At 51.3% G+C, this 70,044-nt stretch overlaps 1 protein-coding gene and 2 long non-coding RNA genes across 6 annotated transcripts; 1 reads left to right on the top strand and 2 right to left on the bottom strand.

Moving 5' to 3' along the window:
* Positions 1-6,599: 6,599 nt before the first annotated feature.
* On the bottom strand, positions 6,600-8,470 carry LOC132652134 (uncharacterized). Its single transcript, XR_009589618.1, has 3 exons — positions 8,431-8,470; positions 7,632-7,888; positions 6,600-6,843 (listed from the first exon to the last, which is right to left on the bottom strand). It is a non-coding gene; the product is annotated as an uncharacterized LOC132652134 (long non-coding RNA).
* A 4,940-nt stretch (positions 8,471-13,410) lies between these two features.
* Positions 13,411-39,547, top strand: Pcdh1 (protocadherin 1). 3 transcript variants are annotated; one of them, XM_060377366.1, is made up of 6 exons: positions 14,762-14,945; positions 21,920-22,782; positions 25,829-28,024; positions 33,184-33,403; positions 34,345-34,383; positions 35,541-35,676. In XM_060377366.1, exons 1-5 carry the CDS (start codon positions 14,900-14,902, stop codon positions 34,368-34,370), a joined length of 3,351 nt encoding a protein of 1,116 aa, XP_060233349.1. In that variant the 5' UTR covers positions 14,762-14,899; the 3' UTR covers positions 34,371-34,383; positions 35,541-35,676. The 3 variants fall into 3 exon arrangements, with proteins under 3 accessions (XP_060233350.1, XP_060233349.1, XP_060233348.1); XM_060377367.1 differs by lacking the exons at positions 14,762-14,945; positions 34,345-34,383 and adding an exon at positions 13,411-13,605 and having other exon boundaries at positions 35,541-39,547; XM_060377365.1 differs by lacking the exon at positions 34,345-34,383 and having other exon boundaries at positions 14,771-14,945; positions 35,541-39,547.
* Positions 39,548-41,520: 1,973 nt separating this feature from the next.
* On the bottom strand, positions 41,521-44,921 carry LOC110557096 (uncharacterized). 2 transcript variants are annotated; one of them, XR_009589831.1, is made up of 3 exons: positions 44,026-44,921; positions 42,623-42,709; positions 41,521-41,666 (listed from the first exon to the last, which is right to left on the bottom strand). It is a non-coding gene; the product is annotated as an uncharacterized LOC110557096 (long non-coding RNA). The 2 variants fall into 2 exon arrangements; XR_002476933.2 differs by having other exon boundaries at positions 44,175-44,908.
* Positions 44,922-70,044: the final 25,123 nt, after the last annotated feature.

A 70,044-nucleotide genomic window follows, 5' to 3' on the forward strand; every position in this document is an offset into this window, starting at 1 on the left:
CAGAGAGGGAGGTGGTCAATCTTCGTTCAAGAATGCTGTCAACATGCCAGGTGTGATGGTCCATGCCTGCAATCCCAGCACCTGGGAGGGAGAGGCCGGAGGCGCAAGAATTCAAAGATAAGGCTGAGAAGATGGCTCAATGAAGTAAAACACTTGCTCTGGAGACACGAGGGCAGGATTCTGGATCCCCAGAACGTAGGTGAAGATGGGTAGGCACGGCAGTCTTCTTGTAATGCCAGCACCTGGGAGGCCGAGACAGAGGATCGCTGGACAAGCTAGGTAAGTGTGCTAGGTGGGATTGGTGAGCTCTGGGTTCACCTAGAGCCTCTGCCTTCATAAATGCAGTGGAGAGGGATCAAGGAAGGCACCTGTCATCAACTTTGGGGATCTACATATGTGTACATGCACCTGCATGCACAGGTACCTACAAACATGTTCACACATACACACATGCTCAGACACAACATTCACACACATATAAAAACTGCACAAGCTGTATTCAATCCTGTCTCAAAAAAAAAGGTCAGGGGAAGATGGGAGATAACTCATCAGTAACACATTTGCTTTGCAAGCATGGGGCCTGAATTGGATTCCAAAATGTACCCTAAACAATCTGGGCCTGGTAACATGTGCCTATAATCCTGGTGCTGGGAAGGCAGAGAGAGTAGGTTCCCCAGGGGTTCACTGGCCAGACAGTTTAGCCTAATCATCAAGCCCCAGGCCAGTGAGAGATACAGTCTCAAAACACCCAAGATAGGGAATGACATCTGGAGTCAACCTCTAGCCTCTACATGTACATATGAATGCATGGACTTGCACACACCAACTATGAGCAAGATAAAACTGAACACATCTTCAGAAAGCCAAGTGTATTCGAGGAGACAAGGAGGCCAGTGACCTCCCTAGCACTTTTCCTATTTTGGGAGTTGGCTTTCCGGCGCAGCACCAGAGCTAGCTGAAAGACCATGCCGCAGGTGAAAGCGTAATTGCTCCTTACTTTCCCTGGCTTCTCCAGTGTTAAATTAGCTTTATGTCAATACCACATCAGCAGCTCAGATGAATTATTGAAGCTCATTCACTGCAATGGGCCCAGGTTCCACTTGCTTTATAGGATGGAGGTGGATGTGAGCATATTATTTTTGTCTGTCTAGTTGCGGTCAGTACATTTTCAGTCTGTCACTAATATGAAGGGACTTGGGCCCGATGGGCAGATCATTCCAACCTCTATTTTTCATGAGAGCATCGGAGACTGGCATAGCAGGAGGGCTGAGCCCTGGATGAGATGGAGGAGCAGAGGAACACCAGTACCGACCACCAGCTCATGGGGGCTCTTATCACCACCACCCTTCACACTGTCATCCCTAACACCTGTTCATCTACACAGAAACACATACCACCCGCCCATCGATGTGTGTGTGTGCTTTTTAGAGTGCTAATAAACTGTATTCACCAAAAGCCCAGGGCAAAAATGTAAAGGATGGTCAACATTTTAAAAGAATGATTTTCCAAAAGATGACAAATTTTAAAGCCTTCTTTCCTCCCCCACCTTCAACACCAATGCTTGCCTAGAAGTGCTGGCTAGATAGTGCTCTGTCCTTGGCAGGGGTGGATGACCTGAAATATATATTGTCAAGGGCATGGAACCTGACTGCTGGAGGCTTCTGTGTAGGGGCAGCTGTCCCCCTTCTCCATTCAGGAGCTGGTGCACTCCTGAATTTCAATGTATGCTCCTGCTGCTTAGTCCAGATGCCACAACTTATTAACTGTAGCTTTGCATATACCCATGCACACCTGCACTGATGTTTATTGTCGCAAAGATGATTCCATGTGCCCACTCTCTCTCTCTCTCTCTCTCTCTCTCTCTCTCTCTCTCTCACACACACACACACACACACACACACACACCATTCTCAAAGATAGACCTCCTAATTACAGGGTTTGGTGTTGGAAATCCGATTCTATCAGCAGGTAACATACCTTCACACACCCCACCATTAAATATTTATTCCTTTGGGAGTCCCCAGTTGAAAATCAAGTACCTCTGGTCAAGGCACTACACCATAAAGTTATCATCTAACACTTTGGCAGGAACTCCCTTCTGCCCAGGGAACCTCCTTCTTCTTGTCTGTGTTGGTATACTGTTCTTTTAAAATGTATACACCTGGGGCTGGAGAGATGGCTCAGCAGTTAAGAGCACTGTCTGCTCTTCCAAAGGTCATGAGTTCAATTCCCAGCAACCACATGGTGGCTCACAACCATCTGTAATGTGAACTGATTCCCTCTTCTGGCAGATGTAAATGCAGACTGAACACTCATATACATGAAATAAATAAATCTTTAAAAAAAAATGTATACACCTTACCCTTGTTCATTCAAATGCTGATTTTCCCCCCAACCACTCTCTGGCTTCAATCCGGTTCAATCCGGATGTTGCGTTGTGATACTCATTCTAAGCATCTTGTCTCAACTCTTGTGTAAACAGGCCAAAATAAAGCAACTAGACACAATGTTGAGCTGGGAGGAGCCAGAGGACAGGAAAGAGGGGAGGAGCTAGAGGGCAGGAAATGAGTGGGAGGAGAAGGGGGGAGAGGAGAGCTAGGAGAGAGGAGCTGGAGGAGAGATCTTAGAACTACGTGGAGAGTATAATGTGGGAAATCTAAATGTTAGGAAACTATGAGGGCTTGGAGGTTTAGGATGGAGTAAATATTGCCCAGCATTGTGTTCTAGGTAAACTAAATAAGCCCAGTCTTTGTGTGGTGATTTGGTTATACAGCTGTTTAGGACTAACAGCAGAATTACCAGAAGTTAAACCAACAGTAAATATTAATCGCCCCCTTACAACATGTCTGGCTGATTCTTATTTATTCTTCAGGTCTGGTCCTGTTTGAACCTCACTAGTCAGGGAGAGCAAGTTGTTCCATTATCCACCCTCATTACCCCTATCATTTCCCCCTGGATGAAGCTATTATAAATGCAATTAAATAAATGCTTGTGTGGTTCTATTTGTTGTAGCTGTTATTCACGTGTCTTGAATATAGGCTAGGGCCTGTCTAACACAATACTTGCTACAGAATAGATATTCAATAAACTTAGACGAAGTTGGAGGGTTTGGGGAAAGGAGAAAGGAGAACGGGGGGGGGACATGTAAGTTCAGAGACACTGACTCTAAACCCTACTAATCTCAGATCTCAGATAGCAATCACACCCCTCCCTTCCTTACTTATGAGGATGTCACAGGGCATGATAAAAGCCCAGTGGGACCACAAGGGACAGAGCTAGGGGTGAGAAAGGAAGACGATTCAGAGAGGAAACAGGCTCCAAGAGGCATCATCACCTGGCCTAGATCCCCACTTATCCAGAAAGTGACTGGGCATGTACAGAGTGAGCCTCATATGAGGGACGTACTCTACAGGTGTTTCCTAGTTGTTAATGGGAAAGATATTTGTTCCAGAGAACATACATACTGTGAGTCATTGCAAACAATACTGGCAGACACTATCTATCAAAAGTTCAGGACACGTCAGGCACTGATGGTTTGTATCTATCATGTATCATTATCCAGCCAATACTCTTCACCATCTTGTGAGATAAGTACACAATTATTTCCACTTTATAGGTGGAAGAAAAAGCCCAGAGAGAAGAAATAATTGGCCTAAGGTCACACAACTAAGAAATGACAGAAGCCATGTGGTGGCACACACTTTTTGTTGGTTTTTTTTTTTTTGGTTTTTTTTTTTTGTTTGTTTGTTTTTTTGTTGTTGTTTTGGTTTTTGAGACAGGGTTTCTCTGTGTAGCCTTGGCTGTCCTGGACTCACTTTGTAGACCAGGCTGGTGTTGAACTCACAGAGATCAGCCTGCCCCTGCCTCTCAAGTGCTAGGATTAAAGATATGTAGCACTACCACCCAGTTTGGACAAGCAAGGACAACCAAGGCTACACAGAGAAACCCTGTCTCAAAAAAAAAAAAAAAAGAAACAAACAAACACATTAAAAAATTTTAAAAAACACTAAAAAAAGAAAGAAAATACATGGCAGAACCCTTGCAGCAGAACTGTGAGGCCAGGCTTTTTGTTTTACTTTTCAAGCCAGGGTTTCTCTGTGTATCCCTGGCTGTCCTGGAATTCACTCTATAGACCAGGCTGACCTCACACTCACAGATATCCTGCCTCAGCCTCCTGAGTCCTGGGATTAAAGGGTACACCATCAGGGCCTGGCTAGACCAGGCTTTTAACCCTAGGATATGCTGTCTGCCTTAAGTTCTTTAGGAGCCAGGGAGCTGGGCCACCCCTTGTCCTTACATTTTCATAGTCACTCAAAGGACACACACCAATGTTGTTTAATGGACTTGTGACATATTTGTTGGAATGTCAGCAGATGCCACTGTTTTCTTACAACCCCCAGGACCTGTCTCCTGACTGTTGGACTCAGAGAACAGGCAAGATGATGCCCAAACATCTGTTATATCAGGAGGAAGCAGATACCAACAGCGGGGAGGCATTAGCTCCTTGGTGTTTTCCAGCAAAACATTCCTAGACTCCTGGCCCTCCTGCTTGAAAGATGAGTCCTTACAAACACTTTAAGTCATTTCCTTCTAACCCTCTCAAGGGAATCCTGGGCCTCGTTTCAGAACGATGGTCTTAAGGTAGGTGACAGGTGGAATGCGCAGAGCAACATGGCCCCAAAACAGACAGTGAAAGAGAGAAGCTGCCACTGTTCGCTGGGACTGTCCTCAAGGCCCTGGATTGTAATGTACAGCTAGCTCCTTGCAGGGAGTGAGATCAGCATACCTTTGACTTTAAGGCCCCAGTCTTGTCTGTTTCTTTCTCTTCCCAGTGCGCAGGGTTTAGCTTTGCTTTCCTAGGGATTCTCAGAGCCTGATCTCCTTAAAGATCTCCCAGTTATAACTTGTGGCCAGTTTGATCCTAGATTTGTGTTGCTGAAATTTGGTTGGAGACAATACTTTCTTTCCCCTTTCATCCTGTCCCTATACTAACACTACCTGCTTAGTCACAGAACTTCCATAGTCCAATGGCAGGTGGCTTAGCTCCTTCTGCCTTCCCTGGGGTGTGTGTGTGTGTGTGTGTGCCTGTCTGTATGTGCTGGAGATGAAGCCTAGGGTCTGTTCTTTTCTTTTAAGACAGGGTTTCTCTGCATAATAGCCCTGGCTGTCCTGGACTCACTTTGTAGACCAGGTTGGACTCAAACTCACAGAGATCCACCTGCCTCTGCTTCCCGAGTGCTGAGATGAAAGTTGTGTGCCACCACACCAGCTAAACCTAGGGCCTTAAGCCAATATGATAACATTGAAATAGGTCCCCAGATTCTTTCTGCTTTTTATTTGAGACTGGCCTGGACCTCACACAGGCAAACGTAGACCTCACAGTCCTCCTGCTTAAGCCTTCCAAGTAGCTGGGATCACAGGCTTGTGCCACTGTGCTCTGTTCTTGCTTTCTTCTAATGAGAAACCTTGAGATCTGGTCTGTATTCCTTGGACCCCCTTAACATTGGTGTACTTAAGTCATCAGATGGCAGAAAGAAGGAAGGAGTCTTTCTGTTTTCAATATGTGTCATTTATTTATTGTGTGTGCACGTGTGCAGGTCAGAGGACAACTTGCAAGAGTCTGTTCTCTTGTCTCACTGTCTGAAAATCAAACTGAGATCATCCAAATGCTCTTACCACTGAGCCATCTCCCTGGCTCTTCACTGATAAGTAGAACCCTAGAGATGGGGCATTCTCTTGTAAGAGCCATTCCAGCTTGTGAATATCTGCTTCCTAATTCCTGGAAAGTAAATTTTTGGCAAAGTGTTTTTTTTAAATCAATAGTTCCACCATCGTGGCCTTTTGATTTCTTACTTTGCCAGTCTTGACAAACACTAGCTCGTCTAGTGCAGCTTCTGGGACTCTATCCACAAGAACTTTCAATTATTTTGGAATCACTAATTCCCTAAATTAACTCTTCCAGTTTAAAATACCTAGACTGGTTTCTGTTTCCTGGGCTGAGCTGAGCCCTCACATAGTTATAAAGTGAAACAAAATGAAACAAAATGAACAGAAGCCAGTGTTAAGCAAAAAACACTTTTAAAATTCATGGCTTAGGTCTATGGTCCAGATTGCAATAACAAAGACAGAATGACAGAAGAAAACTATATATAGTTATTTAGTGTTTTATCTGACATAAGAGCCTTCACATGGAAATGAAGACCCAAAGAAACAGGGAAACCTGTTTAATAAAAATTAAATTTAAATAATTTAAATATACACTGTTCCTAGGGCTCAGTGAAATTGTCCTTAACACAAACAAACTGTGGCCCACAAAACCAGAAGCTGCTGTTATAAACCAACTTCTTCTGCTAATGCAGGGTAAGCTTTCTCTTTCTGAGGAAAAAAAGACATCTGAATTCCTCAGATTATATGTACTAAATATGTGCAGTCTGGGCCAGCAAATGGCTTTGGTGGGTAAAGGTGCCTGCTGCCAAATATGATGATCTGAGTTCAAGTTTCAGAACCTACATGGTGGAAGGAAACAACTTGTTATCCCAAGTTGTCCTCTGACTAACCACACGAACACTGTGGTGCATGCACACACACACACACACACACACACACACACATACACTTGTGCACACACACACACACAGTCGTGCACACACACAGAGACAGAGAGACAAAGAGACAGAGAAAGAGAGAGGATAGAATATTCTTTTTTTTAGAAATTTTAAGTTGGACATGATGGCACAAGCTTTTAATACCAACACTTGGAAGGCAGAGGCAGTCAGAACCCTGAGTTCTGAGTTCAAGGTCACATTGGTCTACAGAGCAAGTTCCAGGACAGAGAGACCATGTCTAGGAAAAAAAAAAAACCTTACTCAATAAGTAAGTATCAGCATTTTAATTTCAGTTATATCTCAGTAAGAACGATTAATATAAGAACAGCTTATGTTTAGAAGATAGAGGCAGGGACAGAGAGAATAGACAGGCAGCCAAAGAAACATACACATTTCAGAGCTTTGTGACTTCTATAGGAGAGCTGCAGACAAATAAACTTACAGTTCAGATGTTACCATTTAGAAGTCTGCTATACACTCACTATTGAATGGATAGTACCATACACACACACATGCACAAATCATGACTTAACAATTTTCTCTCTTCCTTTGAAAATCCAACCCCTCCCCCCCTTCTTTTTTTACTCTGATGGCCTCAGTGACATGAGGAATGATGGAGAAGACAAAAGTAGCATGCATGTTAAGAGGATTCGAATCCCGGTGAAAGGTGAATTAAACCCAACGGAGGCAGGTGGCAGAGGCAGGTGGATGTCTAAGTTGGAGGCCAGTCTGGTTTGCATAGCAAGTTCCAGAACAGCCAGAGCTACACAGAGAAAGCCTGTCTCAGAGGGAGAGACAGAGACACAGAGAGACAGAGACACACAGAGAGAATCCAGGTGACAATAAGAGAAAGAGAGAAGGAAAGCTGGAATGGGAATCATGAGGTGGCTAGACAGGATACAATGGGACAGGTAGGTCCCGTCATGTCTGTTGCATAGTGCCTGGAAAGTAGAAGGCAGTCTATAAACATTTCCTGAACCAAAGAACAAGGAGTGGGGTACACTATCAACATTCATGGAGCTTTACCATAAAGCCAAACGTTCTGCCGAACATTTCAAATCTTCACCGAAACTCCACAAGCCCATTTTATAGATGAAGAAACTGAGGCTCAGATAAGTTAAGTTACTTAATCACATGGGCAGTGAGTGGCAGAGGTGAGCTGGATTCTTGCTCATTAGACTTCTCATCAAGTCCCCTTTGAGTCAAGCGTCAGTCTGTGCTTCTTGCTTCTTTTACTACCTTAAACATTCAAAAGTCTAGAGAGGACCTCAAAAGCCATGGTCCTGAAAAAAGAATTAAGAGGAGAGATGGGGTGCCTTCCCCCACTGAGGAGGGACCATATTAAAGCTTCATCTTCAACAACAGAAAGAAAAACAATTTGAAACTTAATCATCTCCCAGAATTATGATCCCTCCCCGCAGCGGGGAGCACATTAGCAGAACTGAGAAATGATAATTCAGCAGCCCCCAACCCAGCAGGAATGGAAAGAGGAGGGGAGGGAGGAAGGCAGGCACAGGCAGAGAGATGGGGGAGGGGAGGCAAGGCTGAGCTCCGAGGGTTCTTTTTCTCTTGCTCAGGTGTGAGAAACGGTTCAGGGGAGCAGTCTGCTACCACTTAATTCTTCAATTCTGCTCAGCTAGAGTAAGGGGCATGTTGCTTCCCAGGTCAATTCTGAGCACCGAGGGATGCCCACACCCAAAGCATCCAAGCCCACCTAGGTAGTCTGAAGTCTTAGCTTAGGCGAAGAAGACCTCCTGAGCTACCAGGGCTGGCTCTGGGTGCCCTCCTCTAAATGGCACCTAGGAGAATTAGCAGCCTATCAAACCTGAAGTGCTGGACAGCTCCCGACTGCACTGGTTTCCCCGAGCGCAGAGAGGTGGGGCCAGACTCCGCCCGCCCCTTCTCTGACACCACAGCAGTCCCCACCCTCAAGGGATGCGCGAAGGCTGCTGGGAACTAATGGGGACCTAACTTAGGGTCACGAAAGGGTCCCGACTGAGATCTGGTGGGGACCTTGAGACTGGAGCTACCCTTCCCCCTCCGGGGGGGGGGCGGTGCGGAGTGCAGGCAACCTCTCCAGACGCATTCCTTCCTTCTGAGTCGAGACCCTCCTCAGTCCCCATGCTTCATGCCCCTCCCGCGGGGGGCGACAATGGTGCCTTCAGCCCCTAGACATGAATGGGGCCTTTGAGAGCTGCACGCCATGGGGTCAGCAGAGGCCACCGGGTCCCTCGGGGCTGCCCAGCCTTCTGATTCCGGAGTCTCTGGACAAGGGAGGGAGAGGAGCTGGTGGGGGAGAGAAGGTGTCCTATGGTCCCAGTCGTGGGGACTAATGGGCCCTGGGAAGAAAGTCATTCCCAGTCAGGCAGTTTCTGGTAAACAAGGATCTTAAAGAGGTGAAGGGGGGAATTCCCTGATGTTGTGCCGGAAGAACGCAGTTCGGCCCCTTCGCAGGCGGCAGCAGGGCGAACTGTGTGCAAGCAGAATCCAGCAGGCGTTTTCGACCTCGTATCTCCCCTCCTAAAATCAGTGTCTGACTCTGGATGAAGCAGAGCCCCATCTCCTCTCGGTGCCCACGTTCCTTCATCTGGGGCCGCCCTTGAGGTTTGGTCCCTCTTTCCCCCGGTCTCCCCTCCCACTTCTGCACTGCACAACCTACCAGGTTTCTATGGAAACGGGCTAGGAAGGCTCTGCCAGGAGGCCAAGGCCACTACTGCTCTTGAAGGGAGGGGAGAGAAGAAATTGAAAGTGAAGATCGGGAGACAAGTTCTAAGCATTCCCGAGGGGGTGCAGATGTGTCGGGAGGGAGGCTTTCTCCAGGAGGAGGGGGCACAGGAACAGAGATGCAACTGAATGATTGAGGGGTTCCTTCTCATTCCCCCAACTCCCAGTGCTCCAGACATTTAGACAAGCTTCCTCAGAGGGAACATTAGTGCCTGATAAAGGAAGGGAGGCAGGTAATACAGAGACTTCTGGTCCTTCCTCTCTTGCAGGAGGCTCTCTTTCTTTTAGAACATGCCCGTTTGAGAGGACATCTCTAGGGAACTAAGAAATAAGAAAGAGCAGAGTGAGAGCATCCCGGGATATTCAGGTGCCTCCCGTAGGCAGGCAATGCTAGCAATGGCTGGACACCTCCGGCTGCCAGGTTCTTTCATGGCACCCTAATCTACTCAGGCACTTTCACTGAGGAGCTGGGAGTGGATGGCTAGTCTGGAGGACAGCATTTTTCTCTCATCAGTCCGTCCCATCAGGACGTTGAACGATGAAAAGAGGAAAGTGGAGATGACCAAATGGGGCTAATCCTAAAACAGGGCAAGGGGAGGAGTGGTTAAGGGGAGGGTGGGTGACTGCAGATGCATTCGACTAGGGAACATTCTAACCTCAAGAAAAATCTGTTTCTAGATCAGGAACTATTGAAAATATCAGAGTCCTAGGAAAGTATGCTCTAAGGTCCCTTGGGAAGCAAGCTCCTAGGTTATCAAAAGGTTCAGAAACCTTCCTTAGAGAACAGGGGGAGTGAAAGGGCTCCCCTGGGAACCTAGGCTTTCCAGGATCTTATCCATCAACTCTTCTTTGGCTGTAGCCCCCACTATAACCATCCTGGTGTTTGCTTATTTTGGTTATTTTTTGATCAGATATTTTGGCACTATGCACACTGCCTCCTGTTGCCATGACAGCCGTGACAGGGACTGAGGCACCGTGAGAAAAATACCAAAATTAATGAGTGAGCGAAAGTGCAGCCGAGAGAAAAACAAGGTTAAAAAAAGAGTTAAAACAGTAATGAAAACAGGCTTCTGAGCTCCAAAGCAGAACAGCTGCTGAGGCCTCCCCAGAGCAGCAGCTTCAGCCCAACCTTAGGGTCCTGGCATCTCCCACCCTCTAGACAGGACTCACCTGCCCTCCCCCACCCAGACTACCACAGACCCAGCAAGAGCCACTGGAGGACCATCCTGAGCAGTAGCATGCTCCCTCCCAGAACAGCATCTCAGGGAACAGCTTCTCATCTCCTAGACAACGGAGTCTTAGCTACAGCCCCCACACAACTGTGGTCCAGCTATATTACCAAGAAATGGCATCCTAGCTACAGCCGAGCTTTGGAGCTTTAGCTGCAGGCGTAACAGCTTCCCAGTGAGAGCCTTGCACACAAGAACAGCCCAGCCACAATCCTGGGCAATAGCATCTTAGCTATAGCCAATCCTCAGTATGCTGTCATCACAGCTATAGCTTCAGGACCAATAGCATGCTAGCTACAGCCTTATATACAACAGCAGCTCTGCTCTTATCTCAGGTAACAGCCTGCTTCTTAGGTACAGGCTCCTAGCAACAGCTTTTTTATCTCCTAAGACCTACACAGTAGATTCAGCTACAGCCGTAACTACATCAAATTAACACACTGCAGCTCAGCTATAGCCAGCCTCACACCTACAGCTACCAGACCAATGGCTCTTCAGTTACCGCCCTCTTTCAATGTGCACACACGTATACACACATCAAATCCCCACGGCTTCTTGGATCATCTGATTGTTTGGCTACAGCCTAGGCACACCAGCATCACAGCAAACGGAGGCAACAGCCTTTCTATTAGTCTCAGGTTCCACTGTATCCCAGTCCTTTTAGCGACAGCCCACCCCAGGTAAACACATGTCAACAAGCATTCCGGCCATACCTAGCATCACCCAGGCTTCACTCTCTGGACATGGTCCCAGATGGACTCTCAGTCACTGTCAGTTTGAGGAGCCTCCCCCAACACTTCACTTGCCAACTGGTCCTCCTCCCAGTTTGGTACAGGGCCAAGAGCCCGGCTTCTCCTCTTCAATGCTCCCCCCTCTACTCCCCAACCAGCCTCCTCGAAGTCTCAGCAATCTTGCTTGCGTTCCCTGGGTGGGTAGACAGGGGGAACAAGCCCCAATCGCATACCTACATTGTCCCAACTCAGGTCCCCCACAAAAACAGTCTTGCAGCTGGAGTAGGAAGGGACCCGAAGCAGGGAAGAATAATAAACCCACCCTACGATTGCAGCCTTGGCCCAATTCTATTCCAGCCACTTGGTGCAGGATTTTGGGTTGATGGTGGTGGAGCAGGGAGGATGGAGGGGAACATCTGGGAGATTAGCATTTCCTGCCCAGCTCTGCGGCTGCTGATCCTGCTCAGCCCTGAGCAAAGGAGGAGAACAGAGGAGCCTTTGAATGGCTCCCAGCAAGCAGCCTGGGGAGGGTTTGCTGCAGTGGGCAGCAGGCACATGCTGGGGGCAGGGAGGCCGGGGCAGCTCCTCTGTGGAAGATTTCTTCTCTCCGGCCCAACGATTTGCTTCTTGGTGCTGTGCTCAATGATGGGGTGAGGATGAGCTTTGCAACGGACAGAGAGAAGCCACTTAAAGGACAGACTCTCTTCCCACCAGCTTTCTGCATCTCCTGTTGAGCACCCCAGTTGGGCAGTTGGCTTCCTGGGCCTGAGAGTGAGCAGAGGGCCCAGATCAGAAAGGGAGAAGAGTGGAGGTCCGGGGTGCTCTGAGAGATCCCTGGCAGTTCTCCATTGCTCCTTCAGTTAGCTACAGATCTCACTTGAAGAATGTTCCACATAAAGAGGCCCAGAGGCTAGGAAGGGGAGAAAGCAAAAGAAAGAAACACTAGACAGAAGAAAGGTAGAGATGGAAAAATGAGGGAGGGACGGAAATGGGGAGGGGGGAAGGGCCCACGGCGATGGCAGAGACCTCCAGACAGTCTTCTCGTATAAGCACCTTATCCACACACAACAGCAGGCCTTGCTACAGGCCTTGCTCATTTGTCTGACCTGGAACATGGGGCTTTGGCTTATAAAGCGGCACTAGGCAGGAGGTCCTACTGAATTGGGGCACTTGGCAGCCTGGGTACCAAAACCTGAGCGAGAGGGAGTGCCCAAGCTGCTCAAGCACCTCAAGATGGCGCCAGAGAGCCAGAGCTGAGCTCGAGAAACCAAGTACTGGGAGTGTGAGACACTGCGTGTGACACGGTGTGTGACTCGCCGAGTGTGTGACAGGGAGCTTGTGGCACTGTGAGGGCGTGTGACACAAGTCGTGACACTGAGTGGCTTCACAGGGTAGAGACCCATTGGACTCTATGAAGTACGATAAGTCACCGCCTGAAGCAAGTGGCAGAGGGTAGGTGACCAGGCGACCCTCGAACAGCCTGACATCAGGAGAGTCATTTCATCCTCACACTTGAATATATATATATTTTTTTCCGTCTTCGCTCTAGAGCTCCCAGATCCCATCCCCTAACCCTTTCTACGGTCCCCTTTATAGTCTCGCTCCCACTGCAGCTCCGGCCGGAGGGGGAGGGGCGGACTTCCCCGGAGCGCAAAGAGAAGGGAGGGCCACTCCGGGTTACTCGGGGGTCTGACTGGGAACAGGGTGGGCCTGGAGAGGCAGCCTCCCGGGGAAGATGCTGGGAGGGGAAACAAGAGCTGGAGGAGACACTTCCCCGGCTTTGACTTCCCAGGAGGCAGAGCGGGGGACAGGTGCTTGAGGCAGGGGAGAGCAATTCCGATGGGGTCCTAGATGAAGGCTTGGGTGGGACGAGCGTGAGGTGAAGAGCCAAGGAGGAAGCCTTAGGCAATGGTGGGGACAGCGTAAAAGGAGGGGGCGCTGGTTTGGGGGCGCGGTGCTCAGGGTCCCCTCCCAGCGGGACCCGAGCGGTCCCAGCTCCACCTCCCGGCCGAAGGAGGGGGGAAGGGAGGAGGGCGGGCAGGCCGGGAGGGAGGGGGAGGGAGGGGGCGGGCCGGCTGTGCGCTCCGCTCGCTGCTGGCTCCGCCGCCGCCGCCGCCGCCGCCGCTGCCGCCTCACACACTAGCGGAGCGGGAGCGCGGCGCGGACGCGAAGCCGCCGGGCTGCTGCGCTCACAGCCGGCCGGAGCCGGAGCCTGGACCGCAGCGCCAGCCTCAGACGTGCGGAGCCGCAGCCCGCGCCGGGGCCGGCGGCGGCTCGCGGACAGCGGGGCGGGCGGCCGGTGCTGCCCCGAGGCGGGTAAGGATCTGGCGGCGGCGGCGGCGGCTCGGGGCCCGGAGCGGCCATGGCCGGAGGGAGCGGAGGGAGGGGCGCTCGCCGGAGCGGGGAGACCGGGGCCCAGCCGGTGCCCAGCGCGGCGCGCCGGGGCTGAGGGGGAGGCCGTTGGGACATCGAGTCGGGGGTTGCTGCTGGGGCGCCCCGGTCTCCGAGGTCCACCGCAAGAAGCGGAGAGGAGGGAGGGGGGGCGCTGAGTTGGACCCCGGCCCCGGCGTCCGCAGCCGGGCGCGCTCCGAGCCGCGGGGATGGGAGACTCCAGGGGCGCGCGGAATGGAGAAGGTTTGGGGGAAGCGCGAGGCCCTCAGTCCAGCCGTGGGCTGCTGGAGGACCAGGCAAGCCGGGAACATTATCCACGACACACACACTTGTTGGGCGATTTGCTCGGCTCACTCAGGCGCTTCCAGCTCGTCGCGGACACCTGGAAGAGCCACATCACAGACACATACACACATACATCCACCCGTACATATGAGAGCGCAGACATACCTCCCGCACACCAGCGCCCACTGGGGCACAGTCACCAGCTCGGGATCTGCTTCCGCGCCTGCACGATCGGCAGCGGGGACACAACCCGTGGCCACAGATAGGTACAACACAATCCGGCGTGAGGCTGAGCGGTGCCGGACACACAAACACAACCTCACGCCTTCATGTGCGATTATGATTCCAAATGAAGGCTCAGATCCTAGCTCCCTACACCCAGCGTTGAAGGAACACACCCTAACACAACGCTTGCCCACTCCTTGGCCAGGACATAGGTACACAGCACGGGTCTTGCTTACCCCTCTCTACGGCACCCCCACATGCACAAGCCAGTATCTCTTAGCACGCTGTGGCAGCACACACCCTAGCACACAGAGGCGCCTACAGCAGCGCCTCACAAACAGGATCCGCTGCTTCGAGCATCTTTAACACTGGTTGTCACACACACCTTACACCAACAGTGTCACATTACACTCCGCAGCGCGCGCGCGCACACACACACACACACACACACGCACACACACACATACACACACACACACACACACTCCACTCTCCCTGGCCAGATTCCCTCGGGAGAAGCCTCCAGGCTCTCCTAGAGAGCACCCAGAGCCCTGTCACCTCAATCGGGACTTTGTTATTGTGAATATCGGCGCGACCGGAGCCCCCGGGCCGGCCAGACCGGCTTCCCGGCGGCACCACCCCCTACTTCCACTCCGGGGCCTGACCGGCTCGGTATTCCGGGAACAAGCCGGACCTGACAGGCCGCGCCATGCCGCCACCCTGGGCCTGTGTGGACCTAGGTCCCTTTGCAAAAGGTACGACACTGTAGGTGTTTGGGACCTTTTTCAGGCCATTTGGCCGAGCCTCCTGGGTTCCTAGTACACCTAGGTCGCGCACACCTGGGTGCCCCTCTCCGGGGGCCCGGTTGCAGGCCAGTCCTGTGTACCAACAAGGCCCTGGGGCCAGAATGGAGACGGCAGCATGCGCAGAAGAAAAACTGGTAGGCGAATAGGACTCTCGCCCCTTTCTCCGGCCACTCTCTGGTAGTTCAGGCTTCTAGCCTCAGTTTCCCCGGCAGTGAGGGCGACTATTTCTTCGGCAGGAAAAACAGGTGACGCTGAGGCCATGGAGGACCGAGTGCGGGGCAAGTACCCGGTTTCTGCTGCCTCGAGAGGATCGGTTTTATGAGAATGTCCCCGCCCGGCCAGGCTCGCGGCTTTGTGATTCCGGCGCCGGCTTCCTCCCTGCCCCCTCCCGGCGCCCGCTGCGCTGCTCCCGCCGGCGCCGGCTCGTGGGGGGACCTAGGCGGAGTCCGGAGATGCGGGAGAGGAGGGATTCCCCGCGGCGGTCCCGAAGGCGAGGGACGTGAGTGGCCGCCTGGCCTAAGAGAGTTCTCACTGTACTGCGCCTCACCTAGCCTCACCTTGGGCTCCAGGAGGCCAGGCGTCACCCTGGTGGGGGCGGGGATGTGGCGACCAAAAGCTTAGGAGGGGCCGCCAGCTCCCCCCACCCCCGCCGCCCCATAGACACACACTCGGCGTCCTCTGGGAGGAGGCACTCGGGCGTGCTTGGGTGTGTGCTGAGAGCGCTCGCTGACCGAGATGGTGAGGACTAGGGTGTCTCTTGCTGGCCGAGCCTGGGACTTAGAGCTGGGAGGTCCAGGGCTCCCTCCAGCACTTGCTCTGGGTCAGCCCTCAGGAGTTGCCTGGACCGGTACATCCCAGAAGTTGTTTGTAGACCCTGAGAGGTCTAGATGTGCGTGCTACTTTCTTGAGTGGGGGATGGGGTGGGGTCCACGGTGGGCTTGAAGCCTTAATAAGAATTAGGTTAGGTCAGAGGAACCTTAGAAAGGGTGGGAAGCAGGGCATGGGGGACAAGGCTCATGCCTTGTGCAGCCTCATCTAGTTGACTCCTCTCCGTCTCCCATCCCCAGTTCTACATTAGAAGGGCCCAGGGTATTTTGCATCTTTGGCTACTTCTGCAGAGAGCTGGGCAAGAGACGCTGCCTAGAATGGGGCCTGCATGGTGGGGAGGAGCTAAGAGGGAATCCAGGTTCTGATGTGGGGTGAGGAGGTGCCCCTGCCAGGAACAAGGCTGGTTGGCGTTGCAGAGGGGGATTTTGTTAAATAACGTATACTATTCGCCAGGGCCCGTGTGGGAGCAGCAGTAGAGCAGGCACTGTCTTTTCTTTTACAGGCTAGTACATTCGTTCCTTCATTCATTGAGGCAGAGAGCACCTACTATGTGCCAGGTGGGGGGGGAATGCTCCATTACAGGGGGAGACTTAAATAGCTGACCTGTCTTGCGACGTACCAGAATCTCATTGAGTTCTCCCAAGTAACTTGAAGGGGCAGGATTTTAAAAATTGTATTACCTCTATTTATTTAGTTTATCTGTGTGCACACACATTTGGAGGTCAGGGAATGACTTTCAGTAGTCAGTTTTCCCCTTCAGCTCTGTAGGTCTCGGGAATCAGGTTCAGAGATAGGCTCCTTTATCCACTGAGCCATCTTTCTTGTCCAAGAGGCAGGATTTCCTCTCCCCTCCCCCGCACTCCCTATTTAATAATATGGAAATGGATTCAGAAAAGTGGATCACCTGGATAAGGTCACACAACTATGAAGTGTTGGGGTGAGGGTTTGAACTCAGCAATCTGGCTCAAGAATGCAGGTGCCTGGGAGCCTGCAGAGGCTAATGGCGGGTTCTGGAAGACGGGGAAGAGCAACAGTACTGCTCACTGTGGGAAGCCCTGAGCAGCTCCACCCCATGCCGCTCTTCCTGCTTACCCTCCCGCCCAGGCTCTCAGATGCTCCCTTTGTCCTTTGGTGTTTTGTGTTCGCAGCCCCAGTGCCTGTTGTGTAATGGTGCTGGGGCAGGTGTAGGGGTCAGGGGCTTCAGAGCTGACCTGCTCACCGGGACAGTGAGCTGTAAGCACAGCAGCCAGCAAGGAGTGGACCTTGATCCCAAAGTGGTGTGGAAATGAAGGTTCCAAGTGACCCCTCACCTGTCCCCATACCTTCTCAGATGCTGACACAAGATGGGGACTCTTTGACTCTTGTCCGCTTGTTCCTCACTCCTACAGTCCTGATTTTTTTTTTTTCTCAGTCCTGTTGGAAACAGGTCAATGTGCCTTTCTCCACTTAGGGTCTGTCCTGTCAGGGTCCTGGGCACCCATGTTCCTGGGTGGAGAGGCAGCCTTGCCTAGGAAGGCAGCCCAGGCAGATAAGGTACTAATCCCTTCAAAGGCTGCCGCCTGGGACTAATGACTCCCAGCACTAACCGCCTGGGACAAAGTTCAGCAATGTTGGGGGTAGGGAGGTGGAAAGGCCTCTTTACTGCTTCTCCCAGCCCTTCCTGGCAGGCCACATGACTCCCTCCCAGCTGCAAATGGCTGGGAGCTTAGGTTCCCTCCTGGCCAGGCCAGGTTGGCAATCTAGGGTTGGGCCGGAAGTAATAAATGGAATAAATACTATATTTCAGCCTCAAGCTTCTGTTGAGTCTTTTCCCAAGTCGGGTCTTTGAGTTGGGAAGAGATCCTGCCAGTTCATACAGTCTCTGTGACCTAGGGTGTTGAACAGTTTCGAGTCTTAGAGCATCAGTGATGTGGAGAGTGTGGGGCATGGTGGGCACACTTTTTTTTTTTTTTTTTTTTGAGACAGGGTTTCTCTGTGTAGCTTTGGCTGTCCTGGACTCGATTTATAGACCAGGCTGCCTCGAACTCGGAGATCTGCCTGCCTCGGCCTCCCAAGTGCTGGGATTACAGGCATGCACCACCACACCCAGACTGTGGGCACGCCTTTTATTTAATCTTAGCACGTGGGAGGCAAAGGCAGGTGGATTTCTGAGTTCAAGGCCAGACTGGTCTACAGAGCAAGTTCCAGGACAGCCAGGGCTACACAGAGAAACCTTATCTAAAAAAAAAAAAAAAAAAAAAAAACAAAAAAAACAAACACAACAGCAACAAAAAGGATGAGGAGAGAGCTTTAAAAATAGCCATTTCAAATGATTGGCAAATTTCATGAAATGCTTAGCAATGCACTAGTAAAGCTTTAGAGTTTTTTGAGATGGTGGTGGTGTTGAGTGGTAGCAGAGGTGGTGATGGTAAAGTGTGCAGGGCTTAAGCTCTTTTTCAGCTCTGTGAAACTACTGTCTCTCAAGGTTGTTTTCCCAGACCTTCCTATCACAATTGCTTAGGTGGGGGTTCTCCAGGTCCCACCTTCCAATCAAAATTCCTAAGGGTAGGGCCAGATAATCCTTAGGTTGGTAAAACTCTCCAAGTACTTCAAGGACCGAAACTCTGCTTAACACTTGTCCCCTTTCTGGGCAAGCCTGCCTCCAGACCCCAACCCCATGACCTCCTCGGATTGTGCCTTACTCTGTGATAAACCTTTCTTGACTGCAGCTAGCTGGAGGCAAAGCAAACCCTTAAAGGGAGGTAGACCACAGACCAACAAATTTGCTGCCAAATTTTGTGAACAGACATTTTCCCCGGAAAGTCCTGCTTGATAATATTGTGTAGTTCTCCAAGGGGATGTGGACACCCCCCCCAACACACACACACACACACACACACACACACACACACACAAAACATGACCTCTTGATCTGGGGGCAGAAGGCACAGATGAGGAAGCTTTTTGAGCAGTCCTCTGGAGATACGATTTAGGTTGGCGCTTGAAGCAGTATGGAGGAGGGTTGATCCAAACAGGGCATCATGAAATTCTCCCTCCTTCAAAGAGAATAAGCTGTGGCTGAGAGTGGCGTGCACAGTTCTCTGGTGAAGGTCTCACAGGTTCAGGAGGGGCCTGTATTTGGGGAAGGCTCTCCAAGGAGATGATGTGCTTGAGTTGTCCAAGGAATCAGTACATTTGGTGAACATTTGCTGAGCATCTACTACAGAGTAGACTCTGAATAAAGATTTGCATTTTATCCCAGTAGATTCCTAGGGAATTGGCAAGCAGGCAAGTGACTAAGCCATTGACCATACAAACAAGGCCATCATCAGGAGCTAAACCCAGGGAACCAAAATAACCCCCACTGCACAAGAACTGTTTATTTCGCATCTACTGTATGTTGGGTCCAAAGCTATGTGACACAGTAAACAATCAGAGGGTTATAACTGTAATCTCAGCTCTCAAGAGGCTTGAGTTTAAGGCCAGGCTTGTCTACATCTTGACCTCCAGGACAGCATGTTACAGGGTACGAAATCCTGCCTCAAGAAATGCTGTCAGCTTACGGTCATTATGGTCCTTATGATAAACATTCGCCAATTTTCCAAATAGGCCTGTGACGACGATTGTGCTTTGAAAGAAGGGATCGTTTGTTGAGTGCCTACTTTTAGCCTGTGTGAACTCAAACCCACCGGGAAATAGATCGCATCGTCTTCGTTTGATGGGTGAAGAAACTGAGGCTTTGAGCTTTTGCTCCAAAAGTCTGCAGCCAGGGCTTGCCTCACAGTATCCAAAGTCAGAACCCAAGCCCATCTTCACCCTTCTACCTTACATATGCCAAGTGGGTATACAGAGGTAACGCAGCAAACTGACAGTCACTGAGCTAGAAGCACCGTGGGAGCAGATGGGCCCAGTCTTTCCTGCTGCGTTCTAGAGCCTAGGACATGGCCTGCCTGGCACATTCTAAGTGCCTAATAAGCATTTGTTGAGTATGTGAATAGGCACGGTTTCACCCAGTTTTACAAGGTTCATCAGTGGGGCAGGGGGATGAGTGAGTATATGAACTCTTGTCTCTTTGGAATGTCTGGCATCTTCCCGGGGAGACGGAGAACACAGAATAGGTGCTCAATACTATAGTTGAACCACAGGGCTGGGCAGTGGCCGGGGCAGCCCAGTGATTCATTGCCGTAGGATTGGCGTAGACAATACGTGGCTGTGAATGGGAGGAGGACAGAGGTCACTGTGGGCTGGAGAGACCTAGGAAGGCATTGTAGGGTTGTGGGTGGAGGCAGAACCTGTCTTCAGCGGGATGGGCATGATCAATGTCATGCCTGGAAATTCCTGGGGTGAGGAGCATGACACCTTCCTCCCTCCCTACAGAAAATGCTGGACCAGAGACTTGGGGTTTGAATAGAGGAAGGGTTTGCCAGGGTTGCCTTTTTGGAGACAAGAGAGCAGTGACTGGGACAGCACTGGCAAGTCTGATAACATAGGCAGGTGGACAGCCTCAGAACTGGGTGATGAAAGAGGCAGCCATTGTGGTAATGGTGGTGCAACTTGTAGGCTTGAGTGTTCGCAGCACAGCCCTTCCTGGAAGGCTCTGGGGGTGGCAGAGGGAGGAGGGTGTAAAGACACTGGACCAGTCAGGGATGGGGAGGTGGTGAGTATGCAGCAAGCTCTGGATGCAGACTGTGATAAGGGTCAAACAGGAGCCAAAGCCAGGTGTGGTACTGCTCATCTGTAATCCCAGTATTCTGAAAGCTGAGTCAGGAGGAGTTCAAGGCTGGACTAGGATACCTTGTGAGACTTTTTTTTTTAAACCCAGCTCTGAGAATGTGGCTCAGTGTTTGACCGTTCATCTAACAATGCTTTGTGCTCAAATCTTAGGACCAGAGGAGAAAAGAAAAGAAAAGAAAAGAAAAAGAAAGAACCAGGAGGCAGATAGATGAGCATCTGGAGAGCAGAGGGGGTGGACCAGGGAAAGGCTGACGGTGTCATTGAAGCTCTGTCCCAGTTAGAGCTGCTGGGTTCTCTGTTGCTAAGGACAGGCCAGGGCAGCTCCCGATGCCAATTTGAAGGTCAGTCAGTCCTAACCCTAATCTTGGCCTCTATTCCTCACACCTGCCCATGGCAGGTGTGTGTGTGTGTGTGTGTGTGTGTGTGTGTTGAGACACATTTGTACGGAAGCCAGAGAGAGCTAACACCTATTCATTTCAGCATTTTCTTGTTTTAAAATTCCTTTTATTATATTTATTTACATAAGTATTGAAGGCTGCATATCACAGGAAATGTTTGGGGGTCAGAGGATAACTTCCAAGGGCCAGTTGTCTCCTTCTGATGTAGGCCCCTGAGACTGAACACAGGTCTTCAGGCTTGGCAGCAGGCACCTTTACCCACTGGGCCATCTCACTGGCCCTGCTACTAGCCACTTTCACAAGGTATTGGCATTCAGATATGGGAGTGGGGAACGGAACACTGGGCGCCATGGATGCTCTTTGTCAAAAATGGAGGATTTGGGGTGTAATCCCACATACACATAAGCTTATTTGCCATCTCAGAAGAAGGAGAAATGAAATACTCTTCCACTCTTCCTCCAGCTATCGTGAGTGGGAAGCCCGGGCAATGACTCTCAGGGTCTGGGGTATTTGAGGGGTTGGTATATGCTGCTCTTGTACTACACGTGTGGGGAGGAGTGTTCCAACGGGAGATGTCCCAGGCCTAACCCTTCCCCTTGCTTTTGCTCTGTATCTCAGTATCAAGGTAATTACCATGGGTGACTAAGGCAAGATGCTGGTGAGAAGGAGGTGTTGTGTAAAGCACAAAGCTGAAAGCAGACGGCGAAGGAGGGGGGTGGTGCCCAGGGAACGTCAGCTGGGTAAGGGCGTGCCATGGGCTGGCACTGCTGTAGACCTGCCTGTCATCTTACCAACTTCTCCAGCTGGGTCAGGCACAGCTGCTACACCCCACCGTGGGTGAGACTCTGGGTTCTGGAATCCCAGATCTGGGCCGGGAGAATGGTGTATCGCCGGGAGAGGGCGGGGTGGGGGGTTGGCTCTGGCAGCCTCCAGGGTCGACTTCCTCTTCAGAGCTAATGGCCTCTACTCTGTGTCTTCTTGTAGTTCTCCTGATTCTGGATCCTCCCAGGATGGGGCCTCTGAGGTCCAGCCCAGGGCCTGGGGGGCAGCGGCTGTTGCTGCCCTCCTTACTGCTGGCATTGCTGCTCCTACTGGTTCCATCTGCAGGCCATACCACCCAGATAATATACAAGGTGCAAGAGGAACAGCCGCCTAACACCCTCATCGGGAGCCTCGCTGCTGACTATGGTTTTCCAGACGTGGGTCATCTGTATAAACTTGAGGTAGGTGCTCCGTACCTCCGAGTGGATGGCAAGACTGGTGACATTTTCACCACAGAGACCTCCATTGACCGAGAGGGGCTCCGTGAATGCCAGAACCAGATCCCTGGGAATCCCTGTATCCTGGAGTTTGAGGTGTCTATCACGGACCTCGTGCAGAACGGCAGCCCCCGGCTGTTAGAGGGTCGGATCGAGGTGCAGGACATCAACGACAACACACCCAACTTTGCCTCACCAGTCATCACCCTGGCTATCCCCGAGAACACCAACATCGGCTCGCTCTTCCCCATCCCACTGGCCACGGACCGAGACGCTGGCCCCAATGGGGTAGCATCTTATGAGCTGCAGGCTGGGCCCGAGGCCCAGGAGCTCTTTGGGCTGCAGGTGGCCGAGGACCAGGAAGAGAAGCAGCCCCAGCTCATTGTCATGGGCAACCTGGACCGTGAGCGTTGGGACTCCTACGACCTCACCATCAAGGTTCAGGATGGCGGCAGCCCTCCCCGTGCCAGCAGCGCCCTGCTTCGTGTCACCGTGCTTGATACAAACGACAATGCCCCCAAGTTCGAGCGACCGACCTACGAAGCTGAGCTGTCCGAGAACAGTCCCATTGGTCACTCGGTCATCCAGGTGAGAGGCCCACTCCATCTTACCCATCAGGGTGATTCACCTTTAGAAATGGGATCTCCCAAAAGCAGGTTAAAGATTCCTTCACTTAGGGGGGAAAAAAACCCAACAGAAAGCTACGGGACCCTCACTTCTCCCCAGCCCCAGCCAAAGGAGACTTTTTCACCAGCTTCCTCTCCTCCACTTCAACAAGTGGTACTTTCTTCTACTGTCAATCAACTTAGATGACAGTGACATAACATCTCAATAGCATCATACCTCCCCATCAGACTTAGGGAAACTTCTTGGGAAGTGAAATTGCTCCGAGCTCAGGGAGTGCCCTCTGCCTAGCCCAGGCTGGGTCAAGGAACTCTCATTTTACCCAGTAGACCCCCTCCTGTCATGAGAGTGTCTTCTACCCAGGGGCAGGGCCCTTTAGACAGGTGAGCTTTCACTTCAGCTAAAGACTCAACCTCATTGCGCCCCTGCCCAGCAAAGCCATGAGACATTGTCAGCCAGAAGTCTCCTCAGTTCTGACAACATTCCTCAGACTGCTTTCACACTTGCTCCTCCCCCTGCCATGGGGTGCCATTGGTATGTGGTGTCAGTAACTCTACGAAAGTTCTCAGCATCCTTCTTCATGGGAACAGCCCCAGGGGCTGGGCAGCAGCTTGGTGGGGCTAGAGCCTTGGAGGGAGCAGAGAAGCGTCCTGGCAGACAGGTGGGCGTATCTCCCGCTGTCATCTCGGCCCCTGGCCTCCTGCCAGCCCCATCTTCTTTCTCCTTCCCCATGGGCTGAAGGTATCTCTGTCCATGATATGAGTGAGCCAAAGAGAGTTCAGCTGACCTGGACACCGTTACTCAACCTGAGACCCTTCGTTCTGGGTCCTGGAGCTGAAGTGAGTGGGTGGCAGTTTTTAATCTTTTCTAGAGGCTGGTGGACTAGAATATAGCAACAAGGCTGAGAAAGAATAGAAAGACAGCCATTCGGGATGGTGAATAATAATAGTCTAGGTGCCAGGCACTGTTCTAAATACATTATGTGCATTATATAATTTAATCCTTACTGTACAAAGTAAGTAAGCATTATGCCCATTTTACAGATAGGAAACTGAGCCCATAGAGATTTTTAAACTTGCCTGCGGTCGGAGCCCACCTTACCCACATGGGACATTCGGAGTCCTTAGAGGTTGGCAGTGCTGAAAAGTGGATGGGAAAGACCAGGCGGTGGAAAAGAGGAGGAGTTATAGAGTTAAGCAAGAGTGGAAAGCTAAGAGTCATAGATAGAAATAAAGATGAGAGGTCGGTTAAGGAGCTAGCCAAGAAGTGAGGTGACCAGTCTAGAGACAGGGAGGCTGTGGGAGCATAGCCAGGGAGCTGGTGATGGACATGCTGGGATTGGGTAGGGAAATAGAGGTTTGCCTTTAACGGTGTGAAGGGGCAGGCGGTGATGGCTCACGCCTTTAATCTCAGCATTTTGGTGGCAGAGGCAGGAGAATCTGTGAGTTAGAGGTCAGCTGGCTCTATAGAGAGTTCCAGTACAGCCAGGGCCACACAGAGAAACCCTGTTCCCAAAACAAAAACAAACAAAAAAGGGTATGAAGGACACCAGCGTAGCTGGGAGCTCTTGTCCATAGGAAAGCCTTGATGGGTATGGATGGACTTTCCTTCCTGAGGAGAAGGATGGAAGTTCAGCAGTGGCACGAGCGACTCGAGGTGCGGTGCTCAGCACTGTGTAATTGGACTTCTTAGAACAGATGGATGGGAAAATGAATGAATGGATGACAGATAAAAAGAAAATCGGAATTATTTAAGAGTCACTCGCCATGTTCCAGGCAGCAGTAGGTATTTCTTTTATATTACCCCATTTAACCTTTATCACAATCTTAGGAAATAAGTTCTATTAATCATCCCCATTTTATACATTTGTAGAGAGAGGCTAGGGGAGATTAAATAATTGGCCCAAGGCCATATAATTAATTGGAGAGCGGTTGAGCTGGGATTTGAACTCAAGACTTTCATTTTGCTCCTTAGAGGCTCTGCCAAGTTATGCCTACTCCTTCCCACCCTTCCCCCCTCACACACACACATACACTTCATTACAATTCTGTTTGCCTGTAAACACTTCCAACCCCTCACCAGTGGTACCTCCTCGCCATTCCCACCTGGCTTCTGTTGCCCCATTACCACCCATGTTTATATAGACTTGGTCCCAGTGCAGGGCGGCATTGGCGTGGGAGGGCGTGCCCGCTGCAAAGGGACAGGCAGTTCATTGTTTGGTTCTGGAAGCCCAGCCTGCTGCCAGCAGGCTCTGTGGCCTGCACCAACCCCTCCCTTCTGGCCCCAGGCTCAGGCTGGATTCCTCACACTGGTGCCTTGCCAGCAACAGACAACAGTAAGGGAGCTGAAGAAACAGGTTTCCCCAGTTTGACAGCAGTGGCTGGGTTGGGCCTGCCGGGCTCTTTCTGACCCGTATCTCTCTCTACCCGGTTGCTTTCAATAGAAATCCCCTCACCTGGGGCCTCTAGTTGGGCATGGGGGTCCACACTGATGCATGTGCACGCATGAACAAACACACCTTCTCACACTGAAATATAAGCGCAGCTTAGAGTCACATATTTGTAAGTATGTCACATGCCTTCATACCAGGTATGTACACAATAAGTGCATGTATGCCTGCCATCTCTGATGCGTAAATCCTTTCTCATCCCTTCAGAATGCGTGCGGGGGGCGGAGGGGGGGAGCTCATTTGACTGAAAGGGTTTCTCGATGCTTGTCAGCTCCCCACCTCTGTGCTTAGGTGGACTGGTACAAATGAAGAGTGAAATATAATTCTGCCCGGTCCTGGTGATGTAGTGTTACTAAGAAGGATTTGCAAGCTGCATCTGAGCTCTTTAGGAAAAGAGGTTAGCGGTGTCGACCAAGGTGCCAGGCCTAGGGGAAAGACCGCACCGAGTGCCACTTTTGGAAAGGTTGCTAAGCTAGCATCATTGAGCCTGACCTGCTTGTGGGAAAGGACCTCAGTAGCACGTGCACTGTTAGCTCACTAACCTGTCCCCGTCCCCTGTAGGTGAAAGCCAATGACTCGGACCAAGGTGCCAATGCGGAGATTGACTATACCTTCCACCAGGCGCCCGAAGTGGTCAGGCGTCTCTTGCGACTAGACAGAAACACTGGACTCATCACCGTTCAGGGCCCCGTGGACCGCGAGGATCTAAGCACTCTGCGTTTCTCGGTGCTCGCCAAGGACCGAGGCGCCAACCCCAAGAGTGCCCGTGCCCAGGTAGTTGTGACTGTGAAAGATATGAACGACAATGCCCCCACCATCGAGATCCGAGGCATCGGGCTGGTGACTCACCAAGACGGGATGGCCAACATATCGGAGGATGTGGCCGAGGAGACCGCTGTGGCCTTGGTGCAAGTGTCCGACCGGGATGAGGGAGAGAACGCGGCTGTCACCTGTGTGGTAGCGGGTGACGTGCCCTTCCAGCTACGCCAGGCCAGCGAGACAGGCAGTGACAGCAAGAAGAAGTACTTCCTGCAGACCACCACCCCTCTCGACTACGAGAAAGTCAAAGACTATACCATTGAGATCGTGGCTGTGGACTCCGGCAACCCCCCGCTCTCCAGCACCAACTCCCTCAAGGTGCAGGTGGTAGATGTCAATGACAACGCCCCTGTCTTCACCCAGAGCGTCACTGAAGTTGCCTTCCCGGAAAACAACAAGCCCGGGGAGGTGGTGGCCGAGGTCACCGCCAGTGACGCCGACTCTGGCTCGAACGCAGAGCTGGTGTACTCTCTGGAACCCGAGCCAGCAGCGCAAGGCCTCTTCACTATCTCGCCCGAGAACGGAGAGATCCGGGTGAAGACCTCGCTGGATCGGGAACAGAGAGACAGCTATGAGCTGAAGGTGGTGGCGGCCGACCGGGGCAGCCCCAGCCTTCAGGGCACAGCCACGGTCCTTGTCAATGTGCTTGACTGCAATGACAATGACCCCAAATTTATGCTGAGTGGCTACAACTTCTCCGTGATGGAGAACATGCCAGCGCTGAGTCCAGTGGGCATGGTGACTGTCATTGACGGCGACAAGGGGGAGAACGCCCGGGTGCAGCTCTCGGTAGAGCAGGACAATGGTGACTTTGTTATCCAGAACGGCACAGGCACCATCCTATCCAGTCTGAGTTTCGATCGGGAGCAGCAGAGCACCTACACGTTCCAGCTGAAGGCGGTCGACGGTGGCGTGCCGCCTCGGTCGGCGTACGTTGGCGTCACCATCAACGTGTTGGATGAGAACGACAACGCACCCTTTATCACGGCCCCCTCCAACACGTCTCACCGACTGCTGACCCCGCAGACGCGTCTCGGGGAGACGGTCAGCCAGGTGACAGCGGAGGACATTGACTCCGGCGTCAATGCTGAGCTGATCTATAGCATTGCCGGTGGCAACCCTTATGGACTCTTCCAGATTGGCTCGCACTCAGGTGCCATCACCCTGGAGAAGGAGATCGAGAGGCGCCACCACGGACTACACCGCCTTGTGGTGAAGGTCAGTGACCGCGGCAAGCCTCCTCGCTACGGCACAGCCTTGGTCCACCTTTACGTCAATGAGACCTTGGCCAACCGCACCCTACTGGAGAACCTGCTTGTCCACAGCTTGGACACGCCCCTGGATATTGACATTGCCGGGGACCCGGAATACGAGCGCTCCAAGCAGCGGGGCAACATTCTCTTTGGTGTTGTGGCCGGCGTGGTGGCTGTGGCCTTACTCATCGCGCTGGCGGTACTGGTGCGCTACTGCCGGCAGCGGGAGGCCAAGAGCGGGTACCAGGCTGGGAAGAAGGAGACCAAGGACCTGTACGCCCCCAAGCCCAGCGGCAAAGCTGCTAAGGGAAACAAGAGCAAGGGGAAGAAGAGCAAATCCCCGAAGCCTGTGAAACCGGTGGAGGATGAGGATGAGGCTGGGCTGCAGAAATCCCTCAAGTTCAACCTAATGAGCGATGCCCCCGGAGACAGTCCCCGAATCCACCTGCCCCTCAACTACCCGCCAGGCAGCCCCGACCTGGGCCGCCATTACCGCTCCAACTCCCCACTGCCTTCCATCCAGCTGCAACCCCAGTCACCCTCGGCCTCCAAGAAGCACCAGGTGGTGCAGGACCTGCCGCCTGCAAACACGTTTGTGGGCACCGGGGACACCACGTCCACGGGCTCCGAGCAGTACTCCGACTACAGCTATCGAACCAACCCCCCCAAATACCCCAGCAAGCAGGTAGGCCAGCCCTTTCGGCTTAGCACACCCCAGCCCCCGCCCCACCCCTACCACGGGGCCATCTGGACCGAGGTGTGGGAGTGATAGAGCAGGTAGTGCGCCTGCCATGATCGACTAGATCATGTGCGAGCATCCTGAGCTAGCCGTGGGAGGTGGGAACACTGATCTGGGGGTGCTAAGGCCTCAACTAAGGATCCTGCTGCCTTGCCCAGATAGGGAGGGTTAGGCTGAGTGGAAACTGACTTGGGGTGGGGCTCTGTCCTCCCTGCTCCTCCCCACAGGGAGAAGCCTGGCTTGTCAGATCCCAGGATGCTGAACTAGCTCCTGGGTCTTTCAGGTGGAGCTGATGGGCAGGTGAATAGGTTTGGAGACAGAAGGGAACGGGGGAAATGGGAGGAGACTGTTCCAAACGTGGGTCTCTACTGGAGATCAGCTCTATCGGTGCTCCTTTGGAGGGGACACAGAAGACCTAGAAACTGGGTGGGAACTCTGCTAGGGAGGGGGGAACCTCCCCACTTGTGCCTTCTACATGTACTGTGTATTAACTTCTTCCTCATCCCCAGGCCCCAGGGGCTGGCCCCATGTCCCCTGCCCCAGCCCTATTCATGTGGCCCTACAATAAAGTTGTCTATTTTTGGAGTTTTGGTTTCTTATTTTCCCGGAACTGAGAGAAGCAGCGAGAGAGACTGGAAGCAGCTTTGTTCTCAAATCCTGCCTCAATTTCACTATATCCCTCCCTACTCCCTAGACCCGCCTGCTTTACTCGGGAGCCCTATCTTAGCATATCATCTCCCAACCACCCCCACACCCATCTCCATGTCTGGAGAAAGTTTCGGCTTTCAAATGGAGGAGTGTGGTAGCTTGCTCCCTCACCACATACTCCATATTTGTGAGGCTTTCTCCCTGCCCTAGGACTCTTCACCAAGAAAGAGTTGTAAAGGTTCTGTCTCCCTGGTCCCAGACAATTTTTTCCTATCTGCCTGAATGGAATAGCTTCTGAGAAACCTGAAGCCAGAGCACCTGTGTGGGGCGGCAGCCAGCCTTCCTGCCCCAGGTGAGGCCAGAGAACCTTTTGATTACACCATCCACTTTCCCTCAGGGCAAGCTCTTCCCCCAAGTCCCTTTCCCAGCCTCTTCATCACACCAACACTCAGCAATTAGCTGGTCCTGTCTTGTGTCTCCTCATGATCCAGCCTGGGAAAGGCCCTGGGAGAAGCAGGGGCTTCTCCAACACTGCAGAGACCCACTTCACACCCTCATGCTTGGGTGAGCCATTGCCATAGGATGAGGTATCCCATTCCTGCCTCCTGCCCGAAGCTACCTCTGTCCCCTCCGCCAGCCCCTTACTCTAGCCAGGGTCACCAGCTAGCTCTCGCTCTCTCTCCCTCCGTCTCTCACTTCTTGTTCTCCTGGGTCTCCTCTGTCTCCAGTTGTGCCTGAGGGAAGTTAAGGTGTGGGTGAGGGGCCTTCTGTCCTGGGGGAGTCTCTGAGGTCAGAGGCAGCTTATCTCTATGGTGATCGAAGAGGCTTGAGACACTCCCAGGAGGTCCAAGGCGCCAGCTCTCTTCTTGGTTCCATGTATAAACTCCCCAAAGTCCTGGGATACCCCCCAAAGTGAAAAGGCAATCTGAAGAGTTTTGGAGGAGCAGGGTTTGGGGAGGTCATATCTAGTTACAACTTCTTTCTCCTGAGAAGTCAGGATATCTCGGGTGACTTCCAGAAACTCCGGATCTCCCACTCTTTCTCTTCCATTTCTGTTGCTTCTTCCGTACTTTTAGTTCACTGATCCCTTTTCTTCCCCCTCAAGGTCTGAGGGATTGTCCTTCTTTGGTCTCCAACCCAGCCCATCCTCGAAAACACACTGAATACCTCACCTCTTCCCAACATTTGAATATAACCAAACTACATTACCTGTTGTCTTTGACTGAGCATATAGGCCAAGTTTCTACTGTGTGCTCAGCATGGTACTCAGAAAAATGGTTATAAGTGAAATGAAACATAAGTATCAAGTGTCAATGAATCCTAAGTGTCAGAGCTTTTACCTATGTATACTGCAAAACTATTTTAGGTTGGTTTGGTTTGTTTGTTGTTTTGTTTTTGAGACAGAGTCCCATTATGTAGCCTGAATGGTCTGGAGCTTGCTATGTAGACCTGGCTGGCCTCAAAATAGACATCCACTGCCTTTGCCTTCCTAGTGCTGGAATTAACTCATGTACCACTATCCTAATTCTATGAAACTTGTATTACTGCTGTTTCCCATTTTGGGAGGCCTTGCTAGGTGCAAGGTACCACATGTGAATTCAGTCAATGCTCATAACTTTATGACACAGGCCAGTTTATTATAGTCATTTCACATAAGTGAAAACTAGCAGTTGATAAAGTTAGGATTTAAGCACAAAGCATCAGGGGATCTGATTGTCAGAGTCTGCCATTATCCACTATACAATTAAAAGCTGATTCTATGATTAAGTTAGTAAGAGACTAGCTATCATATTAGCCTATAAAAAGTTCTGCAAAACCCTGTAACAAAGGGTGAACTTGTTAAACTTGTATAACTGAGTTTTCCACATTTGTTTGTCTGTAATGTCTCCTCCTACTTTTAGGATATAATGTTGGGGAAATATGAATGGGCTTATAGGGGAATAGGAAACCAGAGCCAGCTTGTCGGTGGTGAGTAGGATTTGGGCAGAAGGGCCCCCCTGGCCTAGGGTCACTGTCTGAGCAGCTCTTGAAGCAGGGGTTGAGTGTCACCAGGTTGCAAGCAAGAAGAGGATGGAAAAGGGACCATTCAGGTTGGAGTGGAGGATGTGGGAGAGAGTAATATGAGCCTGAAGAACTACAGATTGTATAGGACAAGGATTCCTTGCTGAATGTCCCTGGAGAAGAGAAGCAAGTCCCTTATATCTCAGTTTGCCGGATGAACTGAATTTTAGAAAGAGCCACTTGCCCTGCCTAGCCTGTGTAAAGCTAGGCCTAGCTTAATGTTCATCTGTGCTGAAGGGGGCCTGGAGGGGGCTTTGGATCACTAAGGTTTACACTAAGGATGGCAGTAAAGAAGATAGGTGGATGGATTTGGCTGAATTTAGGGAGGGAGGGACAATAATATTCAAGATCCTAGTTGATAGGGAGTAGGGGTGGGGAGAACTGAGGGAGAACCCTCAGAATTCCCAGGTGGGTATCAGCTTTCTGACTGTGGGTGATGAGAGAGTGATGAGCTCAGTGCCTATGTGAAAGACAATCGATGAAATATAATTTGATTTCAGACATGCTGGGTCTGGAGGGTCTGGAGGGTCTGGATGGGTAGGTAGCCCATGAAATGCTCAGCAAGGTCTCAGGATCTTCAGGACCAGAGACTGAGGGATTTGGGACCTGGTCTCTTAAGATTTTATAGAATTGCCAGAGCAGTTGAGGTTGAGAATAACCATTCAGCATTCACTGGAAAAACAAAAACAAAAACCCTGGGGAAAGGCCCAAGGGACATGCCCACATGTAGGACTGAACCCCTTGATTACTGGGTTCTTTAGAAAAGAAGGGCTGATGGTCAGTCTTGACAAAAAACAAGAAGCATCAATAACCGAGCTGCCTTGTGCCTTTGAGGACTGTCCTGGTGCCTCTTTATCTCCCAAACCAGGCGAACCTTGCTCCTTTATAACCTCATAGCCCCCAAAGTGCAGGTCAGTTCTGGAGTCTGGTTTCATCACCCAGACCCTGCACTGGTTGGGACCAAATGTGTTCCTGAAAAATGTGGGGAGGTAGCAATGGGCTGCCTTCCTATCACTCCAAAGCTCTTTGTCCTCACACCCCATCCCCTGACACCAGACATTAAAAGGAGGTTGCAGAAGGGGTGGAGAGTGAGAGTGTGGGCTTACAAACCCGTGACCATCTTTATTTACTATTTCCTTGACCTTTTGTGAAAGGGCCACAGAGCTGAGACAAGTTGCTTCTGTCTTAGAGAATTAAAGTCTGTTGACTCAACAGGACCTGGGCCTTGTTGCTCCTCTGGCCTCCAGGGGCCCAGGATCTGTGCCCTTCACAACTCCTAATTTCTGGCTGGCAGGAAAACCAGTGGAGGTCCCAGGTGGGTGGCTTGATGATTGTGCCAAGTGCCAGGCTGAGGTTGCCAGGTTCCTGGTCTGATCATTAACCCATGGCAAACAGGCAGAACAACTGGCAGAAAACCGGCTGCCACCATTCCATTCTCTCAATGCCAACATCCAATCTGAACTCATCTTGTTCTGCAAAGCAAGGGGTCCCTCCTAGCTCCTTTCATTTCCTAGAGGGGTCTCCATGGAGAAGAGCCTTCCCATGATGATGTCATGTGCTCTGCCATGAAGGACATTGCCCTCTGCAGTCCCTTTCCACACATGGAGCACTGAGGGGTTCCATTTATGTTCTCTTGACCCCAACGGGTCTGACTTCTCTCTCCTCCCTTCATATGCTCCCATATTCGGGCCTCTATGAAGGGATTTGTGGGGGGCTGAGGACTCAGTAGGAGGGCCTCTTTGAGGCCTCAGCACTGAAGACTTGGTCTGAGGAGCAAGATTCAAGAGGTTGGTACCTTTTGGATGGAGGCAACGGGGAGTTACAGAACAGTGAGACAGGTGAGGAGCTCAAGCCGAGAAGGTACATTAGACTGTTCTGTTCAGAAGGGCTGTCTGGGAGTTAGGAGTCCTGCTTTCAGGAAGCTGTTTCAGAAGCTTGAGGTCTGTGCTGGTGTTTAGAGGCCCGGCTGGCATTTGGAGTTGGCTGAGACTGTGCTGTCTGCTCTCGGGCTCTACTCTGTATCGGGGCTCATTCTGTTCTGGAAGGCAAGGGAAGCCATGCTTGTGTCGGGAAGCCGGGCTAGAACTAGAAGGGCTGTGCTGAAATGGTGTAGTTCTGGGCTAGGGTTGTGATGGCAGGCTGGGGCTGTAATAACAGTGGGACCTATGCTGTGTTGGGATTTTCAGTGTGTGGACCTGGCTGTACTGGGAGCTAGCCGCGAATTAAGAGGCACCTCTACTACAGGCTGTGCTTTCTGGGGCCTATGCTGTACTAAGGGGCTGGACCTCTTCTTGGCTGCTGCTGAGGCCTGGGAGGGTCTTGCTGGGCTGGGAACTGGTGTGGTACTGCATTGGAGGAGGCTTGCCAGCCAAGAGTAACGCTCTGTCTCCCTACAGTTACCTCACCGCCGTGTCACCTTCTCGGCCACCAGTCAGGCCCAGGAGCTGCAGGACCCATCACAGCACAGTTATTATGATAGCGGCCTGGAAGAGTCTGAGACGCCATCCAGCAAGTCATCCTCAGGCCCCCGGCTCGGTCCCCTGGCCCTACCCGAGGACCACTATGAGCGCACCACCCCCGACGGCAGCATAGGTGAAATGGAGCATCCTGAGAACGGTGAGGAGCGTCGGCATGGCTGAGGCAGGCCAGGAATGAGTGAAAGTCCAGGAAAGGTGACGCTGCTTTAAGACGAGCCTCCGTGTCTTGACTTGTGTTTGCATGTACTGCAGTAAGCACCATGCTTTCACATGTATCTACTCATTTACTCCTCACACTCTGAGCTGAGGGCTTTATGGTACCCACTTTACAGTGGGGAAAAACTGAGACTCAGAGGGGGTTCTGCAACTCTCCCAAAATTGCACATCTGGAAAGCAACAGAACTGGAAGGGATTCATATCTATGTCTAACTCTAAGGTCTTTGGGTTCAGCATGGCCTTACACTGCCTTCTTGGGCACAGGGATGGTGAGAATGGTGGTCAGGAGGCACAGATAACGATGAAGAATCTGGAAGGAGACTGGTGGTCCCCAAATGAGTGAGAGGATTTGAGATAAGAGCATGATGCTCTCACAATGGCACCCAGATGATGAGGGATTCAGAGCAGAATAGACTCTTCCCCCGTCCCCCAGGAGAAGAGTGGGAGAAGGTTAAGGAAGAGCTGGGAGGAAGTCTGACAGGGTGGGTCTGTCTGATGGAAGGGGTCTGAAGGGAGAAGCTGGAGCAGAGGTGAGCGTGGGAATGGATTGAGAGAGTATGCCGGTGGTGCACGTGTGTGTCCACGGGAGTGTGTGTGAGAAGGCATCCATGGCAGCCTGTGAAGGGGAATCTAAATAAACCAGCCCTTGGGACAAAAAGACTGACTTAGAGCTGTCTTTGGGGCTCATACTTCTCTTAGTCCAAAGTCTCCCTCCTCCCAGAAGATGAAAAGTCCCAGGTTTCACCCTGAGCCATAGGGCCCTGAGTAACCTCCAAGGCCCTGGGCCCAGAGCACCCTCTGCCCTGTCTCCTGCCACTCTATGCGTGATCTCATGCCAGTCTCGTCCTTTTTGTGCCCGCGCAGAGCCGGCTGGCCGGAGCAGGCCCTGAGGCAGAGTGCCAGGTAGGTGGGAGCTGCTCTGGGGTCTGGGCTCTATGGGACTCGCCCCAGCACCCAGCCCCGCCCACCCAGTGCTCTGTGCCATACCGGGTCCCCCAACCCTGAACTAAAGAGCTTTGGCGCTTTGAGGGTTTGCAACAAACCTATCCCCTCCTCACCTTACACTGGCAGGAGGCCAAGCTAGGGTGGGTGGTGCTGGGGGAGCCCCTGCCCCAGGCAGAGCTTTTCAGTCATGTCCCCGAGGGGGGTCACCGCCTGGTGCTGTCCCTGAGTCAGGGCGGCACAGGGGCAGCTGTGACAGGAAGTGCTCATGGCCCAGCCGTTCCCATGGAGACTCTCGCTGCCCAGCAACTACACTGGCTACTGCTGATGTCAGGCGGCCAACTCCTGTTCCCGTGGGTGTTCTGGGCAGGGAGCTGGGGGCAAGGCCAAGGGTGGTGGCTGGTGAGGGGCTGGTGTGAGGTGGGCAGGGGCTGCATGTGTGTGCTTGTTGGTTGTGTGTGCGTGCTTACGTGTGAACATCCCACATAGAAGCTCGTCTCCTCCCCTTGGCTTTAAAGTAAGGCATTGCTGTGTTGGGGTGGGGTGGGCTTCTCAGGAGGCTGGGAGCATGTAAGGCTTCAGGGGACTTGGAAGGTATGTGCCGTCTTTGTCTGGGGACAGGTGTCCAGTGGGTATTGTTGTATAACCACGGCTCTGTATGTGTGTGTGGGGGGGCTCTCAATCACAATGGGGTTTCCTCAACCCCCTCTGAAGGTGGAATTCCATGACTGAACCTGTCTGGAGACAGGTGACGGTTTGCAGATTCGCTGTTTGTGCACCTGTCTGAGGGCAGATTTGGTGGGTGTGTGAGAAGTGTGCTGGAGGGTAGGTGAGGCTGGAAGAATAGCGCCTATTTAAGGTGTGTGTGTGTGTGTGTGTGTGTGTGTGTGTGTGTGTGTAGAGAGAGAGACACTGACCTAGTACAGAGACAGTGGACCACAGGTGGATAAGGGAGATTGTGCTTGCCCTGGGTGTGGGGGGTGGGGGCTCTGAGCTCTGTGGGCAGGAGGACCCGCAGGAACCTCAGTTCAGAAGTAGACCGTGTATGATAATGAGAGGCCTCGGAGCAGAGCTCTTCGAGGGTGCCATCCCTAAAGGCTGTCCTTGCTCTCCTGCAGACCTCCGCCCGTTGCCCGATGTTGCCATGACGGGCACATGTACCCGGGAGTGCAGCGAGTTTGGTCACTCTGACACATGCTGGATGCCTGGCCAGTCGTCTCCCAGCCGCCGGACCAAGAGCAGCGCCCTCAAACTCTCCACCTTCGTGCCTTACCAGGACCGAGGAGGGCAGGAGCCTGCGGGCGCCGGCAGCCCCAGCCCCCCGGAAGACCGGAACACCAAAACGGCCCCCGTGCGCCTCCTGCCCTCCTACAGTGCCTTCTCCCACAGTAGCCATGACTCCTGCAAGGACTCGGCCACCTTGGAGGAAATTCCCCTGACCCAGACCTCGGACTTCCCACCCACAGCCACACCGGCATCTGCCCAGACCGCCGCCAAGCGTGAGATCTACCTGTGAGCCCCCTTCTGGCCGGCGGCCACTCCTCCCCCAGTTGCCGGCCAGTTCCCAACTGGGTCTATTCCAGGGCCCCACTCACTCCTTCCAGCGTGGACTCTGTGGTCAGGGCCCCGATCCGCGGGAGTACTGGCCTCAAGACCACGTTGACCCTTGCCCCGACGCAGGGTCCAGATCTTTTCCCCGATTCCTACCCCTTAGCTCCAGGGAGCCCCTCTTCCCCATCTACGGGGCTCCGCCCAGTGGATGCCCACAAGGGCTCCGCTGCAATGACTGGGCTCTCTTCCATCTACTTCTAGGGAGCACCCCCTTGCTTTGGGCGGATGGTAGAGTCAAAAGTGGGCAGCACACTTTAACTCACCGTCTCCTGCACGGCTGGCCAGGGCAGTGTAGCCTTGCAGCTGTCAACTGGGGGACTTACTCCCTGGGAAAGCTCAGAGGAAACTTTCCACCACCAGGGGCTCTCTGAAGGGCTGTTGTTACCAAAGGTGGGGTGGGGATTGGGGTGAGAGTACCGGGAAGGCCTCCGTCTTCCAGTACTGCTTCTGGGCTGGCCCACCTGCCTGTCACAGGCTCATGCCTGATCCCATCTGGGCACCCCCTTCCCTGCTGGTCTTGCGGTGTCTGTATATAAGGACCTTGGAATGATGTCCCCATTTCTGCCTGATTTGCAACTTTTCTTGTTGATGTTGTGTTGTCTTGGGGGGGCCCCTCCGGGGAGGGGGGACCTGCCCTGTGCCCCTCCTCCCTGCCGCAGTGCCCCCCCAAGGCCTCTATTGTTCCATGTTGTAAATACCCCTGGGGCCATGGTGGGATGGGGGTGCAGGCCAGGGGAACAAAGGGTGGGTGGGGGTGGGGACAGGGGTAACGTTCGCCTATCAGCAGAGCTGGGCTTTTATTTAATTTTTTTTTTAAGAAAAAATACAAATCTCTATTTTTTTGGAACTGTTGCGCTGTGCCCTGGGGGAGGGGGGCTCCCCCCCTCAGACTGGACCCCCATACCCAGATGAGCATCACAGAGGGGCCCTGAGGCTGTCGGGGGCAGCTGGACAGGGATGGGATGACTGTGCCTCTGGCCTGGTTGGGTGAGTTGGGAGCAGGAAAGGTTGCTCAGGGGGTGGCTGGTTGCTGCCTCCTCTGTGGGGGACCCGCACCTTGCCTCTCCTCCCTGCCCTCCAACCCCCAGCCCCTGCCATGACTGACCCATCAGCCTGTAAAACCACCATTGCCTTGATCTCAGGGGGTGGGAAGGGCTGCCTCAGGGCACCCTGGGCTCCAGGCCCCTTCTTCCAGTTGGGCTTCCCTTCACCAGGGTCAGGGGTCCCATGGGGGAGGGGGTGGGGAAGTTTAGGGGGCCCGAGAAGCCCAGTCAGCCATGATGAGGTGGGGGGGTTCTTCACCTCAGGGGGGCCGAGGTGTGAGGGGTGTCCTGCAGAGCCCCCCACCTCCCACTGTGGCCATCTCACAGCCTCAGCCTCCCTTCCTTCCAAAAGCCCCCACTGCCTTGGCCCCTACCTCTCCAGCTCCCCAAGGGCCGGGGCTGGGAGGCTGGAGACTCAGGGTATGGCCCCCACTTGGCTTAGTCTAAGCTTGGGGGGGTGGCCCATTTGGGAGGGGTGGACAGGCTGCTGGGTTGTCCGGTGCCTTTGGGAGCTGTGCTGCTGGAGTCTTGACTCCTGTAACCCCAGAGACCCCACTACCACTCCAGAAAAGCCAGGGGCTGTAGAGTCACCCGATTCTCTGCCTCCTTGCCCCTACTTTTGTCTGGGGTAACAGTGCTGGGAAGGAGTGCGCTGTTAGGGTGGTGACCCTGGCATCCACAGCCCTTCTATGGAGGGCAGTGGGTAGGGTGGCTAAGGTGACAACAGCCAGGTCTAGGGGTTGGCCAAAGGCTCCCATCCCTGGGGGAGGCCCAGAAGGTGGGCCAGGGGCTTGCTAAGGACACAGCCCCTTTCCCCTGCACAAATGGGGCAGGTGCAATAGTGGTGGAGCTGGTAGCGTGAGGTGCCCGGCTAGTGGGGCAGTGGCCTGGAGGGCTGTCCTGGGTCCTGAAGGTTAGGATCTGGACAAAAAGATTGTATGAGGCCCATCTGCCCAATGGAGAGGGTAATCCAGCCAAGAGGCATCCATGGGGTCAGTAGACTCCCACTGGAAGCCCCTGGTGGCTTGGGTACCCTGACCTGGCCTTGGGGACTCCTGAGCACGGAGTGGGAGGGCAGAGGAACATTTTGCACAATGGAGAAGCCAGAAGGAAGGGGGTAGGGTAGCCTAGATGGCTGGGAGGGCTCAGAAGCACAGAGCAGAAGCCCTTCCACAGGCAAGGGCAGAGCCCTGTCCCCTGGTCGGGGTAAGGGCACTGAGTCTGTCACCACCTGGGCACTCAAGAGGTGAAACCAAAGGTGGGCAGGGGATGGGTGACAGCACTAGGGACTAACCCTGTTGGTCCTAGGTCTGTAATACCCCTTCCCAATGCCTTGTGTCGCGTACAGTTTTATGTACCAATAGGCGACATTTGGCCAGAGGAGACCCCCTCAAACCCAGCCTGACCCAGTCAGTGTCTTCCTAGAGGGACCGAGTTGGTCCCCACCTCCCTACTTCAGAACATGTCTGTTAGTAGGGGAAGGGTATGTGGGGACATATTTCCTAGGGTCCCCAAAGCATCAGGAGGGGAGCTGCCTCCTGGCACCCTTAACCTGGGGGCTTCCTAGTCCTTATGTCTCTCCTTGGGAGTCTCTGGGGACATGAATTCCCACCGGGGACCATGGGAACATGTCTCTCTTTCCTACCCAGGCTCTCTGTGGAGCCTGTTTGCCTCCCAGGATTCCTGGGAGTACCTAAGACAAGTCAGTCTTGGGCCGGCTCTCTTTCCAGGAAGAGCTGTCTATGAAGCTCCCTGGAAGAGATGTCTCTGGCTCTCCCCCCACCCCCCATCTCTCCGACGGGAGAGTCTCTGCCCTGCAGCACTTGGAATGAGGCTGAGCATCTCTGAATTCTTTCCGCCTAGGGACTCTAGGATACCACTCTCTCCTGAGGGCGGCCCCCTGGAGCCATTCCTTCCCTGGGTGGGGGCTGTCTGTCTCCATTGTTGGGAGGGCTTGTGTTGACCATGAGAAAGTCTCTGGGGGGGGGGCATCTTGTGAGACTTCTCTAGGAGGAAGGGCCATCTCGCCCATTGGGGTTCCAGGGCGGGTATGTCTGCCCATGGGGAGGGGAGACTGTGTCTCCTTGGGTTATCTGAGTGGGGAGGGGGGCCGTGTCTCTCTCGTGTGTCGGGTGGGAGGGTTGGGGAGGGGGGGGATTGGGCGCGTCGGGTGCCCACTTCGGGGTCGTGTTTCTCTTGGTTCGTGCCACTTCCCACCGCCTCGCTCCTCCCGGGAAGGGCCCCCGCCTCCACTCCATCCCCACCCCCGGCGCTGCGAGCACAATCCCGTTGATTTGTAATGATTTCTGTCTTTTCTGTCTTTCTCTGACCTCCCTCCCTTCGCCGCGAGCATGCGCAGGCACCGCCCCTACCCCCTCCGGTTCGGTTCGTTTCCGGTTTGTTTGCTGAGCTGTCAATGAAAGACCCGTGTAATTATTCCCGAGCTTTACAATAAAAGTGTGAAAACCGGACCCCACTTCGCTTCTTCCGGTCCCTCGGGTCTATAACCCTGGGAGAACAGAGCTGTCCTCGGGTTGGAGGCCTTGGGCTAGGGAGATGCGCGCGCGAAACTGACCTACACTGGGATCAGTGGTGCCTTGGGGGGGGGGGCTGAAGGAAGGGGGAGGGTAAGAACTCGGAGGGCAAGACACCTGGTTCGTGCACCTCAAAGTGATTTCTATCGGCTCCGGCACCATGCACTCCATGCGCCCTGAGCTCGGGTGAAAGTCAGGGACGGAGGGGCTCTCTGGGGGGACCTTGTTGTATTACCTTCTTCAGTGGGGAGCCCTCCAAGGATTTGAGGGTGGGAATTGAAGCCCTTGAGTCGTTCCCTAGTGTATCACTTCCCGCTCCTTTGGCAATGAGTAGGCATTGCGGAAATGGATGGGGGGGGAGGCATCTGTGTGTCTAGCGCTTCCTCCCACGCTCAGGAACGGGGGTTGGAAGTTGATTTTGGGGAAGGGGACCGATATGGTCTCTTTCCTGGCCTCCGGCTGCGCTCTCCCCTCCCTTCTGTACTGGAGCGGCCTGGCCTCTGTCCAGTTCCCAGGTAAACCCCGGCTTGAGAGAGGTCGAAGAACAGATACTGGATCGGCCAGTTCCCGGCCCCGCCTTCGCGGACGCGCCTCCTCTCCTCGCCCAGCATGTTTCCCCTCCGCCTACGCGCTCCCTCAGGGCCTGCGCTTTCAGGGCCTCGGACTCTGGGTCCATCCAGCCACTGGGATTAGCCGAGCACAGGGACTAATCCCGGATGAGCCACGGTGTAAACCCGGATTGACTGGAGGACGGCGGGGTGGGGGGTAGGGGGGTTAGGGGCCCAGTGCCTGGCGTCCTTTCTCCATTCCTAGACACGCGTCATGATGGGGTCTAGAGTCTCAATCCGGGTCTCTGCTGCTTTTGAAATGACCTGTATCTAGCTGCGTGTTTGTTGAGGGCTGAGGGTGGAGAGGTGGAGGAGTGCAAGAGGACATGATGAAGACACATCGGATCAGGCTGTGCCATAAGTGTGGCACATTGGTGGTGAAGTGGGAGAAGAGAGAAGGGAAGCAGTGTTCTTGGCAGCCATGACTCCACAGGGTTAGGTCGGCTCCCTGGCTGAGTATGCAACACAGTCAGTCCCCCTGAACCCCCACAGACTCACAACACTCCTCTCAACCAGCCGCCATGGTAATGGTCTCCCGCCCCAGTCGTTAGACCTTATTGAATCAGGAGGCAGTGTGGAGGGCCCATATCCTCCCCATCCTGATTTGATTAGATAGTGGAGAATGGGGAGCCCTTCTAGTTAAGGCCAAGCCAAGGGGGGAAATGTCAAAGGTCAAGGGAGTTGAAGAAGATGGGCCGTGGCCAGCTGGGTGCCAGAATTCTGGTTCACTCACTAATTATACAAACATTTCCTGGGCCTCTCCCTCTTACCAGTCCAGGCCCAGATACTGGGACACCCCGAGAATGACACATGATCTCTGTGGAAAATGAAGGCAGGCAAAAACAATGACCACATCTGTGATCAGCTCTGGCTTGAGCCCGAATTTCTGGCTGGAGAACCAAGGGGGTTGCCTCCTCCAGCGGCAAGAAGGCTTTCCCAAAGGGGTGACAAGCAATGAGTTTCAAAGGGCATATGACTGAAAGCTCACAGAGGGAGGAAGGGAGGGATGGGCCTGCCCTACAGGCACAGGAAGTCCCATATGTGAAGGCCTAAAGGCAGAGTAGCAGGTAGGGTGGCCTGGAGAAGCAAGAGAGGTTGAGCAGAAATACAAGCCAGAACCAGAAGGACCTGCTAGTCCATCTAAGAGCTGAGGGAGGAGAAGACCATCGAAGGAGTCCACACCTCTAAGAGAAAAGGTCAGATTTCCTTTTTTTAAAAAAATATAGATTCTGTCTCCCTTCCCTACCCCAAGCTTCTCTGGGGAAGCCTGGGCTGGGAAAAGAAACACACAACAGGCAGAAGGACAGGAAGAGGAACCAGTTTTATTACAGGTTGGTTAAGATAGTCCTGTGTCTTTCCACCCTTCATGAACTTAATAATAGCAGGAACTTGTCTGTTCAACTCCAGGTGACCTGGTTTGGAGCAGGTTTCAGCCTCAGTTTATTCACCTATAAAATGGGCATGGTAATGGGCTGATTATAAGAGTTTGGTGAAGTCATTTGTCTGCTTTTATTTTATAGCATGTAGAAGGCCCTATGCCAGGTGCTGATATTCGGGCACTGAGTTAGGCAGTGAGTGTCCTTACTCTCTCCCCTGGAACTTACATTCCAATGCAGACAACAAACAAACAAACAAACAAACGAGGTAATTATAGATTGTGTTTAAGTTCTGGGAAGGAAACAGTGGGACAGGAAGGAAGATAAATGGAGGTGGAGTAGGGGAAGGGGCTGCTTTATTTGGCATAGCCAGGAAGCTTTTTTGTTGTTGTTAAGAAATTCTAGGCTTTGGAGCTTTGGGAGGAACTCCAGCTGCAAAGGGTCTGATGCGGAAGATAGTCTTCCTCCTGAGCCCCAGGAAGATGCTAAGCTTCAGAAGGACTGTTGCCTTGACCTCTGCAACAGCTAACTTTCAGGCTAAGTGCAGGGGACGTGATTAGAGAGGAAAGTGACAAGTTTGCTGACACCCTCCCCTGCCATTTATTGAATGGTATTGGGGAGCTGTTGGTCTCTTTATTATTCAGCCCATCTGCCCAGCTGTCCTAACACCTGCCTCTCCCAATTCTAGGGGGAGTTGTCTCTAGACCAGTTGAGCTCAGTCCACTTCTAATCTTTTCCTGGGCTTCTTATTCCTCTCCTGAGGCTGCAGGAGCAGGTTTGGTTCCTCCAGGATCTGCCTGTCCAATGCCTGGACTAGATACAACACTGGGGCACAATGTTCCCAGAGGAAAATATCAGTATTTAAAGGTTTAGGCCCTCCAGAGTGTCCCCCTTAGTACAGTCACACTGTGGGGAGGTGACCTGGATCTCTGTCCAATTCCCCCTTGAAGAATGCTTCCTACACACCAATGCGTTTCCCACAGAGCCACCCGCCCTACTGCAAAGTGCATACAGCTCCTCTCACTCACCATCCAGCTGCACACTGCGTCTCCATGGCAACTGGGAGGCCTGGTCCATGGATGTTAGAAATAAGTGCCAGAGGAAGAAGAGAGAAGCTGGGGGAAGAGAATGAGAAGAGAAACGTCAGTAGGGGAAAAAAAAAAGATATTGAAAGATGGCCTAGCGGGGAGACCCTGACCCTGGCTTTGTATCCACTTCCCAGGAAGACTCTATGGACTCAGGTCCTGAGAAAGGGGATGGGGTAGGAGACCGAGAGTGGACTGAGGTGGCCCCAGGTAATGATGCTCCTGGACACTGAGAAAGCGCAGGGACAGGAGAACTTGAATGACAGTGTAGAGTCTTGGGATGAGACTATTCCTTCTGGGTAAGAGGCAGATAAGGGTGGTAGGTTGGGGTGAGAGACGTGGGGGAGCTACTTTTCCTTATTCCTGACCTAATTGGCTGTTCAGGCTGAAACCACCTCTTAGTCACTTAGTCTAATTAGAGTTGTTCTGGAGAAGATGTTGGGGGAGGGGAAGGAAATAATGGGGGAGGTGAGGGGAGTTAGAAAGGGGTGGGGTGGGACTTCTGTTTTCCACCTCCCATTCATTGGCTGGGGTAGTCTGTAAGAGTCCAAGCTGGGAAGTCAACCCCCATGTCTGTCCTTCCAGGGTCATTGTGTACCCTCTTACTCACCTGCTCTCTGCTCCACCCTCTCCCACCCTCTCCTCTCTGTCTGTGTGTGTCTTCTTAGTTACTTCTATTCCTCTTTCTCTCCTGATCTCTCTTAATCCCTGAGCCCATCACTTCCCCTTTTCCCCTTCTTCAAGGTCTCCCAGCCTTGTCTTCCACCTGCAAGCTATATCTAATGAACCGATAAAGTATTTGGAAATCATAACAGGGACCTGAGCCACTGGGACATAGAGAAAGAGACAGATCTGGAGGGGACAGAGCAGAGGCTGGCCTGACGGAACGCTCCAGACTGCCAGCAACAACAGATAGAAAGAAGGCCTAGGACGCCCTGGCTTAGCCTTCTCAGCTCTTGGGAGGTTATCAGGAGAACAGGCCTGTGAGAATTCAGCCTGGTTCTTCACTGCCTGACTGATTGCCTTGGGGGAGTTACTTAGCCTGTGTGAGTATCAGTTTCCCTACCTGGAATGGAGATAGTAAAGCCGAACTCTGTCTTGTGGATTTAAGGTGATAATGCACACAAACTGCCAAGTAAAGAAAGGCTCACTAGGAGCAGAGTAAATGGCAGCTTTAAGCCAGGCCTGGTGAAACATGGTTATCATCTCAACACTTGGGAGGCCAAGGCAGAAGAATTGACATATGTTCTGAACAACTGCAGGGTTACATAGTGATTTCAAGACTAGGTAACAGTGAGGTGGTGCCTCAAAAAATTAAATAGATAGCCAAGCATGGTGGTACATACCTTTAACCCCAGCACTGGGGAGGCGGAGGCAGGCAGATCTCTGTGAGTTCTAGGACGGCATGGTCTGCATAGTAAGTTCCAGGACAGCCAGAGTCACATAGTAACACCCAGTCTCAAATAAACAAATACATACATACATACATACATACATGAATAAATGGCAGGTTTTATGGTCAGTCCAGACTTTCTTTTCTTTCCTTCAGGAGCATTGTTCTCTTGAAGCTTCCTCATCCCTGAGAAGCAAAATGACCCTTTCCTAGCTTAAGACCCATCTTCCCTTGCTTCCTAGGCCACCCAGTGGGTATCCTCTTTCAGAGTGCATAGCTGTGTGTGAGGTGGGGCTTGAACTCTGCCTTCTGCTCACAGGATCAGAAAGACTTCTTCAGCTTCAGGTCTGCTTTTTCCTGCTCTGCCTGCCTCTGAGGGGAGGAAAGAGGACAGCCATAAATGATGTAAAGGAAGAAGTATCCTTGCTGAGGGGACAGTAAGGGATGAACAGCATCCAGGAGCCTAAATATTTCATGGGCCTGCAGCACAGGGAAGGGCAAAGTCCCTGGGCTGTGTTTGCCAGTGTGCGCATGATGCTTCCACGTGGCTTGGACCCACTCCACCTGCCCAGTGCCCTCTGTACTCCCAACCCTCAATAACCTGCACCCACAGAAAGCTGACCCCATGAGCCCTTTTCCTGGCCGGGATCCTTCTAAAAATCCTCCCAGAGCATACATATTTTGTTTCTCACAGCATCAGGAGTTTGTGTAGCATGGAGACTGTGAAAACGCTTTACCTGGGAGATGGAGAGGTGGCTCAGCAGTTCAGAGCACTTGCTGCTCTTCCAAGAGGGCTTCATTTCAGTTCCCAGCTCCTGTGATTTATAACCACCTGTGACTTCAGCTGGGGGGGGGGATCTGACACCCTCTTCTGGCCTCTGTGGACACTGCACCTATGTGTACAGGCGTGTCCATACATAAAAATAAGTTAATGCCGGGTGTGTTGGCCCACAACTTTAATTCTGGCTCTCAAGAGGCAGAGGCAGATGGATCTGTGAGTTCAAGGCCAGCTGGTCTACAGATTGCAGAACAGTCAAGGCTACACAGAGAAACCCTGTCTCAAAAAACAAAAAGTTAAAAAAAAAATTAAATTTGATTTGGCTTGGCCTTGGCTATTCTTGCCCATGTATTCAGCATCTCCTTTTGTCTTCTGTTTGCTGTGTAGGACTGGAGATTGAATTCAGAATTCTCTGTGTATGCTAGGTAAAACCTCAGTCATTGAGCAACAAAGAGCCCCAGCTCAAGTTTCTTTATTTAAATTCCCCAAAGAAGGCCTGATATAGTAGTGCAAATCTTTAATCCCAGCACTAGGAAGGCAGAGGCAGGCAGATCTCAGTGAGTTTGAGGCCAGCCTGGCCTACATAGTGAGTTCCAGGACAGCCAGGGCTACACAGTGAGACCCTGTCTCGATAAAACCAAAAATATATAAAAATAAACAAATAAATTTCCCAGGAGTTGACCCCTTTACCCTTCATCCCTGAGCATTATGAGATACAAGTAGCTGGAAAAACTGGTGGGTGGAGGTGAGTGCTGCTGAGGAGGGGACCACTGTGATTTTATATCTTTGCCATGGTTGACTGAGCAGCTGGTAGCAGAGGATAGCAAGAGGGTAAGTGCCTCTGTGCCCATGATTCGCTTCTGGGGACAGCCTATGCCAAATGACCCCTATCTTCCAGTATCCCTAGAGAGCTGCTTTATCACCCTTCCCTAACTCCATATCCAAGTGGTAAAGTATAAGGTGCCCCTTTTAATTTGGGTCTCAGGCCCCCTTCTGTCCTGTGTCCTGACCTTATCCCAGTCTGTCGTTACTTTGTTACTTGTTCAAGTTCTGTTTCTCTCTACTATAATAAAAAGCTTACAGAAGGCAAGAACCTCGTTTATGTTATTTCCCACTACTACCGCCAAAAAATGTTTGAGGAAGGAAAGAAAAGGAAGGAAATCTACTTTGAGCTTGTAGAGCCAAAGCAAGAAGCTGGGGGTGTAGATGGTGGGAGAGGGAAGAAGGCTGGGGAGAGAGTTGAGAGGGATACTTTGGGAGTGGGGGTAGAGGTGGGGGTAGGGGCTGGAAATGAGGAAGGACTTGGGCTGAAAGCAGTTGGATCTGGAACCAGAAGCTGTGCGCTTTGGTGGTGGGGTCCAGGTTTCCGGAGGAGCAGGAAGCCAGAGTTTTGGAGAGGAGGAGGTCAAATAGGATCTTTACTCACCAAGGCTAAGCCTAAAGTTGGGAACTGGGGCCACAGCAGGGAGGATGAAGGGGTTCATCAGGAGCAGCCAAGCCTTAGGGATTTCCCAAAGCCCACTGCCTCTTTAAATCACCTTCAGCCCCAAATCTGAGCTGGATGTTCCACCCAAGTGCCTTTCTTTTACCCTTCTAAGCCTGTAAAAAGAAGCGACCTAGGCTTGACTGGCCAGTACTTCCCTGAGAGAAAAGGCCAGGTGTTCTTCTATAGCTGGGAAAGGTACCAGAAGCCAGCAGGATCCACTGACTCTTTGATTCCCTATGATATGGTCAGGGAGGCCCTTTGCAAAGCCTCCATCCTCCCAAATCAAAGATGACAGTGATATTAAGTCATTAGCACAGAGCCCAGAGGAAACTAGGTTGGAAGGAATAATTGTGAACAGGGCTTAGTCTAGTTCCAGTCTATCCCAGCCTAAAGGCTCTCTGAGAAGACAGGAAGACAGAAGTCAGGCTAGGTGTTGGGTGATTCTTACCATAAAGGTGTTTTTCCCCCCAGCACTGGCTAGTGTGGCTGTGCAGGGATGGGGTCACTGGGGAGGGAGCAGAGGAAAATGGAAGTGTACCCCTTCAGTAGTTGTCATGGCAACTCGACTTGGATCCCAAGAGGGTGGCTTCTTCCCCAAAGCCCTATGAAGTCTGGAACAGGAGAACTTGCATGTGTGTGTGCACACTGGGGTTGGCAGAACTCCTAGCCAAGGGTTGGCCACTTCTCCAAGTGAGAGCGACCAGGTTAGGGGCTGTGGAGAGGATGGAGTAGAGGGAAGGCCCTTCACAAAGGGAGGTGGGGTGGGGGGTTCATGTGCATTGTGCCTGGGGTATAGAGGACCGAGGTACATATTCAACTCAGCCACCTATGTCCTCCAGCCAGACCACACAGCAGAAGGGTTTAGAAAGGAGATGATTATTAACAGAGACAAAAACCATCACACTTAACCTTAATTGAGAGCTTATTAAATCCAACTATGTATGTGGTTATGCTAAACATTTTATGGGCAGTGTCCCATTTGACTCTGGGAACAATACAAGGTGGGAATGATGAGTCCTGCTTACACATGAGAACACAGATCCTGAGAGGTTAAATGCCAGTGAGCTGGAAAGAAATAGGCAAGAGCCTGCAGGAAAAGAGGAGACTGAGAACATGGTGGCATCCTGGGGTCATCCACCCAGTCTCTGGGTCACATGGGTCACTCATACCCACGTGCCTTTGTGTTACTTGACAGGGCTGGTTGAGAGGTTGGGCCTGGGAACCTCAGCGCCCGAGGAATGCCTGGGCTGAGCTGGGGCAGCTGAGGGCACCTGTGGGGGTGTGGGGTACACTGAGCAGCGGGCATCGTGATTGGCACGAGCCAGGGGAACGGCTGGCAGCCTTGTTCCTGGTAAACACGAGGAGAGGTTACTTCACAAGGAAACAGTAATTAACTTTAATTAGCACCTTGCATCTCAGAATATTATTAACATCTCAATTTCTCTAATCAAGGCAGCAGGAGAGGGGCGGCATCTGCTTTGCTGACTCTTTCCTGGCCATGCTTCCCAGCTTGGCATGGCTCCTGAGCAGCCCCCACCCCTGGATGGTACCCAGGAGTACATCCTCGGGGACTGTTGCCAAGGGGAGCCAGCCAGGGAGGAAAAAGGGGCTTGGGCTGGCAGGCCAGAGAACAGGTACAAGCTGAAGCTTCAAAGCCAAAGAACAGGAGTTGAGGGCTCTGTGTTTGGCCACCTCATCTTTCCAGATAGACTGTAAGCATCTGAGTAGGACATGCTTATGCTATGTGATTCTGAAAACTGTTATAGTCACCTTCCTTTCTTCCCTCTCCCTCCTTCCCTCCCTCTCTTCCTTCCTCCCTTCTTCTATTCCTTCCTTCCTTCCTTCCTTCCTTTCTTTCTTTCTTCCTTCCTTCCTTCCTCTTACTTCTCTCTTCTTTGAAGCTACCCTCCTCTCTGTTACTCTCTTCTTTTTATTTTCTCATTCTCTCACCCTTTCCCCACTGGGATTCTCTATTCCAACACAAATACCTGAAGTCTCCTTTCTAGCATGAGGGCTATGCTCCCACTTCTAGGGTACAGAATGGGCAGAAGATAAATCTGTACCAGGGTTTAGAAGCCTTGGGTATAAAGTATACAGCACTCTCATTTGTGTTCTCTCCTGATAGACATCATAAAGTAAGAGAGATAAGGGCTATGGGTGTCCAGGAGAAAGGCAGGGATAGGAGAGGCCAGAGCCCTAACTGGAACACCAGGCTAGAGACAGACCATCTGAGGCCCCAAGACACCTAAGCTAGTGAATGCACATGGGTGCTGACCCACACTTTTCAGAAGGCCGTCTCAGAAGGAAGTCCCTGAGGGCACAGGGAGTGATTCTCGCTTCATTATCCCTACCCTCAGTGGCTGTTAACCCTGCCACGAGTCCAATATTAATAAGTGACTGCCCTCCTTGGTCTAATTACAGCAGCCAGCTGCTTGCACAATTTGGCATTTGTTAGACGGTCTTCAGGGATGTCTCTCTGGTTCCTCCAGTTTGTGTGTTGTGTGAGTATGCATACACACATACATAAATATAGTATTTATTGAGCACCTACTATGCGTTGAAGGCTTGGTCCGCGCTGGAGTAGGTACTGGTACTGGAGTCTCTGTGTAGGGACTGGGGGAGCCAAAAGGACGTGACCTACAGGCCTGGCCGTTTTAGCAAAAGAGCCTGGCAGTGTAGGCACAGGGTCACCAGGAATGAGGTTGTGTTTGCATCGATCTGATCAGCCGTTGTCACCTGCTGCTGAAGTGCCTACATTATCACCCTGCACCTCCGGTTTTATTTAACCTAGAGGACACAGAGGATCAAGTCAGAAGGCAGGACAGGCTCAACTGGAGCCCACCCAGTTGGAGTCACAAACCACTTGATTGCCTCATTTACCTTGCCTCAGGGAACTGATTTATCAAGCTGCAGGTGCAAAGGAGGAGCAGCTACAGGGAGGGCTCAGCAGGGGCATAGGCCTTTCCCTCGATGTCAATGAAGCCATCAGTTAGGACTAACTTCGTTGAGGCCTTAAGTCTTACTGTAACCTGGAGAGGAAGGAATTCTCAGACCTAGTTTGTGGTTGAAGATGAACAGAAGACAGAGGTGAAGTCACCTTGCTGGGAAGAAAATGGAACTGAGATGGACAAGCACCTCTGTTTTCTTCATTTGTAGTCCTCCGGCTTTATTGTGAGAGCCTTCCTGACCTGAGCTTGACCTTTAGCTCAAGGAGAACTCAAAGAAGGGTTACTAGCTTGTGAGGAAACAGTCTGTCAGCTCTCCCTCCCTTCCTGCCCCTCACCCCCTCCCCAGTTTCAGCACCCTGAGGGCCAGGGGCTGGGCCTCCATAATTGTAGAGTAGTCTGCACAGGGCGGGGAAGAATCTGACGTTTCCAAAGGCCGTTTTGATGTTGATGATTATGGCAGTGATGAGGCTCTCCTACCCAGACCCAGGCCTTTGTTTTTCTCTCTAACGGCCTCTCTAGCTCAGTGCTCTGAGGACTGCCTCTTAGGAAATCAGCAATGGCTTCTCTGTAGGAAAGGGAGGGGCTTAGCCAAAATGAAATCCGGGGATCTAGCCCACCCTCACCTTCTTGCTGGGCACTGGGACACACTGACGGGATCATTAGCATAACATTTGCATAAGGAACAATTGAGGCGATTGGAGTCCTGCCTCAGAGGAAACACCTGCAAGCGTCTGTGAAAGAAAGCCTTTCCACCTCCACCCGACATCCCTCTGCCCTGCCCCCAGGATCCCAGGAACGTGGCTGGAACCCAGCTTGATTAATGATGGTGAACAGCTAGCGAGCACAGAGTGCCTACTAAGCACCAAGCACAGATGTGCACGCCTCTTCTTTTGATCTTCACAAATGACTCCCCTGAGGTGAGAGGTTTTATAATCCCATTTTACAGAGGAGGAAGCTAAGAACCATCTACATGCCTTCAGGCCAGATGGGCTGTGAGCAGGTCCCCTTGGAGTTGAGGAAAACAGTCACATGGCCCCTGCCCTCCACCTCTCCCAGTGAAGCTGGGTGCTTTGACCTCCTCTGAAGCAGGCAGGTTCAGGGCCCATGGATCCTAGGATCCCTAGAGGCTTAGATAAGAGCTCAGAGACAGGCTCCTAGACGCGGCTACACAGGCTGATACACTCACTTGCACAGCTCTGACCCTCCCCCACTCCTGCTTCTTGAGGCAGAGGAGTCACTCCTGCTGACTCGGCCCATAACCAGGTTAGCCAAGATCCAATTAACTAGTTAGCATAGGCAGGGCTGGGGGCAGGCAGGTCGTGCGGGGAAGCAGATGGATGGGTCTCGTAATACGCGGAGACAGCCAGAGACATCGGCTCCAAGCTAACCTGATAAGCAGCTCTCGGCATCCACTCCCCCTGCCTAGCAGGATGAGAGCCCCGACCCCGGCAGCTGAAGGGAAGAGGGAGCTTTGGCTTCTGACCCACTCTGCCCTCCCAGTGAATTCCCAGCACCCTCAGCCTATGGCCTTCTCTCTCAGCAACCCTCTCTCCCTTCTTTCAGAGGCTGTGGAGTCCCAGCTTCAGGAAGATGTATTTTCATCCCAACGAGGCCAGAGTAGAGACCTGGGCATCTCTGTTATCGGTCAGGCAAAGCAGCAGGAAGGAGAAGAGGGTAGGGAGCTCCTGGGGACGGTGGGGGAGGTGAATGCAACAATAGCCACTATTTCTGGAGCTCACCAAGCGCTAGGCACTGTAAAACCATTCCTGTGTACTATCTCATTTACACTCCCAACAGTCTATTGCAGTAGGTATTAGCAGAGCCCTCATTTTGCAGATGAGAAAATGGAGACCCAAGGAACTTACCCAAGGTCACACTTCCAAGCTGCCTCGGTCTCAAAATGACCATGCTGCATACAACCTCTGGACCAGGTCTACACCTGACAATAATACCATTGTGCTGTACATCCCTGTAGACAGACGAAGGTTGCCTGCATCTGTCATAGGCAGGTGCTTTACCATAAGGTAGTTTTACTTCTCATCTCCAATTTGCTGTTAAGTGAAATTGAGGCCCCGAGGAGCAATGGGATCTCTTCAAAGCCTCACAACTGGTGTCGGTCAGAACTTGAATCCAGGCCAGTTCCGACTTCTAATCTAGTACTCTTCGGGAGGCAACATGAAAGGGAAAAGACAGCCCGCGCTGAAGTTAAGGTAGGCCACCCATCTATTTTGGTTTATTTCTTTATCTCGGGCTTACTGGCAGCCAAGGGTGTACAAGGTGTTGCACGTGCCGAGCATACGTATTTGGGGGTAGAAGAGGCAAGCGGCAGCAGAGGGGAATGCTGAAGCTCGGGGCCGCCTTAGTTAGGGCACTCCGGGGCGGGAAGGACCCACAGATACCCTCCTGTTGGTGCCCCTCTCAGCACCAGCGCTGATTGCCTGCTTTCCCCAGGTTGCTTCCGAAGTGCAGAGTTGAGGAAGACATGCAGATGCAGACAGAAATACAAACCACATTTCTGACTTGGAGGCTCATTTGCTCTTCACCTGGGTCCCCCTTTCTTGCAGGGTGGGGACCTTCTAACCACCAAAGCTTTGAGTTTGAATGATGTCCTTTTACCCCCCAGTCTCGAAAGAATGTGTGAACATGCGCATTGCTTCCTCTGACACCAGCACCAGAAGAGTTAAGCCGTCCTCAGCAGAAGGGATAGAAAAGTTGTCCATACAGGAAGCTATTCTCCAGTCCCAAAAGCCTCTGGGGAGGGGGGAAGGGAGCCACTTTTTTTTTTTTTTTCAGCCTGTTTCTCAGGCTCCTCAGCCTCTCCCTGGGGATCTAGCTACATGCCAGAGACTGACCCTTGACCTGGCCCCTTCCACTCAACCTCCCCAGCCGGATAGACTCTGATTCCACTCAGGGCCCCCAGGGGACTGGGAGAATGGGACTCCCCCGCTTCCCCACCTCCCTTTTGCCCCCACCATCCCAACTATTCCCCTAGTCTGGCTTATCGCCCCCTGCACGGTGCCTCACTCTGCTCCTGCACCCCAGTCACCACATTCATATCCTCCTCCACTTTAACTCTGGGTCCCTAGTCCTCTCCTCCCAGCCCCCGCCTTCATAATCTTCTAAAAATAAAAGCCTGTGATTCAAGTAGGCAACTCCGGAAACACACAATTCAACCCAGGCATCCGCAGGGTGGGGGGACAAACAGAGAAATACCCAGACCCGAGCAGCCCCAGGTAAACACAGGAACACCAGCTGCAGAAAGAAGCCAGTAGTCGAGGCTGGAAGGGGCCAGGAAGGAAGAGATCGTTGCTGGAGCAGGGAGGACTCCTGACGTTAGGTCTCTAATATACAAGCGTGTCCGGGGTCTCCCAAGGCTTCTTGTCTGTGTCATGTGTGTGTCCTACTTTCTTAATATTAACTCCATCCCCAAAGGCAGGCCCTGACTATCTAGAGTCAGAACTAAAACCCAGGGAAATCCCCTCCTACAGAAAGGTTTGAGCCTATTTCCTTTGGGGCTCCTAGTTGCTTTGCTTCCCAGGGAGGTGGGGGCGGTCATGTTGGGCATGGTTGTTCAGAACCATCTATTCCTAGCCTGCTGCTGCCTCTTCCTGGGCCCTGGCCAGGACAAAGGTCAGAGGGAGTCTAGGAGTTGGTCCTTTGGAGATCAGTATTTGTTTCCCAGCAGTACCACCAGGTGGTCATGGGAAAAGTTTCCAGGAAGGGGGGTGGGGGCACTGAGAGGATGGACACTTTTCTGTGGCAGTCCAGGCCATATAATTGGGTGGCACACTTTACCTGAGTGACATTCTCTCCTGTACTGAGTTCTTCAGTATTCTTGACTGAAGTTTATGTAAGTTCTTGATCACAGTACATTTGGGGACCTCATGAGCTATAGCAATTAATTAGAAGGAAAAAAAAAACAACTAGTATTTTCCAGGTATGTCCCACACCTGCCTTTTGTGAGCTCATTTTTATCATTCCCAACTTACAGATGGAATAGATACAGATTGCTCCCAGCACTGGCCTAAGGGTCCCAATAGTAAATGGCCAAGCTGGGATTCGAACTCAGGTCTGCCTGAATCCATAGCCCTTTCCCTTCAGCCTCCATGCCTTAGCCTGAGGGTGTGGCATATCTCTGGCCTCGAATCTGGAAAGCAAAGGTGTTCCTAATGTTGAGCAGTACCATGAATCCCATGTGTCGTGGGGCCAGATATCCAGGTAGAGAGACGGTAGCTCTTTGGGAAGCTGAGATAGATATCTGTCTGTTGTGGCCTGACTCCCACACTGTACCAAGTGGCAGATCCCATGGACACAAGACGGGGTCGGATGACCGAAGGACCTTTTATTCTTTAGTCATCATTAGTCAGAGCCTCTGAACAGCTTCTGGGACACTGGCTACAGAGGTTTAGGAAAGTGCCCCACCAGCCTAATTCCTGTTTCCAGGGATAGTCGGCCAGGCCTACAAAACAGCAGTCTGGGCCCAGCCAGGCCAGCTCCAGTGGGTGGTGGCCTTGTGGGAGCACCAGATATTGTGTTTGATTTTTTTGTGTCCTCCGTTGAGTGGAGGCTGGGCCAGGCAGCCTGGACAGGCTGGACAGCCCGCAACCTGATGATAGAGGAGATAAGATTGGTCTAAGGACCTGACCATCTATCTTGTCAATATCTGCAAGCTATTCTCAGCCCTCTCCGTCTAGTCAGTGCCTGTGCTGTTCTGCCATATATGGCCTCCACATGCTGGACAGAAACTGGCCTCTCTGCTTGAGGGCCTGCAGATGGTGTCCTGCTCTTCCTATACCACGAGCGGCCAGTTTGGGATTGCAGCCTTGCGTTTACACAAACATTTCCTGTGTCACATGGAAATTATATGGTGTGCTCGAGAGAAGTAGGCCCTTAAAGTTGATAAACATAGATAAGCACACACATACATGTACCTGTATATGCCGCAAGGCTTAGGCATGCTAGGCCAACACTCTACTCCTGAGCTGCAGCCCTAGCTCCTATGTACATCTTTTGCTGTTGTTTTGGGGACAGCATTTCTCATGTAGCTTAGGATGACCCTCAGATTTCAAATTTCAAAAGAGTTGAGAGTGACCTTGATCTCTTGATCTTCCTGCCTCTACTTCCCAAGTGCTAAAAGCCATTAGACTCGGTGACCCTTTCTTGGTAGTTCTGGACTTTGAACTCATATCCTTATGTAATACTCTACTGAGTTATAACCTCAGCTCATTTATGTTTTTACTTTGAGACAAGATCTTGCTAAGTTGTCTACAGGCTGACTTTGAACTAGCTATGTAGAGGTCAGAGGACAACCTTAAGAGTCATCTTCAGAAATGCTGCCCCCTCTTCAAGACAGAGTCTACGTTTGGCTCAAAGCTCACCAGTTAATCTAGATTGACTGGTCAGTGAGCTCCAGGAATCCACCTGTCTCTGCCTCCTTGGAGCTGGAATTACACATACCACCACCACACCTAACACTGTTATGTGTGTTCTGGGGATCCAACTCAGGCACATACTTTATCAACAGCTAGGGCCCCAGCCTCCCTCCCAAATGCATTCTTATTTATGCTTAAAAGACAACTCCTTAGGGTAGGTGATATTCATCTTCATTTTGCAAGTGAGGAAACTGAAGCCAGAGTGTTTTAGGTAGAAAGTAGATGAGCTGGTATTCGAACCAACAAATGATAGACAAGGCGCTTTCCTGTGGTCACTCCTCCCTGAACCCATTGGCCTTTAGGCATGCCCCACAAGCACACATACCCCTCAGGTAAAATTGGAATTACTTTCTGGATGTCTAAAACTGTTCCATAGTTCTTGCAGATAAGCCATGACCAGTAGCCTAGGTAAAGCTTTATGATAAGCCTCTAATTGGCTGCTGGCTAGTACCTAGCCCCCTGGTCCAAAAATCTTCTGATCAGTAACTTGTGGATGCTGTCACACCTATAAATTTTAGCCCTGTTAAGTCTTTCTCATTATGGCCATTCTTCATAGTCCACCACTACCAAAAAACCCTCTGTCCTTTTCATGTTTGTCATTCAAGATCCCAATTTATATGCTCCCTTTGTCCTTTGTGGGTTTAGGTCCTACCAATCCTCCCTCCCACTGTAACCTTGGGGGCTCCAGGACAAATTTCATTCAGATTCCCCCTCCCCATTCCTATCCACAGACAACCTTGATACATAAATTTAACTCTAGACTCTGCTTTGCACATTCTGTTATCTCAAAACATTTCTGTGGACTCATCCCTTCTGCCCTCCTGTGACTGCCTCTGGTGTGTCTATCAATGCCTGCCTCTGTGAGCCAATGTCACAGAATTGCTCAGTACATGTAACTTACAAGGAACCTGAGGTTGAGTGACAGTAAACAGAACCTTGGAGACCCAGACAGCAGCAAGGGTTTGTATGGACTCAGAGTCAGAACTCAGAAACAGCACGATGAAAGAGAGGGAGAGATGGGAATGATCACAAGGATTGGGGCTGGGTGGTGGTGGTGCACCCCTTTAACCCCAGCACTTGGGAGGCAGAGACAGGGGAATCTCTGTGAGTTCAAGGACAGCCTGGGCTACACAGAGACACCCTGTCTCAAAACAACAACAGCAAAAAGAATGATTAGAATGAAGAGTTGGAGGGAGAAAGGGGAAATGAGGGAGTGGTAATCATTCAGCTACGTCAAAACAATCCTTAGCTGTCAGCATGGGAAGAGCCTTCAGAGATCAGCCAGTCCAAGACTGGCAAACAAGCAGCCACAAGCTATCATAGAACGAGTAACAGCTGTCTGGGTGCACCTTTAGAAGAGCATGCTAGGGTTGATTGGTAATGTCTGCTATGGGCATTGAATTGGAAATGGTGGTTCATGCACTAGAATTTCATATGCTTGCTTCAGCTGCAACCTTTTCAATGTAGAACAACAGAAGAGTCAAGATAAGGTACCCTGCTTGAGGAGTGGATTTGGGTGGGTACTGTGTGTATAACAGAGAGCAGACAACCCACAGCTGTGGGGAAGGTCATGGTGTGTCACAGACTGAACATGGAGCGGATATTTCCACTGAGCGCCAACTCACTGGACCTGCCTAGCACCTGCTTCTGCCTCTTTTATTTCACTTCTGATCTTCCCACCTTGGTGTCCCCACAGAAGAATAGGAAACTCCTTGGAGCAAAAGCTTTGACTTTCTTTAGAGTAAAAAATACAGTTGGGGGGTGAGAGGACAGGGCTGCACAGGGATGGCACCCAGGTGCAGAGGCTCTGGTAGTGTCAGCGAAAGGACCCTGAAAGCAGGCAGCCTCCAGGAGGAGCAGAAATCTGGGCAGAAAAGAACAGGAAGCATTAAGCTAGTATGTACCATCCCTGGCTGGAGGATGCAGTTGGGGCTGGAGGGTAGGTCCAGGTGCCCAGGATTGGCCCACCTTCAAAGTTTGCTCATGAGCCTCTGCCTTCTCCCATTCCTGTGTCTGCTGTTTTCCTCTCTAATCCATCTCTTACTTTTCATGCTCGCTGTCCCTGTCCCCATCTATACCAGAGTGTCCACTGGGTATATGATGAGAATGGTTCTGATAAAGTTGGGCTAAGGAGTTGCTTTAATCTAGATTGTGGAGCTAAAGCTAAAGACACTAACTAGGCTATGGGAGTGCCCCAGGGCGTCTCAACATCCCACCATCTTTCCAGAAGAGAAAACAGACCTAGAGAGGAGAAGACTGCTCCAGAGTCAGTAACAAGATACCAACAGTCACTGTGAGTTACCATCAGACTCTCATCTTTCTGCTGGGGAGCACACTCAGATCCTGCCTACAGAACTACCCTTCCCCGTGTCTGGTTAGAAAGGCCTCTTTGACCTTGTCCCTGGATAGATACAGGACTGGATCTGGCCAGTCTGTGCCATTCATCCATTGACCACAAATCACTCAATAAAAACAGACCCAGTACCATCAGCCGGGGGCCTTGTGGTGACCTCTTAAGGGAAAGAGTGTTTTTGTTTTGCTTTTCTGCGGTGTTTGCTACTGTGGGAAGCTGAAGTATGGGACTGCATAGAGCATTTGGGGGTGTGGGTACCTAGACAATAAAGGTAACACAAATGAGAGCAGACCTGAGTCAAAGAGACAGATTGTCTCGGTGACAACGTCTGAGTGCAAGATCCAGAGATACTTGAAATCTATATCTCTGAATTTTTTAGTTATGTGAGAAAAAGTTTAAGTTACTATGATTTGGATCTCTGTCTTTGTCTGTCTGTCTGTCTCAAGTTGGTTTTAAACTCTGTGTAGCTGAGGCTGATCTGAACTCCTGCCTCCACCTCCGAAGCAGGGATTACAGGCATGTGCCATCACACATGGTATGGATGGATTCATGTGGCTCTGGGGATCAAACCCAGGTTTGTGTATCTGGCATGTAAGCACTGTACTGACTAAGCCACATCCTCAGCCTCTTGAGCTGGGTTCCTATCATTTACATGCATGAGGCTGTAGATCAGCCTAGAGAAACAGGTAGAGAGATGAAAGAAGAGAAAGCAGGGTATGTGTTTCTGGTGGGAGAGGGCAGGGGTATGTGAGTGTTTCTGTGTGTGTGTGGATTACCGAGCCGATATTTAGCAGTGAAGCAGGAAGATGAGAGTTTGTTGAAAAGAACACAGAGCCAAAGAGGATTTTTTTGAGAGACCTGTTCAAGATAGGTGAAAACTTTTACTTTGGCTGTCTATCCATGCGATGGCAGTGGTTCATTCCAGCCCCCATGCTGTACAGGTGGTAGGACAATATAGAATGAGAGGAAGACAAGGTCAGCTGGAGCCTATCTGGTCAATCAGCACTGGTTGCAGCGGATGTCCTACTAACGAGCCTCTAAAGATGAAGGAAAACATTCGACAAATTCCTGCATGTCTCATACTCGGAATGCCCTGTTCCTTATCAGACGTATCCGGATTTCTTCTGATGTTCAGTATACAAAACTCAGTGATAAACACTGGAGGCCTAAGAAGAACTAAAGGGCCCCGATGGCCTTTCTCTGATGCATCCTGAGATGGCCTAGAGAGGTGACTTCTGCATTCCTCTCCTCTCTGTAATGACAAGACATGCAAAAACTTCCACTGATTATGAACCTAACAAAGTGAACTCTGGTGCTCCCAAACAGAGGTCTAGTCTGAGACTACTTCTGGAGGTGCCAGGCCAGGATGGGGTTGGTGGGAGGAAGCGGTGCCCAGCACTGATAAGCCACTCCCTTCCTTTGTCCCAGGCAGACTCCGATGTCTGCTATGTCTACGCACTGGGACTCCTCAAGGGAGAGACAGAGAACAGACAGACAGGGTGGAGGGGTTGCTTCCTGGAGCCTCTTTACCCTTCCCCACCTTTCCTCACTTCCTCTCACAAGGAACTATCAACACCATATAAAGAAACCTCATCTATAACAATAAAATACATATATGGAGTATATGTGCATTTCTATAATGTATGTAAATGCATCCAAGAGCTGGGATATTGTTATCTCCTTCTTTGGTTTACAGTCTGGCCTGTCTCTTCTCGAAGCCACATAGTATTGTACTTCTCCCCTCCTTGTTGATGGACATTCAGGTTGCTCCTGAGCTTTTGCTATTGCATACAGGAAGAACATCTAGACACTGCGCATGTATGAATGTTTCTTGAGGATTCATTCCTAGAAAAGAGATTGCTGGCTCCAAACGCCTATGAATTTTTCATTTTGGAAGATTGTGCCAAGTTAGAGTGGAGACCTTTTCCCTGTGAAGGAGACTTCCCTCTTTAGGGCCTAACCAGAGATGAAAGATGCCCAGGCCAGAAGGAGCACAGGCTTCCATTAGACATGGGCAGGTTCAAGTCCTGTGTGACTTTGACTAAATCCCTTCATCATTCTCTCTCTCTCTTTCTCCCTGGTGCATGTGTGATGTGTGTATGGCAGGCACATTTCATAGCACATATGTGGAGTTCAGAGGGAAACCTCAGGTCGGTCCTTTGTTTTTGAAGTGGGGGTGGGGGAGGTTGTTTCTTTGTTGTTCACCATTGCATATGCCAGGCTAGCTGGCGCAAGCATCAACAGGATCTTGACCACCATGTGTTCTCTTTCTCTGTCTGAACCTTCTACATCCACCAGCTCTGGGGAGAGGCTGCAGGAGATACTTATCAGTGAGTGTCATGCAGAAGTCAGGATCCTTTCCTTCCAGGGTCTCCTCAGCGCAGCCAATACTTTGCAGTCTCTGCTGAAGAGGAAGGGGTCAAGAGCAGGAGGATGGCTGGATTTGGTGACAGGACAGGGAAACAGAAGCACAGCAAAGGCCTGGGGTTAGCAGCAGAGGGCCTTGATGTCAGAGAGAATGACGGCCCAGCTCAGTTCGGTGGGAAGGGTTTGGATATGGGGTCTGGAAGTCCTTGGGGGGGAGGTAGCAGCAGCAGAGTCCCACTGGGGACCCTCAGCTGCAGATCACTGCATTCTGCAGTCTCCAGGGCTTCGTGTGGTAATCAGATCTGTAGTCTCCTGTCCCTGTAATGTAGCTGGCCATGGGACAAGCAGACCCAGCTGCTCTCCCTAGAAGAGGGGAAGAGGCTGCTGGCGTGGGAATCGGAGGGCTGACCCAAAATGGTGTAGCAGGGCAGCAGCAGTGTGACAGCAGTGCTGGCAAGGCCTCCAGAAGGTGGAGTCCTGATGGGTGGCCATCAGCAGCTGGCAGTGGGCCTGGGGAGCACACTCTAAAGCCTGTGTCTGCACAGGTGGCTTTTATTCCCAGATCCATCCAGTACATGTTCTGTGGTCTGGGGGAGTGCTATACACTTTTAAATATCAGTTTCTTCCTTGGTAAAATGAAGATAGTAATCTCCATCGAGTATACCTCCAGAGACTGGGTGTGTGCCTGTAATCAGCACTCAGAAGGCTGTGGCAGGAGGATTTGGAACTAAGGCCAGCTACAGAGTGAAAGTGGAGTGTGTTGGCTTACATCTGTAAATCCCATCATCAGAGGCTGAAGCATAGAACTACCGAGAATTCAAAGCCAGCCTGAGCTACATAGTAACTTCTAGGTTAGCAAGAAGTACAATGAGACTTTGTCGCAACAAAACAAGACAAAATAAAACAAAACAAACAAAAACCCTAGAGAAATGAAGAAACCAGGAAAGTAAAAAGGGATTTGTGGGGGTGGGAGGAACAGTAGAGAGGGGACAAATGATCTGATTGGAAAAATGGAGAAAAATTGTGGAGGAGATGGTGGAAGGAGAAAGGAAGAGGGTAAAATAACAGTAAAGATACCTGAAAAAGTAGGAAGGGATCATACTATTAACTATCTACCTAAAAATACTTGTAAGTTGATGATAAGCATATATTTATAGTTTAAATGAAAAATTCCCCTCTGGGCTGACAGTACTGTCTCCAAGAGCCAGATACCATTTAACAAAAACAGGCCTAAAAAGCCCTTTTTTGAGTTGTTGGTCAGAGTTGTCCAAGAGACTCTCAAAGCATTATAGGCTATTGCTGTTGGCCTTAATTGCCCCTAGAGGTGGAAGGTAACTCTCTATTGCTAAAGATGCATCCACTTCAGACACAGGGCTCAGAGACCCGCGAGCTGGAAATGACCTGAATGCCTCCTCCCTGAGGACTAGCTTTCAAGGTACCAGAAGGCACTGTTCAAGCTTCCGAAGGAGGAACGTAACCAGACGTGACACCTGTGAACGACAGTGGGCAGCCAGCCACAATAACACCCAGGGTGCAATAATGGCACACATACCTTCGCAGCAACCAATGGCTCTAATTGAATTTAAGACCTATTCAACAAGAGAGAAACCATCCCTGGAACAGGAAACCTAGCCGACTACGCAGGGCTAGTGAAGTCATGGATCTTGGGGGAGGACCTAAAATTGCCCTTTTATTTAATCAGCACAATCCCTAACTATATTCTAAAATATTTGTTCTTATACCCGTAGATAATGTAGTCCTCACCCCTCATTGACTGCTATCTCAGGTGTAATAGTATGCCCAAGACAAGGGGTAAATGAAGAGAAAAACATATTTGCTAAATCCTGACCTGACCTCCTGCTAAAACTGGGGTCAGCTTGACCCTTGGATATGCATAGTACTTAGTACATAGGACTCATAAGTCACCTGACATCGTTTTGCTTCTGTAACTGCAAGGCTTTCTTCTCTCCCTGATCAAACAGTGGTAGAATGGTAACACAGCTCTGCCTCATTTTTGTGAAAAGTTCAAATCCCATCATGCTTGTCGACAGCTGCTGTGTCTGCATCAAAGGAAAGTGTTCAATATGTGGGCTTTGTCTTTACTGACTTGGGACCACCTCTTTAGATTTGTAGTTAAAAAAGAGCGTGCCCCCGCCTGGGTCTGTGTGGCTCAATAAAAACTTCAGACTCATAAAGCGCTCATCCTAGTCTACTTCTCTTGGGTGAGAACAGCCTGGCTACAACATCATCAAGGAAATTTCTCTTTGCAACAGATAGAGACCATTACAGAAAACCACAACCAATCAAGATGCAGAGCTGTGGAGCTCTGTCCCAAGGATATATGTACATAACAACCTTTGCACCTAAGGTTTGGAGGTCATTGCACAAGAAGGGCCAGAAGGATTGTAAGAGCCAGAGGAGCAGGAAGTTTGCTGTGAGATTTGTGTCTCCTAGAAATGTCAGAAACTACACCTGTAAGGTCTCAGCGCTACCTAAACAGGGACTGAACAAGGACAGCAATAGACGTGGAAATAGGGATAGAGAAATGCCCAGGAGGCCTCAACCCTAGACAAAGAACTTCCGGGCAACTAAGGAATGGAGCTGAGAGGGCATAGACTTCCCCAGGAAAGAAAGGGCACACCAGCTGGTTATCCAATACCCAATGGTCAGCCCTGAAAACATCCATGGAAATAACATTATACAGACTGGGCATTTGTGCATTTAGGACTCTCTCTGTGTGTGTGTGTGTGTGTGTGTGTGTGTGTGTGTGTGTGTGTGTAAAAGAACAATTAATAAAAAACCATGACCAGGTCGTGGTGTCTTAAATCACAGCGTTCATTCAGAAGGCAGGGGGATCTCTGAGGTTAGCCTAGACTACAGAGGAAGTTCCAGGACAGCCAGCCTGTATCAAAAAATAAATAAAGAAAGAAAGAAAGAAAGAAAGAAAGAAAGAAAGAAAGAAAGAAAGAAAAGAAAAGAAAAGAAAGCTTTTCTTTGGCCATGCCTTTCTCACTGTCTGATAATGCTTTTTGCTGGTGCTGGAATGGAACTTGGGGCCTTGATGATCGTGAGCCAGTGTTCTACCACTGAGACACACTCCAAACCAACAGCAGATTATTAGCAAGCTCACGCTAAGTGTGACTCCAAGTCTGGCATGGTGGCCCATGCATGAAATTCCAATACTCAAGAGGTGGAGGCAGGAGGAGCAGAAGTCCAAGTCTATCCTCAGCTACGTAAGTCTGAGGCCAGCCTGAGTCACATGAAACCCCTTCTCTCTCAAATAAATAAGTAAGTAAATAAATAAAATTTAATAATGGGGTATTCAAATAGATGGACTTTGGGGAGGTGACAAAGCAGAAGTGATCCTTTTCCCCCCAACCCCCTTCAGAATGATCTGTCTCCTGGAGGCTCCCATACTCTTCACTGTATTGTGTGGTTCCTGATTCCTGAACACTGGAGTAGCTGAGATTTTCTGGTTCTCACTTCCATTAGCTTCTTACAGTGATGTCCTGGCTTCCTGCCCAGTCCCCACTCACAGGTTCTGGAGCTGAACTTGCAGGCCCCAGCACCCTCCCAACCCAGCCCAAGACAGGGCCAGGGCTTGCTGAAGGCAGCCCATCAAGGCTTGCGTGGAAGCCAAGTGCTTTGTCCACCTCCCTGACTGCAGTGGCTGGCAGGCTGGACCCAGGTGTCTCAACCCCAGAGGGACCTACCTCTCTGAGGCCACAAGCATGTCAACTCTGTGCCTGGGGGGAGCAGGAGAGAGAAAGGGCAGGGTGGGGAGTGGGAACTGCCCAGGGTTTGCTTTCCATAGATGGCCCTCGATCTTATAACAGAAATGCACTGTGGAGCTCCTTAGCTTCAGCCTCTCTAGTCTATCATCTTGGGTCACCTCCTCCCTTCCCAGCCTTCAGGGCTATGACTCCTTTCACCTTGCCACACTCTGAAAAATGGGCAATGGTCATCTTGCTAGCCTCTAGAGCAATGGTTCTTAGCCTTCCTAATGCTGGAACCCTTTAAAACAGTTCTTCATGTTGTATTGACCCCTCCGCCCCCGCCAACCATAAAATTATTTTTGTTGCTACTTCATAACTCTAATTTTGCTGCAGTTATGAATCGTAAGGTAAATATCTGTGTTTTCCGACGGTCTTAGGTGACCCCTGTGAAAGGATCCTTCATCCCCTGCAAAGAGTCTAGACTCACAGTTTGAGAACCGCTGCTCAATCTGCCTCCTTGGAAAATGAATGAGGCTAGGCTAGTGTTTACAAAACAACGGAGAGGGCAATGCTTGCCACTGACCTCTAGCGGCAGAGCAACAGGAGAGAACTACCATTCCAGGGGTCTTAGCTATTTAATACTGCACTATTCCGTTCTGTCTTAAGAGAGCCGTGTGCAGAAGGCGCCAGCTCCAGACTTCAGTTTAGTAGCCGAGGAAACTGTGGGTCTGAGAGGTTCTCATGCTGCTAGGGAGAGGCTGATCTGAAATGGAAACTCGGGATTGCCTGCCTGCCTGCCTGCAAAGTGGATGTTTTGTGGTCCTTCCCAAGGAGCAAACCAACCTCCACACACAGCTGCATGACATCCACCGCGTCCAGCCCTTGACTCCGTGCCCTAGTCCCTCCCACACACAAGGGCTCTTAGCTCCTGCAGTCTCCTCACACTCCTCACTTCCTTTCCTTCCACTTTGGAAAGCAGCCACAGGCTTTTTTCTTTCATCTGAGGGAAAGAAAATGCTCTCATCCCCTACACCCAGGTCCTTCCATCCTCCCATCCATCCAAACCTAAGCATCTCTCCATCTTCTCTCCCTTCCTCCCCACTTCTTGTTCCCCCCCTCTTCTGTTTATCCATCACTAGAAGCCACCCCCTTCCTTCTTGCCTGTAGGTTCTGTGGCTATAATCAAATCATAACTTTTATTAAATTTAAGATTACTTTTTAATGGAATCAATTTCTTGTGTGGTGCTTCTCTGCCTGCCCGCGGGCTCCGCCGGCTCTGTGCTCGGCATCCCCACCCTCAAAATTGTCTCTGCCGCTGGCGTTTCTAGCTAAGCTGCCTCCCAAGGAGGGGTAGGTCTGCCATCCCTACACACACCACACAGAAACACACACACATTTGCACGCACACACACATCAAGCTCTGCTTTCCTCAAAGCCCCAGACACACAACCTCCAAGCCCCAGGCGCCCACGCTGGGTGGTGGGGGTGGGGAGCCAGCGTGGAGGTGGCAGGGGCAGGAGAAACGGAGCTGCAGAAAGAGGGTGCAATACAAATGCGGAGCAGAGCAGCATTTCTCAGCCTGTTCATTTTCTACCAGTTCTGTTCTCTAGCCTCAGAAACAAGCTGGTTTCTGTCAGTGCACCCCTTCCCCGGACTTCATTGTGCAGCTGGTGAGCAAGGGGGAAGTTGCAGAGGGAGGGGAGTCCAAAGAATCGGCCAGCCAGGAGAGTCTGGGCTTCCTGTGATTCATAAAAGCAGGTACACGATACACATAATACAGGTACTGTGACCCTGCCCCCACAACACGAGCTCATCAGGCCAGATTAGCAACTGGATGCCCCCTAAATCTGAGTTCATTGTGGGCCACGTTTGCAGGGAGGGAGAGAGCCTAAGGGTTCTAAGGGGAGGGGAGGGTATACAGGGCCACTTTGATAGGTTGGCACAATCGAGGGAGAGGGACTGCAGGACAGGGAAAGCCATGGTGGACTGTGGATTAGGGGTGGGGGCTGTCTGCTGACTCAGCAAAGATGTGGTCACCTCCAGGAGCTCAGCTCTAACTTAGGCAGACTCAGGCGGCAAGAACACATGAGTGGACAGGTGAATTTGAAGCTGGGGGATTGCTGTCTTGGCTTTCTGTACTGCCTCAGCACACTTGCCTTACTGTTAGGAATAGTAGTAGCTCAGGCTCATCCAGGTGGGTGGGCGGGGCTTAGCTTAGCAGGTGGGAGCCCAGCTTTTGGCTTCGGGTGCTCTCTGAGTAGCCACCTTGATGTGTTTATCAGAATGACCTTGCACAGGTGACCTAGCTTCTCTGAGACAGGGTCTTCTCCTGAAGTGGGGAGTTTACCTGGAGCGTCACAGGCAGAGGAGCTAGCCTAGCACAAGTTGGGAGAGGTGGTACCCAGAAGACTAAGGCAAGAAGAGGACTAGAGTTCAAAGCTAGTGTGGGCTACATGGTGATTACCAGACCAGCCAGAGTGCAGAAAGTAGGGTAGGGTCCTGAGAGATGGCCCAGTGGTTAAGAACACACACTACTTTTGCAGAGGACCCGAGCTCAGGTCTCTCAGTACCCGCTCAGGGTCTCATGACTGCCTACGACTCCAGAGCCAGAGAGATATGACGGTTCTGGCTTCTAGGCACTACACATCCTCACACAGAGACACACATATACATAAAATGACAATTTTTAAATCTTGAAAAAAAAAGAAAAAAGCAGCCAGGCACGCCTGTAATCCCAGTACTCAGGGAGGCAGAGGCAGGCAGATCACTGTGAGTTCAAGGCCTATAATCCCAGCACTTACAAGGTGAAGGCATTAGAATCCAGGAGTTCGAGATCATCCTTGTCTATTAGTGAACTCTAGCCCAGCCTGGGCTACACGAGATCCTGCCTTAGAGAAACAAAAAGGCTTAAAACACACACACACACACACACACACACACACACACACACACACATGTGTTCAGTATGTAAGTGAACCACATGGTTTCTAAGCACCAGCCAGGTGCATCTACAGAGCCTGTGTCAGTCCTGCCACCCCAGTCACCTCCAGGCAAGCCAGGGTTCCCGGATGAACTTTAGGCTGGGACCAGACAGTGGATAAGTAGCCCTGGAGTTGGACTCCAAGGCATGTGTAGCTCTACTCTGCCTTCAACGAATGGGTGGCTGATGTCTGTGAGGAGTGGAGGAGGGACCCACGAAGGCTTCTGACGTTGAACTCCCACCCGGGCTTTCACGGAGCTGGCCCTAGTCTGGGGCAGGGTCAAGGAAAAGCATCGATCGATCCCGTCTCTGCAGCCTCAGCTAGCACCTGTTGTTTTTGAGACCTCAGAGCGCTCTGACATCTTGAGACAAAGTCCAGACAAGAAAAGTCTATAAAGATTTAATCAAGCACTGTGCATGGGTGACCCTTGCTGCTCGTTCGTGTCCTCCAACTCTAGGGAGAAGGGAGAGCTTTATGAAGCATGCAAAAAAGGGGCAGAAATGGTGAAAGCCAACTTTGTTAGCGGATCCCCACATTTGGCTAAGCTTGGGAGCAAATGCCAGCATGGCTCACAACCTCACCAGGCTCTGTAGCTGGGCCCAAGGAGAGAGGCTACTGAGAGCTTAGTGGTTGTTTTAGAGAGGGGGCCACAGGAGCCTCCTCCCTTCAGCAGGCCTTTCCACAACTCCCGGAAGGAGGCCGGTCCGACCTGCTCAGCACCTCCGTCTGCTTGACCCCTGGCACAAGCATGCTGTTCAGTCTGCACCTGAGCCTACACGCCTGTACGGGCCTGTCTGGAGATAGGACGTTCCCATGAGCCACACAGGCAGTCACTCCTACACAGTTACTGCCCAAGGGGACTGATGAGCTTCCAACATCATCCTCTCCACTCATTTCACTCGGGACAGCTGGAATGGGGATGGGCAGGCGTCACTCAAACCAAGTGACAGGGCCCTGACCAAGATCTCCTGATCTTTCTCACACTGGTTGTTGAGTTCTGTGACCCTTGGAAGGAGATGTAACCCTGATCTGTACCTGCACCCCATTAACCAAACTCTCCTTTCTTTTTAAAAATTTTTATATAGTATTTATTTATTTATTTAATTTTATTACAATTTATTCACTTTGTATTCCAGCTGTAGTTCCCTCCCTCTTCTCCTCCTATGCCCCTCCTCTAGTCCGCTGATAGGGGAGGGCCTCCTCCCCTTCTATCGGACCCTAGCCTATCAGATCTCATCAAGGCTGGCTGTATCATTTGCCTCTGTGGCCTGGTAAGGCTGCTCCCCCCCGCTACCCCCCACCCGCAAGGGGAGGTGATCAAAGAACCAGCCACTGAGTTCATGTTAGAGACAGCCTCTGCTCCCCTAACTAGGGAACCCTCTTGGAGACTGAGCTGCCATGGGCTACATCTGTGCAGGGGTTCTAGGTTATCTCCATGTATGGTCTTTGGTTGGATCCTTTTCTTGTCTCTGTTTTTTGTTCTTCTTTTTGAGGTGGTGGTGGTAAGCATATGCCCATGTGTCAGTCAGAGGACAGCCTACAAGAGGCTGTTTTTTTCATTCTACCACGTGAGTGCCGGAAGTTCCAATGTGCTGAGCAATCTCTCTGGCCCTCTCTAAGCAGACCAGATAGGTCTGAAATTTGCCATCCTCTTGCTTCAGTCTCCTGAATTTTGGGACTCACAGGTGTGCACCGTCATAGCCGGCTAGCCAGGCTTTATTTGAGTACCCATCGACCCAAGCAGGTGTTATTACAAGTCCCATTGTACAGACAAGAAAGCTGAGGCTCAGAGCAATCAGGCCAGTGAGTGGTAGCCACTGGTTTTGTCTTTTTAATGGTACCGGGGATTGAACCCAGACATTCTAGGTAGAGCTGGGTTCCTCATGCATACAGTGGAGCTGGAATTCAAAACCAAAGTATCTGTTCCTAGAGCCCTAGCTTTCAGCTGCTTCTGGTATTCCTTCTCCTTTCTGGAAGCTTTGCCTGCACCCACATTCATGTCCTTTATTTCCTGCCTCTTGTCCTTCACTCTCACATTCTCAAATTCACTGTTGTTATCACAACCTTCACAATTCATCATTTTCTCATTTTTCATCTTAGTTCAAGACAAATAATCACCTGAGACCCCAAAGCAGGTTTAACACCACTCCGGAGGTCCTTCCCCCTCTATCTTCCTCTTCATCTTCAACATCACCACGCCCACCGCCATCATCACCTTCACCTTTTGTAAAATATCTCACTGCAGTGGTGGCCACACTTCAGAGCAGTGCACGCCCACCTTCTTCTGTGGGATCAGAGGAGATTCCATTTCCAGTGCATGCACAACCTAAGAATGTAGAAAGTCCTCAGAAAATAAGGGCAGGGGTTGGTTGGGGTGGGGGTGGGGCTGGGGAGAGAATTTAAAACAGCCAAAGAGTGTCTGTTGAGGGAAATTAATCAATGGCAAAGGAGATTGCTTGTCATCTTTCAATATCTGTAAAAATAACAGGCCTCTAGAGAGGGAGAGCCAGAGCGCCAAGGGAACAGAAGACCAGAAGATGCTCTGCCCAGCCCAGGCCTGTGAGAAGCTCCAAAGGACAGAGAACCACCCACCTTGGGTATTGGCCAACAATCCGTCTTCCTAGCCACAGTATCTCTTGCCACCCCCTGGAATCTGGCAGCCTCCAGTCACACTGCCCAGGAGATTAGAAATTGCTTATTTCTGCTAGTCTGAATCCCACCTGCCTCCCAGCCCACCAAGCCTGCCTGCTCCCTGTGAATGCCGGCTGCCAGCCATGCTGACAGCCTGCATAGGAACTTGAAGTGAGGGCAGCAGCTTCCCGGATCAGAGCCTCCGCCCAGACTTCCAGCCAAGGCCCCAGAGCTCCCAGGACCTGGAGGGTTTTTTCTCCTGGTTGTGTTTGGAATTGGCTGGTTTTCTGGGCATCAGGCCCAGCTCAGTTTAATTTTTGTTTATTTTTATGTACAGATTCTCTTCTGTTTGGGGAAGAGCTTTGTGTAAATTATTATTATTTATATGATAAAGAATAAATCACACCAAATAAAAAAACCCACAATCTCTTTTCTCAATAGAATTACTAAATTAGGGGCTGAAAAGAACAGCCGATATGCTGGGGTTTGGTTTCAGAAAGCTTTGGACATGGATTCTCTCAAAGTGTCTCAGTCATTGGGCTCTGTCATCTGGATTTGATGCTTTTCTCACAGCCAATAATGGCACATGGCTGGCCTAGGAAGACCACAGCCATAGCATGACCCAAGGGTGTGGGTTCTCTGATCTGCTTTACTCCCATCCCCTGGGGATGACTTGAGCATTTTGATGTGATTTGCTAACAGAATGGGGAAAGAACAAGGGGAAACAGGAACTGGGGGATTCTTGCCAGAAATAAAATCAAACCGCCCTAAACTGGCATAGGGAGGAGTCACTTGAATAGTGGCATTTATTACATCAGGGGAATAAGCCAATCATTTCTCTGCCCGGTCATTAAATTTGCATATTTCAAATCTATTGGTTGGAATGAAATGAGTCAGGAGGCAGGGATGCAGATGGGCAAAGGACCAACTTGGCCCTGAGAGTGTCCCCAAGTGGCTTCCATTCTCAGCCAGAGTAGGGAGACAAATTTACCAAAAGCACTCTGCCCATCTCTCTTCTATCCTGTACCCTGCCCACCCTCCACCCTTAGTCCCGTCCACTGGTTCATAAACTTCTGTTTTGGGGGCTAGAGACACACCCAGGCCTGGAACTCCAGTTCAGGGTCGATATTCTAAAGGCCACAGAGATGAAAAAAACTCAGCAGTAACTGTTGCTTTGTTGATGTTGATTTAGAACCCCAAACTACCCCAAAATTTATAAGACAATTTAGGGTTCAGAGCATAGCCCTGAGGCAATATTTGCCAGCTAGTCAGGAAGCCTT

The sequence above is a fragment of the Meriones unguiculatus genome, chromosome 2 (genome assembly GCF_030254825.1).
Source record: "Meriones unguiculatus strain TT.TT164.6M chromosome 2, Bangor_MerUng_6.1, whole genome shotgun sequence".
NCBI lineage: Eukaryota > Metazoa > Chordata > Mammalia > Rodentia > Muridae > Meriones > Meriones unguiculatus.

What these genes read in the sequence shown, in the direction of transcription:
- Pcdh1 (XM_060377365.1), top strand. Translation starts at nt 14,900, where the DNA reads ATGCCGCCACCCTGGGCCTGTGTGGACCTAGGTCCCTTTGCAAAAG. An exon ending in CCTAGGTCCCTTTGCAAAAG is followed by an intron (nt 14,946 to 21,919) that starts GTACGACACTGT and finishes GTCTTCTTGTAG; the next exon opens with TTCTCCTGATTCTGGATCCT. An exon ending in AATGGAGCATCCTGAGAACG is followed by an intron (nt 33,404 to 35,540) that starts GTGAGGAGCGTC and finishes GCTCTCCTGCAG; the next exon opens with ACCTCCGCCCGTTGCCCGAT.